The 72,089-nt window shown below is 38.5% G+C and overlaps 6 protein-coding genes across 6 annotated transcripts in view; all 6 read left to right on the top strand.

Annotated features, from left to right (window-relative positions):
- Positions 1-3,895: 3,895 nt before the first annotated feature.
- LOC138855049 (glycine-rich protein-like) lies at positions 3,896-4,409 on the top strand (the record flags this gene model as incomplete). Its single annotated transcript, XM_070101810.1, has 1 exon — positions 3,896-4,409. A coding segment is annotated over one exon (447 nt), but the record flags the coding sequence as incomplete, so codon positions are not given.
- Positions 4,410-17,513: 13,104 nt separating this feature from the next.
- Positions 17,514-18,604, top strand: LOC138855044 (glycine-rich protein-like). Its single transcript, XM_070101795.1, has 2 exons — positions 17,514-17,594; positions 18,159-18,604. Exons 1-2 carry the CDS (start codon positions 17,583-17,585, stop codon positions 18,516-18,518), a joined length of 372 nt encoding a protein of 123 aa, XP_069957896.1. The 5' UTR covers positions 17,514-17,582; the 3' UTR covers positions 18,519-18,604.
- Positions 18,605-30,944: 12,340 nt separating this feature from the next.
- Positions 30,945-32,017, top strand: LOC138855043 (glycine-rich protein-like). Its single transcript, XM_070101794.1, has 2 exons — positions 30,945-30,993; positions 31,583-32,017. The coding sequence occupies exons 1-2, from the start codon at positions 30,982-30,984 to the stop codon at positions 31,931-31,933; spliced, it is 363 nt and encodes a 120-aa protein (XP_069957895.1). The 5' UTR covers positions 30,945-30,981; the 3' UTR covers positions 31,934-32,017.
- Positions 32,018-35,008: 2,991 nt separating this feature from the next.
- On the top strand, positions 35,009-37,055 carry LOC138855042 (glycine-rich protein-like). The gene is made up of 2 exons (XM_070101793.1): positions 35,009-35,093; positions 36,595-37,055. Exons 1-2 carry the CDS (start codon positions 35,082-35,084, stop codon positions 36,970-36,972), a joined length of 390 nt encoding a protein of 129 aa, XP_069957894.1. The 5' UTR covers positions 35,009-35,081; the 3' UTR covers positions 36,973-37,055.
- Positions 37,056-54,201: 17,146 nt separating this feature from the next.
- LOC128702791 (neuropeptide-like protein 31) lies at positions 54,202-55,123 on the top strand. The gene is made up of 2 exons (XM_053797222.2): positions 54,202-54,237; positions 54,705-55,123. The coding sequence occupies exons 1-2, from the start codon at positions 54,226-54,228 to the stop codon at positions 55,044-55,046; spliced, it is 354 nt and encodes a 117-aa protein (XP_053653197.2). The 5' UTR covers positions 54,202-54,225; the 3' UTR covers positions 55,047-55,123.
- Positions 55,124-58,316: 3,193 nt separating this feature from the next.
- The window catches only part of LOC138855048 (elastin-like), a 19,207-nt gene continuing 5,434 nt past the window's right edge, over positions 58,317-72,089 (top strand). Inside the window, exons 1-4 of the mRNA XM_070101809.1 lie at positions 58,317-58,397; positions 58,748-59,069; positions 69,658-69,839; positions 70,980-71,301. Coding sequence (XP_069957910.1) covers positions 58,386-58,397; positions 58,748-59,069; positions 69,658-69,839; positions 70,980-71,301 — 838 coding nt within the window. The 5' untranslated portion in view covers positions 58,317-58,385. The remainder of the gene's footprint in view (positions 58,398-58,747; positions 59,070-69,657; positions 69,840-70,979; positions 71,302-72,089) is intronic.

Here is a 72,089-nt window from a genome sequence, read left to right as displayed (position 1 = left end):
ACCTGGGGAACTGGAGGTACCTGGGGAACTGGAGGTACCTGGGTAACTGGAGGTACCTGGGGAACAGGAGGTACCTGGGGAACTGGAGGTACCTGGGAACGGTAGGTACCAGGGGAACTGGAGGAACCTGGGAAACTGGAGGTACCTGGGAAACTGGAGGTACCTGGGAAACTGGAGGTACCTGGGGAACTGGAGGTACCTGGGGAACTGGAGGTTCCTGGGGAACTGGAGGTACCTGGAGAATTGGAGGTACCTGGGGAACTGGAGGTACCTGTGGAACTGGAGGTACCTGTGGAACTGGAGGTACCTGGGAAACTGGAGGTACCTGGGGAATGGTAGGTAACTGGGGAACTGGAGGCACCTAGGAACGGTAGGTACTTGGGGAACTAAAGGTACCTGGGGAACTGGAGGTACCTGGGGAACTGGAGGTACCTGGGGAACTGGAGGTACCTGGGAACTGGAGGAACCTGGGAAACTGGAGGTACCTGGGAAACTGGAGGTATCTGGGGAACTGGAGGTATCTGGGGAACTGGAGGTACCTTGGGAACTGGAGGTACCTGGAGAACTGGAGGTAGCTCGGGAACTGGAGGTACCTGGGGAACGGTAGGTACCTGGGGAACTGGAGGTATCTGGGAACTGGAGGTACCTGGGGAACTGGAGGTACCTGGGGAACTAGAGGTACCTGGGGAACTGGAGGTACTTGGGGAACTGAAGGTATCTGGGGAACTGAAGGTATCTGGGGAACTGAAGGTACCCGGGAACTGGAGGTACCTTGGGAACTGGAGGTAGCTGGGAACTGGAGGTATCTGGGAACTGGAGGTATCTGGGAACTGGAGGTTATTATCGCATTTAATCCTAGATAAAAGAGGGTACATTCACACGCATCAATCGCAACTGCTAGAAAAATGACAGGATGGATAATGAGAACCTTCAAAACTAGGGATGCCAAGGTTGCTTGTTCTATCTAGGCTGGAATATTGCTGCACACTAACAGCACCTTTCAAGGCAGGTGAAATTGCTGACCTAGAAAATGTACAGAGAACCTTCACGGCATGCATAACGGAGATAAAACACCTCAATTACTGGGAGCGCTTGAGGTTCCTGAACCTGTATTCCCTGGAACGCAGGCGGGAGAGATACATGATTATATACACCCGGAAAATCCTAGAGGGACTAGTACCAAACTTGCACACGAAAATCACTCCCTACGAAAGCAAAAGACTCAGCAGAGGATGCAGCATCCCCCAATGAAAAGCAGGGGTGTCACTAGCACGTTAAGAGACAATACAATAAGTATCATGGGCCCAACTGGCTCCCATCATACATAAGGGGGACTACCAATAGACCCCTGGCTGTCTTCAAGCAGGCACTGGACAAGCACCTAAAGTCGGTACCTGACCAGCCGGGCTGTAGTTCATAGGTTGGATTGCATGCAGCCAGCAGTAACAGCCTGGGTGATCAGGCTCTGATCCACAGTGAGGCCTGGTCACAGACCGGGCCGCGGGGGCGTTGACCCCCGGAACTCTCTCCAGGTAAACTCAAGGTATACATATGCATACTCATACACATTTATACAAATCCACACTGAAGCATAAACACATGCAGTGAATGGAGACGAATGGTATTTGGGACCTGACGATCTGTTGGAGTGTGAGCAGGGTAATATTTAGTGAAGGAATTCAGGGAAACCGGTTATTTTTATATAGCCGGACTTGAGTCCTGGAAATATGAAGTACAATGCCTGCACTTTAAAGGAGGGGTTCGGGATATTAGCAGTTTGGAGGGATATGTTGTGTATCTTTATACGTATATGCTTCTAAACTGTTGTGTTCTGAGCACCTCTGCAAAAACAGTGAATATGTGTGAGTGAGGTGAAAGTGTTGAATGATGATGAAAGCATTTTCTTTTTGGGGATTTTCTTTCTTTTTGGGTCACCCTGCCTCGGTGGGAGACGGCCGACTTGTTTAAAAAAAAAATTATATATGTATATATATATATAATGTACAAACTATCACAAGATTAGATCCTGCCTACTCTGTATGGAAAAAGTACTGTGTAATTCGATGCAGAGTGCGTAGGGAGTAGGTTCGAATATTGCTCTGAACTGAGAGATATTTATAAATAATTTTGCTCGTTTGCGAAGTATTAAGCATATACATATGTACATGCATACATATATACATAAGGAAACATATACATATCAACTTGCCTGCATCCACACGCAAACACGAACACACACACACACAGGTACACACATATATCCAAATGCTTACATAAATACATACACACAAGAACACATAGTATATATAGACGTATACATGCGCATATGCTCATGGGGTTATGCAATACTGGGATAGCTTTCATTTTTCGAGCAGCGACCAATATATATTTTAAGTTTATTTGTTAATTCCTGCGTGCAGCTCGTGATCACCACCTTGACTCCTCACTGCCACTACCTTAACCCAAACACATTATATATAATGTACACACACACACATTATATATATATATATATATATATATATATATATATATATATATATATATATATATATATATATATATATATATGTATGCGAACTCGTTTAAAATTAAATCCTTACAAAAAATTTTCTCTTATACGTTTAAAGATATATTTTTATCATTTATGTTTATGAAAAAATTAAAAATATTGTACCAGAAGAACCTTAAAAAAGTTACTTAACCTTATTATAACAAGCGCAATTTAATTTAGCCAAACCCAACTAAATATGTACTAGATAAGTTTACAATAATTTAATAATAAACAAACACAATGAAATATACAAATACACAAATTTGTATATACACAAAATTTTCAATTGTTTTATTAGGCAAAGAATAGCGTTGCTATTTAAGGCAAAATCACAAGTTTTACCTATTCGGCACGACATATATATACATATATATATATATATATATATATATATATATATATATATATATATATATATATGTATATATATATAATTATTGTAACCACGGACGAGTGGTATTGATCAACAACAACACTGAGATAGCCAAGGATTCGAACCCATGTTGTACTGGCCTGCCTCATGGTAAGCGAGAACCACATGACGCTTTATAGCACAGGACCACCCAACCCAACTAGGTATGGGTGGTCCTGTGGTTTAAAGCATGTTGTTGTGGTAGTTACTGGTTGTTAAAGGCACTTGTTGACAGTGTGTGTGTGTGTGTGTGTGTGTGTGTGTGTGTGTGTGTGTGTGTGTGTGTGTGTGTGTGCGTGTGTGTAACTCTTACAGTCGTGGGTAGAGTGTAATGTTGAAATTTTAAAACACATTTGTAATATTAATATTTTAAAAAGTATCGGCTTGTATCGGCTGTTTTTAAATTGATACCGAAAAATAGGGCCGATACCAGTAATACATTTCTTGCCACTAATTGAACGGACATTACAGTTACAATTATCCTTCGAAGCATCAAGATGTAATTAAAAACTACCTACTTGCACAAGACTAATTACAAAATTTACCAAGCATTACGATCACAAAATATAAATTATTGTCTGTCCTTCAAAATACGTGATCACTGAGTAGGTGTAGGGAGTATAAAAGTAGGAGCCACCTCAATGTGGCCAGTCGACGCTGAGAACCACTAGAACAATGCAGAATTTGGTGAGTTACCCCTTAAATTCTTAGTATCTTATCGCCATGTCTAAGACCTGGTAGAATCCTGTTGTCAAAAAGATCTATGTTTACCAACACCATGAAGAACTAGGTCGGTTATACCTTATCTCTTAGTTTCCTACATTTAACAGAATAATAAAAATCGAAGTGTTTTGAAACTCATTATCATTTTAGAGTAACATTTGTTAAAACAATAGTCACAAGAAATTAGGTTAACAATATATTAAATCCAACAGGTCATTGTTGCCGTCCTGGCAGCCTTCAGCTTGGCTGTCACCAGCGCTGCACCTTCCCCAGATGCCGAGCCTGGTTACCTGGGTTACGGTGGCTTTGGTGGCTACGGAGGCTATGGTGGTGGATATCTTCCCTATGGATTTTATCGTGGGAAAAGGAGCGCTGATGCTGACCCTAAGGCCTTAGCTATGCCTGAAGCTGATCCCGGCTATTTAGGTGGTGTTGGTTTCGGTGGCTTTGGTGGCTACGGAGGCTATGGGGTTGGATATTTACCCTATAGATTTTATCGGGGAAAAAGGAGCGCTGATGCCAACCCTGAAGCTGATCCCGGTTACTTAGGTGGTTTGAGCTACGGAGGTTTTGGTGGGTATGGAGGCTATGGTGGCTTTGGAGGTTTCGGAGGCTTCAGGGGAAGATATGGAGGCTACGGATACTACGACTAAACATCAGTAGTTGTCAACACTTTGAACTTACTCACTTTAAGAACCTGAAGTAAAGAAAGAGAGCAGACATCCAGGACATTAAACTGATTCTTTTCAAGTTTTACCATTAATAAAGTGCAGTGAAACTTCTTTTTTATTTTACAAAACAGTGATTCCACCACTTAAAACATTCAGCTAACATGGCAGCAGCCTCACTACTGATCCATTCATCTGAGAATCAATGGACACCAAAACCAGTTTTTTGAGGCTGTTATGGAATACTTTTATTTAGCTAGACCTGTATATGAAAGGTAATGATACTACTAAATTAATTCAGTGTTTTGTTGGGGAATACAATAAATTTTTTTTTTTCTGTCAGGCCAATTTTTTTTTTTTTAGTTTTGAGGTTACAGAACATTACGGCTGCTCCTATAGTGCTCGCCAAAGCATTATGCCGGGTGATCACCCCGGCATAATGCTGTGATGAAAATCAAAGGCCTACCATACAGGGGGTCTTTCTTCGTCAGTGCATTCTACTGGGTAGCAGCCGTTAGCATGATGTCACGGCCTGACGGCATACTTCACAATGACTTCTCATTGCTCACATGGCTGCCGTGGTGAGAGGAAGTATTGCACTTTTGTCTCTCATCCGCCCCATCTTTTGTCCAGAGTTCCTTTGGTTTTGGGGCTATACATCTTTGATTATGGGTAAAAGGAAGTCTTTAACACCTGAAACTATAGCTCTGATCATAGGGCTTCACAAAGTTGGGCACCAGACGAAAGAAATAGTGGAGATGTCATGTGGGTTTTTCGATACGTGGATAGGGTAAGAATACTCACGTAGGCTGGTAGTACGTATAATATATAACGGGAAGTATGGAAAGCGCCAACAGCCGACCGGATTTCAAACTCCCTCACCCGTAGGCACTCATGGGGCAGTCAGAGATAGAGAGCAGAGAGAGGCAGGTCGGCTGTTGGCGCTTTCCATACTTCCCGTTATATATTATACGTACTACCAGCCTACGTGAGTATTCTTACCCTATCCACGTATCGAAAAACCCACATGACAGAGAATGTTAGTGTGTGTGAGCGTTCAGTGAGGAACTGCGTACAGCATTTCAAGGCTGGTGGCCGTGCCGAGTTACCGTCTGCCAAACCTCGACCTGGCCCCTCGAAGAAGACATCTGTTCATACCCTGTGTTAAAGAAGCATAATGCCGTGACGAGCACTGTACAATATCTTAAATGTATTGATCTTATATGTAATGAAAATGTATATACTATTACGAACAGAGGTGCAGTCTTGTGGCCTGTACAACTGGTTGTAGCACGATTAACCAAGGAAGGACCGAGTAACTAGCAAAAGCCAGCAGTGAGTGTATGTACAATGTATATGCACTATATGCAAAGTAAATTTGTAAGCAAGAAACACAATAAGAACTGTGGGCGAAAAGACTTGAGGTTAGTCTGCCAATCTAGCCGCCTCCATTGCAGTTTCCACTGAACAGATTTCTAAAACCACCCGAACTTCTGGTCTAACTGACTCAAGATTATCAATTTGGATCAGTTACATTAGCCCATTGAAATCAGAGACACCAGTGGATTTGTACCACTTGGTGAAGATTTTAGACTGTGCACGAACAAAGTCCACATGGAACTGACCCTACTGACACTTTCTCAGTTTAAATTCTCTCCTGTATTTAGCGGGAATGCACTGATATGAACCTAGCAGCCGCTTTCAGAACGCCGTAATTAGCGAAATCTTCGTCACTCAAACCATCTGTAAATTCCTACGCTTTGCCATATAATGCTGTATGAAACAGTACTGCCCAGTGCTCAGGTAACCATCGCAATGCTCCAGCCTGATTTTTGAAAGACTCGAAAAATTGATCAGTCTCAGAATAAGAAAACCGAGGTACTAGCGAACAGATTTCTGAGCACTGAGACTGTCATTCATAGTACGCAGAAACTGTCTCGTGCTCTATATCAAATTCCTCCTTAGCAAAGGCACGTTGCTCCTTGGTGTGCTCAAGATTGAGTCAAGATTGTGTCCACAGGTGGGTAGTTGCCCTGTTGCTCCGGGGTTCGCCCTTCCCCATTATGACTAAACAATCAAAACGGGGAACGGCGCTTTTCCCACTCAACAGCTGGAATCTCAAGTTACACGAGTCAGACCTTAATTTGTTGCGTATACACAAACGAAGCTGTGCAGCAGTAAGAGTTCGTTGATTCTCTATACCATGAAAACAAGCAATTCGCCAGCAACGTTGCAGTGACAATATAGGCAAGTTTCGCAGTATATTCGGTCTCCAACCGCCTAACATGCGTAGGTTGCAAATCTCAACAGCATTATAACAAAACGCTAACCTTTGCAATACGCTCAGTGCAATACATAGCAGTAACATACAAAGACTTCGCAAGTTTGCAACGCAACACCATGGGTAGGTTCGTAGAGAGAACGCAGAGATAATGCAGGTGACAAAGGCTTCAGGACAGGCACCCCATATTACGAGCAGGTGTACAGGCCACAAGACTACACCAGTGTTCGTAATATATACCATCGCCCTTCTTTACAAACAGAATACCCTCCAAGATATTCATTATTTTTTATGGTAAATGTGACTAATATAGAAGACAGTACTAAGCACTGTGCATGTAAATAGCTCAAAGCTAGAAGGAGCGCCGATGAGTACATCAAAATGAAAAGATAAAGGAGAAGTGCAAGTGAAAACTCATTGATGCGCTGAAATAATATGATAAGCAGTAATATGACGCCGGAAATACATAAACACATTGAGAATATTAGTTATGTACATGCTTTCCCACGATAAAAAAATACACTGATTTAAAGTTGATTCCGTGGGTTTACCTTGAAAGGTCCTCGATGACTTTCCAATTCCTCTTTAATGTCTGCTTCCGTCTCATTGTTTTTCTGTTTGGTAGTGCACTGCAGAATGTAACTAGATATTGTCTACCAGACTGACCAATAATGCAACTCTTTCTTATTTTATGTTTTCCTATTACTTGATACCCTGATGGGAATATCTCATTTAGTATATCTACTATATTCGTATCTTGCACTTATATGTGTACTCAACTAGTTGTGCTTGCAGGAATTAAACAGAAACAGATTGGTTTTCTGATTCCTAACCCAGAGGAGAGACATATTTAAATCTATTCTCTCTTTCACATTTTCCTTTATTGCTTTTCAATTATTTACAACTCTGTGAGTGAGAAAGTATTTTCTAAGTCTTTGTGGATCATCTGCGTCTTTAGCTGGTCTCTACAGTCTTCTGCTCAAACATTAAGGAACTTTTCTCCACCCACTATCTCGTCTCCTGAGTATTTTGTATATCATAATCATACCCTTTATACTCATTCCTTCTTCTGTAATGTTAGTGTGAATTCAGAAATATCTTCTCATAGTCCCTCTTTATTTCGGTATTAGTCTCGACATAAACTTGTTAACATACGCCATATATGGTGCCACATATTCCCAAGCTGTCTTCTATTTTTTTGTTAATTCTTGAATATCTTTCATTTCATTTTATTATTCATCTTTAACCATTATTTTCCTTCTACAGCATATTTTTTAATTTCTTTTTTTTCCTGCCTTTTAGCTTTCAATCAATTGGCTTGTTTCCTAGCCTCTCAGGATCTATTATATATATATATATATATATATATATATATATATATATATATAATATATATATATATATATATATATATAATATGCAATAAGATCACAGTAAACAAGTGATTTCAGAATATGCAAAACAACCACTGTGAAAGAATAGAGAAATTCCAAACGCTTTCGTGACTACTCACATTATCAAGGAACTATGGTTCTATAGTTCCTTGATAATGTGAGTAGTCACGAAAGCGCTTGGAATTTCTCTATTCTTTCACAGTGGTTGTTTTGCATATATATATATATATATATATATATATATATATATATATATATATATATATATATATATATATATATATATATATATATATATATATATGATGTGCATGTGTGTGTTTTACCGAAGAGGTAAAACTATGTCAATTAGCAAGAACTCATTTAAAATTATGTCCTTTCTAAAATTCTCTCTTATGAAAGCAAGACTCGGCAGACGATGCAACATCCCCCAAATGAAAAGCAGGGACGCCACTAGCACGATAAGAGGCAACACAATAAGTGTCAGGGGCCCAAGACTGTTCAACTGCCTCCCAGTATAAATAAGGAGGATTACCAATAGACCCCTGGGCCACGGGGGCGTTGACCCCCGAAACCCTCTCCAGGTATATTCCAGGAATTCGTTTAAAGATATTTATGCTAATGTAAAAATTAATAATTTTGTACCAAATGAACCTTAGAAAACTTACCTAACCTTATTATAACAAGCGCAATTTAATTTAGCCTAATCCAGCTAAATATATTTTAGATATATTTAGTTGGATATAAATGGTGGAGGTAAATGGTTGCAGTTAGAATGATAACAAATTCTCACTACAGGCAGCACACTCCACCAATATTCAATACACTAAACCTACTCACCATACAAAACATCCATACTTATTACTGCACCTATTACATACATAGAACACTTAACTCTGATATTAACCCTCCCCTCAAACATCTCCTTGCCAACCTCAACAGAACACATGACCATAACACAAGGCACAGATCACTCTTTGATGTTCCTCGTGTCCATCTCACACTATGCAAAAACTCAATGCACATAAAAGGCCCTAAAATCTGGAATTCATTACCTGTAAATATAAAAGAAACACTACCTGTTTATAAATTCAAGTCTCTACTCAAAGATCACTTACTCACCCAAAACCAAATAAATACTGAATAACTGAACCTTATAAATTGTATATCTTAAATGTTTCTCACAATTATATCACATAAATGTTAAACCTAAAACCGAATCTAACTTTATTATTTTTTAAATACACTACCTAACAGAATACTTCATACGACTGAATGTACAGCAATGCAAGCAACCATATGACCTGTCTTTGTAATACTCACTTGTGCTTTATAGTTATCTGTTTACATTAATGTTTTATCACTGATTTCATCATTGCTTAGTTAATCTTAAGTTAATTTTAAGCCAGCCCGTAATGCTATGCATAGTATAAGTGGCTTTGGCATGCTGCTCTTACCTGTATTTTTTTGTACCTCTGTATGTGTGCTCAAATTGTTAATAAATAAAATAAATAAATAAAATACCGACACGAAAAAATAGACTCAAATGCAGTGTAATGCGATCGTTTATTGACTACGTTTGGGCGAAACGTAGTTAATAAAAGATCGTATTATACTGCATTTGTGTGTTCTTCCAAGCCGAACTTAACGGGTACTATCCTGGCCCTAAGATGCATCAGTAATTAAATGTTGAAGCCTTTCACAAGAAGTAAACTAAAAATATATTTAATGTGATTAAACGGTAATTACAATTTTACACTATTCTACACACAAAATCGCCAGACAGGAACCTACACACCTGCATTTCACTCGTCGTCGTCGTCGTCGAACTAGGAAGCGCCACTTGAACATTGGAAGCTACGCCGCTGAAGAGTTTTGGTAGTCACTTGAGAGATTCCAGGATGCTGGGAATGAGTTCAACAGCTTTGATTCTAGAACACTTGTACATGCCAGTTGTTCCTGGAATCTGACTTTAATTACCGTACACCAGAGTCGAAAATTTGTCGCTAGTCAGATGGGGGCGTTCTCGCATTATGAACGAATTGAAAACTAAAACCTGGAGGAAGTAATATAAAGAAAATGGGAAATGTGACTCGGACGGCCACTTGAATGTAACTAGTTGGGGATACTTAATAAAAGAAGGAAGTGTAGTAGAAATTCCTAGCTTCCTGTCGCTTGGCTCTACAACTGGTGTGAATACTTTGAACACTTTTCTGAAGCCTGGCTCTTCGGATGGTGTGAACAAATGAACTCAAGGCTTTGAACATTTTCTTGTAGCTTGGCTCTACAACTCGCGTGAACACGTGAAGCTTTGAACACTTGTGAACATGCAAAAGTAAAAAAAAAGAAATAATTATTTATCAGCAGAAAGATAAAACCTTCTGTGGCTGTTTAAGTTTTCTCCTTCCTCTCTGGCTCGTGTGATCGGCTTCAAATTTTCAACATTCTTGTATCTTAGAGATGGCTCGGTTGTTATGGGGGTTATTTAAGTGCCAATTTGTCACTTTTATTAAGTAAATGGTGGTGAAAACTTAGGAATCACTTTACTTATCCTCTACAAAGTTTCAACATTGATGTTTGCATGATCTTAGTGGGTTTAGAGCTTGTTTTCTGATTATAATAATCAACATTAATGTATCTTACTTAAAAGAAGGTTCGGATGTTATTAAGCTGTGTAGGTGTTAGTATGATAAATTAAACACATGTGCAACACTTGGGTATCTTTATTGAGGAAACGTTTAGCCACACAGTGGCTTCATCAGTCCATACAAAGGAGAATGGTGAAGAATAGGACGAGCTTGAGGGACTGATTACCTCAAACTCCTGTTCATCATTTTCCTTTGTATGGACTGATGAAGCCACTGTGTGGCTAAACGTTTCCTCAATAAAGATACCCAAGTGTTGCACATGTGTTTAATTTATCATACTAACACCTACACAGCTTAATAACATCCGAACCTTCTTTTAAGTAAGATACATTAATGTTGATTATTATAATCAAAAAAACAAGCTCTAAACCCACTAAAATCATGCAAACATCAATGTTGAAACTTTGTAGAGGATAAGTAAAGTGATACCTAAGTGTTGCACTTGTATTAAATTTATCAACTTATCGGTTTTCTGAACCATTTATCTGCATAGGTGTTAATATGTCAAAGTTATTTATAAAACATGTGGTTATCATTCTGGTTGAGTCTGAGGTAGAAGCCTCTGGCCGACGCCAGAGGCTTCTACCTTAGATTGAAGGGGGTCACGTGACTAAGTTTGGTCAGGAAGCCTGCCTATAAAACAGAACTATAATGATGTATACTACAGAAGTATTATACTGTTGACACAGGAGCTGTGATGAGGACTGAAGGATTGATTACCTCAAACAACTTCTCCAAGGTTGATGGACTGATTACATTACCTTTACCCCGTCACTTCTGGCTACAATCCATTTTCTTTATATGACTAATAGAGCCCACCGCGTAGGCGAAACATTTCAACAGTAAAGATGCGCAACTGTTGTGCATGTGTCTTACTCATCAGCTTACTCTGTAGTACTATGGCATTTTCAGTATCCTGCACTGACACTTCTTTCCATATCCATGAAGCAAGAACTCACGGGGGTCTGTGTTCTGAGACTTGTGTCTCAATGTGTGCACGATGAAGCAGGTTTAACGTAATCCCTTTTTAAACGATTAATGAGTTCTTGACTGGTGGTAAGCAAGTGACATATAGCCTTAATGATCCTCGCATTATCGACAGGCTTTCAACCCAGTTAATCAACCAACCGAAGCACGATCTCTGTTGTATATAATTGATATATACCGAGAAGTGTGTTAATTAGACATTGTGTGGTTGACGCCATTTTATTAAGGTGTTCCGTCCACCAGGAACTTCATTAATTCTCAGAACTGATAAAGTCCCTGGCGGGCGAAACGTCTTCACATTGTGTAATTAATCCACGGGAACTTCATTAAACTTTTAACATAAAATTAAGAAAGTTATTAATAACGTGATCTAAGGTGTTTTTTTTTTTTACTAGACTCACCCACTTGACGTAGACGTCAGGAGGATGAGGCTTATTAAAACAGAAACGGAGACGTCAGGAAGGATGAGGCTTGTTAGAACATAGACGTAGACATTAAGAAGGATGAGGCTTGTTAGAACAGACGTAGACATTAAGAAGGATGAGGCTTGTTAAAGCACAAATGGAGAGGTCAGGAAGGATGAGGCTTGTTAGAACATAGACGTAGACATTAGAAGGATGAGGCTTGTTAAGCACAAATGGAGACGTCAGGAAGGATGAGGCTTGTTAGAACATAGACGTAGACATTAAGAAGGATGAGGCTTGTTAAAACATACAGGTAGACATTAAGAAGGATGAGGCTTGTTAGAACATAGACGTAGACATTAAAATGGATGAGGCTTGTTAAGACACAAATCGAGACGTCAGGAAGGATGAGGCTTGTTAAATTTAATGGGGTCATTCAGGACAAGCAGACTGGGAGGTTATCAGGTTTGATCAGAGAAAAGGGAATAATAATAATAATAATAATAATAATAATAATAATAATAATAATAATAATAATAATAATTATACTACTACTATTCTTATTACTACTACAACTACTGAGGCTACTATTATTAGTCTTATTACAACTACTGATACTACTACAACTACTATTACTATTTTGTTTGAATCAGTGGTTTAAAAAAACAACGAAGTGATGAATAAAAGACGTGTACAACTCTTGCGAATCTTAATACTGGAAACGTGTCGCCATTCAGTGGATTCTTCAGTCCAATGTAGAGAAACAGAAGATAAGGAGGAGTTTGAGGTAATTAATCTCTCATCGACTCCAGGGTGAGGGACTGATTACCTCAAACTACTGCACTGGATTGAAGAAACCACTGGATGGTGAAACGATTCCAGTATAAAAATTTCCAAGTGGTGCACAAGTGTCATTCATATACCACTACTACTATTACTACTACTACTGATACTACTGCCACTGAAACTACTATTACTAGTACTACTACTGATACTACTACTACTACTATCATCACCACTACTACTACTACTACTATTACCACTACTACTACTACCACTACTACTTCGACTATCGCCACCATTACTACTACTACTACTACTAATAATAATAATTACAGAATATAACCAGTCGTGCAACAGGTGGTACGACAGTCGTGCAACAGGTGGTAAGACAGTTGTGCAACTGGTGGTACGACAGTCGTGCAACAGGTGGTACGACAATCGTGCAACAGACAGTGCGACATGAGAAGATATGGAAGGAAAATACGTTCAGTGTTCACTATAAGTGGTGGAAGGTACTATGTTCAATGTTCATTGTAAGTCCTGTAGGGTACTATGTTCAGTGTTCACGAGAAGTTCTGAAACTGAAATACGTTCAGTGTTCACTGTAAGTCCTGGAACGGACTACATTAAGTGTTCACGAGAAGTTCTTGCTTGGAAATACGTTCAGTGTTCACGAGAAGCTCTCACTTGGAAATACGTTCAGTGTTCACTATAAGCCCTGTAAGGGACTATGTTCAGTGTTCACTAGTGGTGTCGATAATACATATTGTCGTACACATTCTCTCTGCCATCTCTGTAACGAGACCACTCATTGCGGTTTTCCCCGCATATCTGAAAATATGTGAGCGTGACACGCGAGTCCAGAGGTCGATGGGTTAAGGCAACTGTGGCGGGGAGTCAAGGTAGCAATCGAGAATTACGATCATAAAAAATTAAAGTGAATAATTTTCTGTTCTGGGACTGGTGATTTTTTGAGGTTTTACTACACATGTCCACTTAAAGTGTACAACCGAGGTCGAGGATAATAAGAATTTCTCCTGTACTTCCTTGAGTCGGTGGTAGAATATACTGACAGTATATGTGACTAGTTAATGGAAAATTATAGACGCAAATGCAGTATAATACGGTTCTTTATTGCCTACTTTTCGCTGACACAGGGAGCTTTATCAAGTTACAGACTAGGGAATGGTCCAAGTCGGGCCCAAACTTCGTTACAGTCAAGGTATTGTGCCTTTATATTCTTTACTGACAGTATGGTAATGAAATACACAAAGAGGGTTGAGGAATATTATTGAGAAGATTTTTCGACCACCAGGAACGTTATTAAATAATGAAGTGAAATGATAAAGTCCCTGGTAGCGAGATATCTTAACATAACCCTCAGTATTTTTTCTTTCCACAAGGATGAGGTGGTTGATAAGCTCGGCAGAGTTAACTACCATAGTTACCCACACTGCTAATACTTGTAACGTGATGCTTGTAAGAGAGCTGCATAATGACAAATGACAAGTTTTACCTGCAGAGAAGGCTTCTTCAGTCGAATATAACACTAGAGACAGTAGACATGATTTTGAAGTGAACAGTCCCTCAGCCAGAGTTATATTCGTTAGTATCAGACCGAAAAAGCCTGCTGTGGGGAAGGGGAGAAAAGGATCGGTAATAAAAAAAGCAAGTGTTACTCATGTGCCTTATTCATCAACTTGTTAGTAGCGAATATTATCATTTATACAATACAAATATACAAGTTACAGATAAAGCTCTTGGTAAGTCATGACTTGATTGCAAAACGTCCCAGTTAAAGATTCTGCAACCTGGACTTTTTCTCCATTGGCAATAATCCATTTCAACTGGTATGGGACTCTTGCTCCAGGGAATTGCAGCTACCCTCCATTTCCTTATATAAATTCTGATTGCCACCCATTTCCTAGGTGCTGTATACCCTTACATGTTTAGTGATCCAGATATAATAATAACAATAATAATAATAATAATTATAATAATTATACTATCACTATTAGTATTGAAGGTCAGTAAAGCCAACGTTTATCTGACTTTATTGACCTGAGGAAGTAAGCAAAGCGTGGACTGACCTTGATATGCGAGGTAAAATAGTGACTAAAGTGGTCAGTGCTAAAACTTTTTTAAGGGCCGGCGGTGGACCAGTTTTTAATGAACATAAGAAACAAGAAACATATCAGTTGGCCGAATGGCCCATGCTAGGCAGATCCTTTGAGAGAAACGATTGAAACAGAGACACAAGTGCTTTGTTAACAACGTTTCTCCTGCACAATGGGTGAGGATTATTCTATGTACAGTGAGTATATTGATGTGAGGTTAGTTGTCAAATCTACTTCCTTGGGTAGCTTTCAAAATTAATGTTTTATAGCCTAAGCATGAGTAATAAAGTTAAGAGATTACTGGGATTAAAATCAAGCAGCATAATCAACAGGGGTACAGTGCTGTATTCATCATTAGTAAAACCACACTTGGATTATGTAGCTCAGAAGAATGACAAAATTAATCCAATGCATTATAAATCTTTTATGTGAAAATAACAGAGCTCTTAACCTACATTGTATTGTATAAATGGCTTTATAATAACGGAAAGTTGATAAATGAAACACTTGTGACACATCTGGATATCAATTTTTTGAAAACGTTTGTCCAGCAGGTGGTGAAGAACGGTGGAAGGTGAGGTTTTCGAGGTAATCAGTCCCTCAGCCTGGAGTTGAAATGTTCGGTCCATCAGTCTTGAAAATAGTACTGCGTATGTATGTACATCTGCATGTTCATGTAGGTTTGCTAGGAAGGGTCCTGACCCGAGTCTTTTCCATATGCGCGAAGCCGGGGGCTTATGTACTCAGAACAAGTGAGGTGAAGCAGTGGTACTCGGCGTCACTAGTGGAAGTAGGACATGCCTAAACGGTTATTTCTAAAAGGAGGATGTTGGTGAGGGGCTCTTGATTTAGGGAATTGGATCTGTGCTCCAGTTCCCCGAATTAAGCCTGAATGCCTTCCACATCCCCCCCCCCCAGGCGCTGTATAATCCTCCGGGTTTAGCGCTTCCTCCTTGATTATAATAATAATCTAAAAGGAGGAACTCGAAATAATGAATTTAAATTAGATAAGTTTAGGTTTAAAAAGGATATAGGATGTAGTTGATGAGCCACCTAGAGTAGCTTCATATATAGATTGGATAATTGCGTGAATGGAAGGGGTTAAATCTGAGCGGGACTCGCACAAGAGTTAACAAGGTTATCAAAGCTTATTCCTCTGGTTGCCTTGAGAATGGGCTTGAAAAATATTTTGTCAGAGGATTTGGACTTGAAATATTGGCCGGTAGGCCTGCTGCAGTGTTCCTCTATTCTCATGTTCTAATGTACTTAATAATCTGGCTAAGAGTTGTGCTGTAAGAGATCAGCAGCAGAATATATGGCGGCCCAAAGAAGAGGTAAACATTGTTTGGAAAGGAACTTAATGATGTAAATGATTTACAAAACCGACAAGTTAAAGAATTAGACAATGTTGCAAAAATGTCTAATTCTTGAAGGAACTTAATGCTATCAGGTAAAGAACTGAAGGTGACAGTGGATATGCAATAATTCCAAATACTTCATATTCTTCTAAAGTGCTCACCACCTGCTCCTAAATTGATGGACAAATTACCTCTGCAGATTAATTCTTCAGTCCTCAGATTATATCCATGTATTATACTGATAAAGTCACTGGAGGGCGAAACGTCTACAGAGATACTGAGATCTTGCACAAGTATCTAATTCATCATCTTCATCGTCAGTAATCTAAGAATTGAGTCTCTGGCAGAAAGATGTAAAATAAGGGATATAAAGAAGGAAGAGAGGCTTAATATGCTCAAACTGACTGCACTAGAAGAAAGAAGGAAGAGGGAAGATATGACTAAATTTGTAACATAAAAAGAGTACTCAGAAGAGTAAAAAAAAAAAAACACACTGGCATTCTGACATGCAAAAAGATGGAGCCAGTGGTAAGAGATCGCAGTAAAAAAAAAAAAAACGTATGTGAGGCACAGAAACAATAAGTGTTTTTTATTCAGTCTTAGTGTGTTGGGTGAGTGGAACGCTCTTTATCAAGACATGACAGCAAACGGTAACATAGATACAATCGGTCGTGTGGACCTGAAGTTCCAGCAAACACCCAGGTAGGTGATTACACTCAGGTGAGCACGTGAACAGAAGATATATATATATATATATATATATATATATATATATATATATATATATATATATATATATAATATATATGTATATATATATATATATATATATACATATATATATATATATATATATATATATATATATATATATATATATATATATATATATAAATATATATATATATATAGAGGGAGAGAGAGAGAGAGAGAGCGAGAGAGAGAGAGAGGAGAGAGAGAGAGAGAGAGAGAGAGAGAGAGAGAGAGAGAGAGAGAGAGAGAGAGAGAGAGAGAGAGAGAGAGAGAGAGAGAGAGAGAGAGAGAGAGAGAGAGAGAGAGAGAGAGAGAGAGAGAGAGAGAGAGAGAGAGAGAGAGATGATAGTGTTTACGCATGGAGATCATAAAAAAGTTGTCAATGTCCTTGAATGTAAACAGGAACAGTGGCAACATTTGGGCGGGTCTAGCTCGTGTGTGGTATAAAAGGACGCCGTACCTTCAGCTTCTCACAGTCGATACGCAGATCCGTCTGAGCCATGAACTCTCTGGTAAGTTACACTTTCTTACGCTCAAAGTGCTCCATGCTCACCGTTGTTAAATGCATTAAGTTATACTTCAGGAAAAACTGTCTAAATCTGTGTTAAATTTGAACTTAAGGCCAACACAGATGGAATCCTTTCTAATAAGCCCCTACAACTAAAGTCAGAGGCGTTTAAGTTTTCACTATCTCATATATATATATATATATATATATATATATATATATATATATATATATATATATATATATATATATATATATATAAAACATCTATGTATAGACCAGTCATTCCTCTAGTAAGATATTCTATTTGATTTTCATTGACCTTTTGATAAAATGTAATACTTAAAAGATATTAACCTAAGTGAGTGAGGTATATGTACCTATGTTGAAAAGCGGTAATAACTCTTTACCCAATAAGTAATCTACAAAACACTCCTCTGCTATTTGTACTATGAGTTGGTAAGTTGTCCTTACTAAGGACTAGTACATAATATATTACTACAATAATAAATTTCAAAATAAATATTTATTTCAACATTTAAAATAAATATTTATGTCAATCCAACAGGTCATTGTTGCCGTCTTGGCCACATTCTGCTTGGCTACCACAAGCGCTGCACCTTCCCCAGATGCCGAGCCTGGTTACCTAGGAGGTTTCGGAGGTTTTGGAGGCTTTGGAGGCCATAGAGGCTTCGGAGGCTTCGGAGGCTTTGGAGGCTTTAGGGGAGGATATGGAGGCTATGGATATCGTGGAAAGAGGAGCGCTGAGCCTGTTGCTGAGGCTGCTGCTGAGCCTGAAGCTGATCCTGGTTACTTGAGAGGCTATGGAGGCCTGGGCGGCTTTGGAGGTTTTGGAGGATTCGGCCGTGGCTTCGGAGGCTTCGGAGGCTTCGGACGAGGATATGGCAGCTATGGATACTATGGATAAACTATTTCTGTTATCAACTGTCCACTCTCAGTTCTCTTTACCATTTTTTTTAAAAAATACAAAAATAAACATTCAGAGCAAAAATATTTATTTTTATTGTTGTAACTCAGATCTTCCAAGTGTTGAAACATTCCAGATTGTATATATGATGACCAAAATAATGTAATGGCTCTCCATGATATATGGAAACTTCAAGAAAAAAAATTACAACAAGATACTTATAAACAACACGTTCCTTTCAGGCCTGTCTAGTAAAAACTCCTTCATTTTATAAAATCAGAAATTCTAGTATTGATTGTATCAAGATTTTATTGGAGCAATGTCTGATTTTTTACTCCAGGAATATATTTTCACATAAAATTCCTGACTGAAGTATTATTAATTCTCGACCTTAATTAACTTTACTGAAGAAATCGCTCCTTAAAAATCTCATTAGTTTCCATTTTTATCAAATTTCTTCCTGGGTTGAATAAACACTAATTTGCATTGCACTAATGTTCCACACAGCCAATGGAGAAACATGTCAGTTTTTTTTCTATGTAATATACCAATTTTTCTTTGATATCTGAAAAAGGAATGCAATGTGTAAATGGCAAACAGGAAGTTGTAAATAGCTGAATTTTTTACCGAATTTTGTATCTATGGGAAAGTTATTACAGGAAGAATTGTTAACGTTCATAACTAAAGAAAATAAGTGTTTTAAGTTGCAAGATTGTCATGAAAGAGAAAAACTAAATAAACTGGTTACTGTATTACTGCTAGTACTTAGCGATACTTTTCAATACTCTCAACTGCAGAAAAAAATATTAATTAAAATGGATTCATCATTGCATAAAACTTTTTTTTTTTTTACAATGGTGCTAATAAAGTGTAAATTAATGTCAATGACCAAGAACAATCAACTATCACTATATGTGAAAAATACAATCACAACAGAAAATAAGTAATAAGAGTCTTAGTTAAAATTATTATAATTAAAAAGATTGTAGTTAAAATTATTACAATTAAAATTATTGCAGTTAAAATTAAATGAAAATAGTTACACAGAGTAAGAGAATAAAGTTGGATTAAATAAAAACTCTACAAAACATACTACTTTTACTACTACTATACTACTACTACTACAACAACAACTACTACTACTACTACTACTACTACTACTACTTCTACTACTACTACTACTACTACTTCAACTACTACTACAAATAATAATAATAATGAAAACTATAATAAAATAATTACAAAAACAATAATAAGAATAACAATAATAATACTAACAGTAGTAATTATAATGATGCTAAAAACAATATAATGATTGAGTAAACTGGTGAGAATGACACAAGTAAGTCATGGAAGGGAGACGGTTGGGATAGAGGCGGTGGTAGACTCATCAACTGGTGTACTTCTGCTCCAATCATATTATTCATTTCTCTATCACTCAATTCTAACGATATTATGCTTGGAGCATTCATGACAATTGTTGCATAACAATAATATCCTGCAGACAGAAAAGTTGAAAGAGAGAGATAAAGGAATGAATGAATGAATGTTGGGTGCGGAATTTCTAAAAGAAATGCCCAGAAAGAAATCAAACTAGATGTATTTTTGTCGCTGCGCAATCCGATAAGTGAATCCACGACTGGTGTGGGTCGCATCCTGGGACAAAACTGACTTACTTTGCAGGAAATACTCTGCATAAAAAGCGGATTTCTATGTAGTAGTATGTCACTGATGTCAGCTAGGCATGATTAGAAATAAGTAAAAGTGTTAACTTCATTTAGTTATTATAATCTAAATAAACTTTATGTTCTTTAATAATAATAATAATAATAATAATAATAATAATAATAATAATAATAATAATAATAATAATAATAATAATAATAATAATAATGTCATTATTTCTACACGAACAACACTTAACTCTGCTGGGTGCGTGATCTTTGTAGGATCGATAGCTGAGTGGATAAAGTGACATGCACATTATGTTGTCTCCTGAGGAGGGACAATGTGTCGTGGGGGTCGAAACCTGGCCTGCCGCAGTTTGGTAAATGATTCAAAACGAGATGTTTCGTGTTTTCATTGCTGTATAGACTGCTTGTGGAGGCGGGTATTCAAACAGGAGGAGGCTGAAATTAATTCTTGAACATACTACTGCCTCGAGTGTCCTCAGATCACGAACAACACCTAGCTCTGGTGGTTGCGTGATCTTTGTAGGATAGATGGCTGAATGGATAAGGTGACATGTACATTATGCTGCTGCTTGAGGCGGGACAATGTGTCGTGGAGTCGAAACCTTGCCTGTCATAGTTTGGTAAATGAAACACGCACGAACAATTTGAGGTATATACAGAGAAATATAATGATCAGCAGGATTCGAACGTATCTTTGAAAGATAACATAGTTCAGTACATGATGCCTTAGATCACTCAGCCACAGATGCCTCATAACGCTAGGTAATCTGATAATAAGCAATGTTTCTTTCTATTGCAGGGGAGCACCACTGAGCCTTAGGAATGGTTTCCAGCTATATCATTGCACTCGTGTATGTGATGATCACAGGCGATACTATATCAATGCACCAGGCAGATACTTGTTGAGGTATATTAAGAGAAAGATCCCGGTCAGCAGGGTTCGAACCCAGGTTTGGAAAATAGAATATATATCTGTATATTAAGGGAGAGAGAGAGAGAGAGGGAGAGGAAGAGGGAGAGAGAGGGAGAGAGAGAGGGAGAGAGGGAGAGAGGGAGAGAGAGAGGGAAAGAGAGAGGGTGAAGACGTGTCACAGTGTGCTCCACAAACTTTCTTAATATTACTTAAATACGAGGGTTGGTGAGGATAAAAACTGTTCAGTGACGTAGAACTACTTACAACACATTAGTACAAGTAAGCCAACTCCTCCACTGAAGTGAATATAAGCAATATCAGTGATATTAAGTGTGGTATGGTGAATGAAGACATGGTGTGAGGGGACAGCGGCAGGCCTTAGGAGTGACTTCACTATTGCCTTCAGAGTGAGCGTCTAATATTATATGTGTTTTGTGCTATGTACTAGCATCTGGTGCTTTATAACAACGTGGCTGGTACAATGCAACACAGTGATTTGTGTAACATCTTCCTTTAGTGGAAAAGTGGATAGCATAAACAGTGTTTATTAAGTGATAGTCAGAAGGCAACACTTCCAGCTAGTGGCCCACTGCCGCCCGCCCTCACTACCCACCGGCTATAAACACCCCCACCCCCCCCCACACCACCCCACGACATCACCACCCACCCTCTCTCTCTCCTGTGAACTTCAAACCTACAAACCTCCTCTGGGATGACTTCACACCGCAAAATAGCAAGATTATCTACGCTATCTGGCTATTGTCCCAGTAGATACTGCAGTGTTTGTGGGTATACCACAAGGGACAAAGATCTTCTTGGATGTGAGCCTACTTGTTCCAACTACTGCCACACAGATTGCACTCCAGAAGGAGAATTTTGTTGCAGCCAGGTTGAAAATTTCAGAAAATTTAAGGATATCCATAATCCTGTGGTATATGTGGATACAAGCCTGGAGCTACAGGAGGAAGGTTCAGAAGTCCTACCTCAGGGACTCCTGTCCAAAGATCAAGACTGCCCTCTTGGGCTGTGTTGTAAAGTTGCAGCTAAGATAATCCATCACAGGGAAGCACTTCATGAGCTCCTCAAATCATTAGATAACCTACAAGCTATTGTAGAAGGTCAGTGCAAGCCTGCATCAAGTGACATAAGCTGCTCAGCTGATGGCGACACTATTGACAAAGACTGGAAGTCCCACACTGAGCTTAACTCAGGGGTAAACGACTGGTGGAATTCTGTCATCGCTAAGGTCCCACAGACTGGCAGAGTTCAAAACACTACCTTTGGGAATTCTAACACAATTCCTCTGACCACCACAGAGGGAACAAATCCTCTTCCCAGCAACGTGGGAAGCCTTGGATCTGTTAATTCTCCTACACCTGACATCTCTGCTTCAGCCACTGCCAGTCTACTTGACAGTGCACATACCATCTCTGATCCTACACCTGTCAGCACACCTGCCGATACTATTCTAGAATCTGGTAGTAGTGTTTCGACAGCAAGTTCTGAGCCAGGAGTTTCTCCACCAGAGAACGGTGCAGTTAGTGATCAGGGAACTATCACTGCACCTGATCACCTACTGCGCCGAAGTACGAACAGCAGGGACACATCTGTCAGAACTGGTAGAGGGCGGGGTAGAGGACGTGGAGGAGGACGTGGTGGAGGAAGACATCTACAGCCGTCTCACCCTCCACTAACACAGTTCCAGCGGCAGAATCTGAGGACAAATCTGCGAAACACAGGAGGTGCAACAAATCCTAGTCCACCCTCCCAGGCACCTAGGCTGTGCTCTCGCTGTCACCGGAAGGGGCACTCTGCCAACAACTGCCTGCGAGATACCAGGTGTAACTACTGCTACAAGAAAGGACATAAGGAGGACCAGTGTCGGAAGAAAAAGGAACTTGACAGACAGGGCCACCTGTTTAGAGACCTGTTCTCAGAACAAACCAGCAGGATCTCTGAATTGGTAAACACTCTCACACGTCACCCACTTAGCTACTCCTATCCCAGCCCAGCAGGTGGGATTGGGCCTTATACAAGACAACAGACCTACAACCCTGCAGCTGCCTCAGTACCCTACCTCTCTCAAGGGCAGGCACCTTACATTCCCTACACACCCACCACCTCAAGCTGACCACTTCATCATGAGGAGCCAGTCTATCAGCATCCTGTCGGCAAACATTAGAGGTTTCATTACTAATGTTGGAGAGCTCACACATAGCTTTGTGAACACTCGACGTCCAGACATGATAGCTGTTGTTGAAACATTTTTGGATGACAGGACTCCAGAAAATTTTGCAAGAATTGCTGGCTACACCTCATGGATGAGAAGAGACAGGCAAGGGCAAGGAGGTGGTGTTGCTGTGTGCTTCTCTAAAAGTGTTCATGCCCAGCACATAGATGTTGCCACCCCTACACATCTTGAAATGATGTTCTTCAAGCTCTGTATAAACACTAGTACCTCTGTACTAGCATGTGCAATGTACAGACCTCAGTGGCAACATGCAGACCCTATCAACTTCCTAATGGAAAATATTGACTCCCTTCTGCTACAACACAACTGTCAACATATTATAATTGTTGGTGACCTCAACCAGCACCTTATACAGAGGGACTTTGATGACCTTCTTGCAGTGTTTGACATGAGAAACTTTGTTGATTTCCCTACTCATATCTCTGGCTCCTCCCTTGACCCAGTAGTGAGTGATCTGGCAGAAGGCATAGTCACTTGTCAACCCCTCGGCTACGTTGGATCGTCTGACCACAAGGCTGTTTTTACCACACTTAAGATCCCAACAGAACGAGGTGAGGAGTCCACACGCACAACCTGGCTATGGGAAAGAGGTAATTGGCCAGCCCTTTGCTCTGAGCTCGCCACCACCGACTGGAATGCTCTTCTCCAGGGGGATGTTGACAACCAAGTGAAAGCCTTCACTGGACACATCCTTAATCTGCAACAAGAACACATTCCTCACCGGCAATATGTGACAAAGCCTACAGATCAGCCTTGGTTTGGCTTTCGTTGTAGAGAGGCTGCTACTGCTAAGTACAAAGCATGGCGAAGGTATAAGAGACATCCTACCACCTATAACAGGAACTTGCACATGCAAGCCTGTAGGCATATGGGTGATGTTCAAAAGTGGGCCATTGCTAAATGGGAGGTGGACACTAAAAGAAAGTTAGCATCAGGTAGGGTAGGCTCCAAAACCTGGTGGTCCCTGGTCAAGGACAGACAAGGTTATCTGCCTGATGAACTTATTCCACCTCTAAATCGACAGGATGGGACCACCTCTACTAGTAGTCAAGAGAAGGCGGACCTCTTTGCTGAACACTTTGCTACCAAAATGCAAGTTCCTGATCCAGCAAGGGACCCTCCTTGGCTAGCTGCAAGAACTGTGTCAAAACTGTCAGTGGTGACAATAAGGCAGGAGGAGGTGCATTTCCTTCTTAAATCACTTGACCAGGAAAAGGCTGTGGGCCCAGACAAGTTGAGCCCAAGATTGTTGAGAAGATGTGCAGACGAGCTAGCAGCACCTCTAACTCGCATCTTTCAGCACTGCCTAGTACAGTGCAAATGGCCCTCTCCATGGAAAGAGGCAAATGTAGTCCCTGTTCACAAAAAGAAGAGCAGAGCAGAAATCAGCAACTACAGACCAGTGTCACTCCTGTCAATCGCTGGTAAGATCCTTGAGACAATAATCTCAAGACAAATGACAGATTTTTTTGACTACCACTCACTACTTTGTGATCGTCAATATGGCTTCAGGAAAGGTTACTCTGCTGCTGATCTGTTGTTAAACCTCTCCACTAAGTGGCACCAGTCACTGGATGAATCCAAAGTCAGCTGTGTGGTAGCACTGGACATTGCTGGCGCTTTCGACCGGGTGTGGCACCAGGGCCTCTTAGCAAAACTTCAAGCACTGGGAATTGCAGGCTCTACGCTATGTCTCCTCAGTGATTACCTTCATGGTAGATCTCTAAGTGTAGTCCTCAATGGAACGGAATCAGCAAGGCATCCTATTGGGGCAAGCGTTCCACAAGGAAGTGTGCTGGGTCCACTGTTATGGAATGTCTACTTCAACGACCTTCTTCATCTCATCCCAGAATCACATGCATATGCAGACGACTGTACACTGACATTCACTTATCCAAGAGAAGAAATGCCAGCTGCGCTAAGCTACATCAATCACCAGCTGAGAGCTATATCAGCTTGGGGAAATAGATGGCAAGTAACATTTGCACCTGAGAAAACGCAAATGATGATCGTCTCTAGGCACCATGATGGTAATGCTGGTGCAGTAATAAGGATGAATGGGACGATGTTGGCACCTGGAGAAGAAGTTGATATCCTTGGGGTAAAATTTGACTCCAAACTAACCATGAAGAACCATGTTGTAAATCTTGCAAACAAGGCAGCCAGGAAGCTTACAGCACTTCGCCGTATCTCGCATCTGCTTGACAGTAGGGGTTGCAAGATCCTGTACGAGGCACAAGTACGCTCACACCTTGAGTATGCTCCACTTTCTTGGTTTGCCTGCCCCCCCTCTCATCTGCGACTGCTTGACAGAGTAGAGAACAGAGCAAGACGTCTCATCTCTCGCCTGGACCCATCCTGGATAGATCTGTCATTTCAGCAGAGCCTTCAACATAGGAGGGATGTGGGTGGCCTTACTGTTATGTACAAGGCCAATATTGTCAAAATACCACACTTGGATCCACTTCGAGGACAGCGTGAAACAAGCTTTTATGCCACAAGACGGGCAGAAAGCAGCAACTTCACTCTGGCTGTACCCTTCTCCAGAACATCACTCCATCTGAGATCATACATACCCAGGATGACTCGAGTATGGAACACATTCGTACAGCATAATGATGTCAACGAGATAACGTCAGTTGATCAAATGAAAATGCTGGCCCACAGATTGCTCCAACTTCATCCTGTTCCCTACTTGTATGTCTCATAACAATAAAAATGCTTTCAAATGAGCTGATGTAGGTAACAGCTCTTAGCTTGCCAATAAAGTTAGGAATCCTTAACCTGTAAATAGCTGTCAATAAAGCTAGGGATCCTTAACCTTGTCAAACCCTGTGAAAAAAAAAAAAAAAAAAAAAAAAAAAATATGAGAGAGATAGAGATTTAGAGAGAGAGAGAGAGAGAGAGAGAGAGAGAGAGAGAGAGAGAGAGAGAGAGAGAGAGAGAGAGAGAGAGAGAGAGAGAGAGAGACCCCAATGGAAATAAGTCACTCTGTCTGACTTTTTTGGGTTATCCTAGGTTCTCTACACATATGCTGCTATGTATGATAATTCTATGTAACTGTATTTGTGTATACCTGAATAAACTTACTTACTTAGAGAGAGAGAGAGAGAGAGAGAGAGAGAGAGAGAGAGAGAGAGAGAGAGAGAGAGAGAGAGAGAGAGAGAGAGAGAGAGAGAGAGAGAGAGAGAGAGAGGGATGGAGAGAGAGAGAGAGAGGAGGACCAGTGTCGGAAGAAAAAGGAAGTTGATAGACAGGACCACCTGTTTAGAGACCTGTTCTCAGAACAAACCAGCAAGATCTCTGAATTGGCGAATACACTCACACGACAACCACTCAACTACTCCTATCTCAGCCCAGCAGATGGTATTGTACCTTATACAAGACCACAGACTTACATCCCTGCAGCTGCCTCAGTGCCTTACTTCTCTCGAGGACAGGCACCTTACATGCCTTACACACCCACCACCTCAAGCTGACCACATCATGAGGAGCCAGTCTATCAGCATCCTGTAGGCCAACTGTGAAGGAAAAGTTCAACAGATAGAAGTAGCGAGCGAGTATATGGCAACGATAGTTTGATTGCCGGCTGCTTGTTAAGGTAGAGTCAGTCTAGCTCCCGCTATCCCCTCCCCCCATTTTTCCCCATCCTGAAAGGTGACGTGTGGGGCTCAGACCAAGCAGTAATCACTTGTAATAAAGTTGGTAGAATTACCGACAGTATGTAAAGTAAAAGGACACAAGTACAACTAATGTGACATTTTATTGTGGCAATGTTTCGCTCTCCAGGAGCTTTATCAAGCTTGATAAGGCTCCTGGAGATGAGCTGTTCTCCTAATAAACTGTCGTGTTGCACTTGTGTCCTTTTACTTTACAGTAATCACTTGACTCACAGCTCCCGGTACAACTGTAAGTAAAAGCCTCTGCTCCTATTCTAGTGAACATATTGGTTGAAAGCCTCACTTTTGACCAATAATAAACTTAGTCCTTTCAGCCTTTATCTCCATGTTAGATGTTTAGATAATCACCATTGCTTTTAAATACAGTATTTATCATGGAGAGTGATTTCTTAAGCAGTGGGTAATCTGTGTCTCTTTCCAGCTTGGAATGACAGCTCGGGTCATCTGCCAACTAACGAAGTGCTGAAGGAGACGGACTGAAAAGGTCATGAGACGTCACTTATTGATCTACCTACCTGATTACTTACAGTAAACCGCAGACGACTACCTTTTATCTTCGAAGTGGTAAAGAACCTGCGTTCCTGCCATCTGGACTGACTATTCAAGGCTATAGACTCTGTGAAGAACTAGTCGTTGGGCTGTCACCAACACCTGTGACTCTCCCACATCATCAGTAATGGCTACAATTTCTAGAAGACAGTGTCAACCTCCACCAGACACTCCAGTATAATTGTACATATTAGCGTTGAATTTAAATGTCATTTTTTAATTTCATTTTTCATTTTTCTTTCAAGTAGGATACACAGTCATCTTTCAATGTTTTATCTTTGCGTTACTAAATAATAAAGTGTTTATCTTTGTGAATTATTATTTCCTTTTCTATTCATTAATTTTCCTGAGGAGGAGCCAGCCTTGGTAATACTGTCTGAAGTTGTTACAGGGCTGAGTAAGCCTTCACACCAACATTACACATTTCATTATTAATGTTGGAGAGCTCACACACAGTTTTGTGAAAACTCGACGTCCCGACATGATAGCTGTTGTTGAAACATTTTTGGACGACAGGACTCCAGAAAATTTTGCAAGAATTGCTAGCTATACTTCATGGATGAGAAGGGACAGGCAAGGGCAAAGAGGAGGTGTTGCTGTGTACCTCTCTAAAAGTGTACATGCCCAGCACATTGATGTTGCCATCTCTACTCATCTTGAAATAATGTTCTTCAAGCTATGCATAAACACTAGTACCTCTGTACTATCATGTGCAATGAACAGACCTCAGTGGCAACATGCAGATCCCATCAACTTCCTAATGGAAAATGTGGACTCCCTTCTGCTACAATACAACTGTCAACATGTCTTAATTGTTGGTGACCTCAACCAACACCTTATAAAGAGGGACTTTGATGACCTTCTTGCAATATTTGACATGAGAAACTTTGTTGATTTCCCTACTCACATCTCTGGTTCCTCCTTTGACCCAGTAGTGAGCGATCTAGCTGAAGGTATAGTCACTTGTCAACCCCTCGGCTACATTGGATCAACTGACCACAAGGCTGTTTTTACGACACTTAAGATCCCAAAAGAACGAGGTGAGGAGTCCACACGCACAACCTGGTTATGAGAAAGAGGTAATTGTCTAGCCGTATACTCTGAGCTTGCCACCACAAATTGGAATGCTCTTCTCCATGGGGATATTGACAACCAAGTGAAAGCCTTCACTGGACACATCCTTAATCAACAAGAACACATACCTCACCGGCAATATGTAACGAAGCCTACAGATCAGCCTTGGTTTGGCTTTCGTTGTAGAGAGGCTGCTACTGCTAAGTACAAGGCATGGCGAAAGTATAAGAGACATCCTACCACCTATAACAGGAACTTGCACAGGCAAGCCTGTAGGCATATGGTGACCTTCAAAAGTGGGCCATCGCTAAATGGGAGATGGATAGAAAAAGAAAGCTAGTATCAGGTAGGGTATGCTCCATACCTGGTGGTCCCTTGTCAAGGACAGACAAGGTTATCTGCCTGATGAACTCATTCCACCTCTAAATCGACAGGATGAGACCACTTCTGCTAGTAGTCAAGAGAAAGCAGACCTCTTTGCCGAACACTTTGCTACCAAAATGCAAGTTCCTGATCCAGCGAGGGACCCTCCTTGGCTAGCTGCAAGAACTGTGTCAAAACTGGCAGCTGTAACAATAAGGTGCACTTCCTTCTTAAATCACTTGACCAAGAAAAGGCTGTGGGCCCAGACAAGTTGAGCCCAAGATTGCTGAGAAGATGTGCAGACCAGCTAGCAGCACTTCTAACCAGCATCTTTCAGCACTGTCTAGTACAGTGTACATGGCCTTCTCTGTGGAAAGAGGAAAATGTAGTCCCTGTTCACAAAAAGTAGAGCAGAGCAGAAATCAACAACTATAGACCAGTGTCACTCCTGTCAATCACTGGCAAGTTCCTGGAGACAATAATCTCAAGGCAACTAAGTGGCACCAGTCACTGGATGAATCCAAAGTCAGGTCTGTGGTAGCACTTGACATTGCTTGTGCTTTCGACCGGGTGTGGCACCAGGGCCTCTTCAATGACCTTCTTCATCTCATCCCAGAATCCCATGCATAAGCAGACGACTGTAAACTGACATTCATTTATCCAAGAGAAGAAATGCAGCTGCTCTAAGCTACATCAATCACCAGCTCAGAGTTATATCAGCTTGGGGAAATAGATGGCAAGTAACATTTGCACCTGAGAAAACACAAATGATAAGGATCTCTAGGCACCATGATGGTAATGCCAGTGCAGTAGTAAGGATGAATGGGAGAGAGAGTGTTGGCACCTGGGGAAAAAGTTGATATCCATGGGGTGAAATTTGACTCCAAACGGACCATGAAAAACCACGTTGCAAATCTTGCAAGCATGGCAGACAGGAAACTTACAGCACTTCGCCGTATCTCGCATCTGCTTGACAGCAGGGTTTGCAAGATCTTGTACGAGGCACAAGTACGCTCACGCCTTGAGTATGCTCCACTTTCTTGGTTCGCTTGCCCCCCTTCTCATCTGCGACTGCTTGACAGAGTAGAGAGCAGAGCAAGACGTCTCATCTCTCGCTTTGACCAATTCTGGATAGATCTGTCATTTCAGCAGAGCCTTCAATACAGGTGGGATGTGGGTGGCCTTACTCTTATGTACAAAGGCAATATTGTAAAAGTACCACACTTGGATCCATTTCGAGGAGAGCGTGAGGCAAGTTTCTATACTACAAGACGGGAAGAAAGCAGCAACTTAGTTCTGGCTCTACCCTTCTCCAGAACATCACTTCATCTAAGATCATTTATCCCCAGGATGACTCGAGTCAGGAACACATTCGTTCAGTATTATGATGTCAGCGAGAAAAAGTCAGTTGATCAGATGAAAATGCTGGCCCACAGATGGCTCCATCTTCATCCTGTTCCCTACTTGTATGTTTCATAACACTAAAAATGCTTTCGAATGAGCTTATGTAGGTAACAGCTCCTAGCTTGTCAATAAAGTTGGGAATCCTTAACTTGTAAATAGCTTGTCAATAAAGCTAGGGATCCTTAACCTAACCTTGTCAAAGCCTGTGTAAAAAAAGAGAGAGAGATAGACAGAGAGACAGAGATTGAGAGAGAGAGAGAGAGAGAGAGAGAGAGAGAGAGAGAGAGAGAGAGAGAGAGAGAGAGAGAGAGAGAGAGAGAGAGAGAGAGAGAGAGAGAGAGAGAGAGAGAGAGAGAGAGAGAGAGAGAGAGAGAGAGATGATAGTGTTTACGCATGGAGATCATAAAAAAGTTGTCAATGTCCTTTAATGTAAACAGGAACAGTGGCAACATTTGGGCGGGTCTAGCTCGTGTGTGGTATAAAAGGACGCCGTACCTTCAGCTTCTCACAGTCGATACGCAGATCCGTCTGAGCCATGAACTCTCTGGTAAGTTACACTTTCTTACGCTCAAAGTGCTCCATGCTCACCGTTGTTAAATGCATTAAGTTATACTTCAGGAAAAAATTGTCTAAATCTGTGTTAAATTTGAACTTAAGGCAAACACAGATGGAATCCTTAATAATAAGACCCTTCAACTAAAGTCAGAGGCATTTAAGTTTTCACTATCTATCTATCTATCTATCTATATATATATATATATATATATATATATATATATATATATATATATATATATATATATATATATATATATATATATATATATAATAACTTCTGTGTATAGACCAGTCATTCCTCTAGTAAGATATTCTATTTGATTTTCATTGACCTTTTGATAAAATGTAATACTTAAAAGATATTAACCTAAGTGAGTGAGGTATATGTACCTATGTTGAAAAGCGGTGATAACTCTTTACCCAATAAGTAATCTACAAAACACTCCTCTGCTTTTTGTACTATGAGTTGGTAAGTTGTCCTTACTAAGGACTAGTACTTAAAATATTACTACAATAATAAATTTTAAAATAAATATTTATTTCAATATTTAAAATAAATATTTATGTCAATCCAACAGGTCATTGTTGCCGTCTTGGCCACATTCTGCTTGGCTACCACAAGCGCTGCACCTTCCCCAGATGCCGAGCCTGGTTACCTAGGAGGTTTCGGAGGTTTTGGAGGCTTTGGAGGCCATAGAGGCTTCGGAGGCTTTGGAGGCTTTAGGGGAGGATATGGAGGGTATGGATATCGTGGAAAGAGGAGCGCTGAGCCTGTTGCTGAGGCTGCTGCTGAGCCTGAAGCTGATCCTGGTTACTTGAGAGGCTATGGAGGCCTGGGCGGCTTTGGAGGTTTTGGAGGATTCGGCCGCGGCTTCGGAGGCTTCGGAGGCTTCGGACGAGGATATGGCAGCTATGGATACTATGGATAAACTATTTCTGTTATCAACTGTCCACTCTCAGTTCTCTTTACCATTTTTTTTAAAAAATACAAAAATAAACATACAGAGCAAAAATATTTATTTTTATTGTTGTAACTCAGATCCTCCAAGTGTTGAAACATTCCAGATTGTATATATGATGACCAAAATAATGTAATGGCTCTCCATGATATATGGAAACTTCAAGAAAAAAAAAAAAAAATTTACAACACGATACTTATAAACAACACGTTCCTTTCAGGCCTGTCTAGTAAAAACTCCTTCATTTTATAAAATCAGAAATTCTAGTATTGATTGTATCAAGATTTTATTGGAGCAATGTCTGATTTTTAATCCAAGAATATATTTTCACATAAAATTCCTGACTGAAGTATTATTAATTCTCGACCTTAATTAACTTTACTGAAGAAATCGCTCCTTAAAAATCTCATTAGTTTCCATTTTTACCAAATTTCTTCCTGGGTTGAATAAACACTAATTTGCATTGCACTAATGTTCCACACAGCCAATGGAGAAACGATGTATTACATGTCCGTTTTTTTTCTATGTAATATACCTATTTTTCTTTGATATCTGAAAAAGGAATGCAATGTGTAAATGGCAAACAGAAAGTTGTAAATAGCTGAATTTTTTACCGAATTTTGTATCTATGGGAAAGTTATTACAGGAAGAATTGTTAACTTTCATAACTAAAGAAAATAAGTGTTTTAAGTTGCAAGATTGTCATGAAAGAGAAAAACTAAATAAACTGGTTACTGTATTACTGCTAGTACTTAGCGATACTTTTCAATACTCTCAACTGCAGAAAAAAATATTAATTAAAATGGATTCATCATTGCATAAAACTTTTTTTTTTTTTTTTTTTTTTTTTTTTTTTTTTTTTTTTTTTTTTTACAATGGTGCTAATAAAGTGTAAATTAATGTCAATGACCAAGAACAATCAACTATCACTGTATGTGAAAAATACAATCAGAACAGAAAATAAGTAATAAGAGTCTTAGTTAAAATTATTATAATTAAAAAGATTGTAGTTAAAATTATTACAATTAAAATTATTGCAGTTAAAATTAAATGAAAATAGTTACACAGAGTAAGAGAATAAAATTGGATTAAATAAAAACTCTAAAAACATACTACTTTTACTACTACTATACTACTACTAATACAACTACTACTACTACTACTACTACTACTACTACTACTACTACTACTACTAGTACTTCTACTACTACTACAAATAATAATAATAATGAAAACTATAATAAAATAATTACAAAAACAATAATAAGAATAACAATAATAATACTAACAGTAGTAATTATAATGATGCTAAAAACAATATAATGATTGAGTAAACTGGTGAGAATGACACAAGTAAGTCATGGAAGGGAGACGGTTGGGATAGAGGCGGTGGTAGACTCATCAACTGGTGTACTTCTGCTCCAATCACTCGTTCATTCTCTATCACTCAATTCTAACGATATTATGCTTGGAGCATTCATGACAATTGTTGCATAACAATAATATCCTGCAGACAGAAAAGTTGAAAGAGAGAGATAAAGGAATGAAGGCTAATTTGTTGGGTGCGGAATTTCTAAAAGAAATGCCCAGAAAGAAATCAAACTAGATGTATTTTTGTCGCTGCGCAATCCGATAAGTGAATCCACGACTGGTGTGGGTCGCATCATGGGACAAAACTGACTTACTTTGCAGGAAATGCTCTGCATAAAAAGCGGATTTCTATGTAGTAGTATGTCACTGATGTCAGCTAGGCATGATTAGAAATAAGTAAAAGTGTTAACTTCATTTAGTTATTATAATCTAAATAAACTTTATGTTCTTTAATAATAATAATAATAATAATCATAATAATAATAATAATAATAATAATAATAATAATAATAATAATAATAATAATAATAATAATAATGTCATTATTTCTACACGAACAACACTTAACTCTGCTGGGTGCGTGATCTTTGTAGGATCGATAGCTGAGTGGATAAAGTGACATGCACATTATGTTGTCTCTTGAGGAGGGACAATGTGTCGTGGGGGTCGAAACCTGGCCTGCCGCAGTTAGGTAAATGATTCAAAACGAGATGTTTCGTGTTTTCATTGCTGTATAGACTGCTTGTGGAGGCGGGTATTCAAACAGGAGGAGGCTGAAATTAATTCTTGAACATACTACTGCCTCGAGTGTCCTCAGATCACGAACAACACCTAGCTCTGGTGGTTGCGTGATCTTTGTAGGATAGATGGCTGAGTGGATAAGGTGACATGTACATTATGGTGCTGCTTGAGGAGGGACAATGTGTCGTGGAGTCGAAACCTTGCCTGTCACAGTTTGGTAAATGAAACATGCACGGACAATTTGAGGTATATACAGAGAAATATAATGATCAGCAGGATTCGAACGTATCTTTGAAAGATAACATAGTTCAGTACATGATGCCTTAGATCACTCAGCCACAGATACCACATAACGCTAGGTAATCTGATAATAAGCAATGTTTCTTTCTATTGCAGGGGAGCACCACTGAGCCTTAGGAATGGTTTCCAGCTACATCATTGCACTCGTGTATGTGATGATCACAGGCGATACTATATCAATGCACCAGGCAGATACATGTTGAGGTATATTAAGAGAAAGATCCCGGTCAGCAGGGTTCGAACCCAGGTTTGAAAAATAGAATATATATCTGTATATTAAGGGAGAGAGAGAGAGAGAAAGAGAGAGAGAGAGAGAGAGAGAGAGAGAGAGAGAGAGAGAGAGAGAGAGAGAGAGAGAGAGAGAGAGAGAGAGAGAGAGAGAGAGAGAGAGAGAGAGAGAGAGAGACAGAGAGAGAGAGAAAGAGAGAGAGAGAGAGAGAGAGAGAGAGAGAGAGAGAGAGAGAGAGAGAGAGAGAGAGAGAGAGAGAGAGAGAGAGAGAGAGAGAGAGAGAGAGAGAGAGAGAGAGAGAGAGAGAGAGAGAGAGAGAGAGGATAGCGTTAACGCATGGAGATCATAAAAAGTTGTCAATGTCCTTCAATATATAGAGGTACAGTGACAGCATGTGGGCGGGTCTAGCTCGTGTGTGGTATAAAAGGACGCCGTACCTTCAGCTTCTCACAGTCCATACGCAGATCCGTCTGAGCCATGAACTCCCTGGTAAGTTACATTTTCTTACACTCAAAGTGCTTGATGCTCACCATTGTTAAATGTATTAAGATTTATTTCAGGTAAAAATTGTCTAAATCTGCGTTAAGTTTGAACTTAAGGCCAACACACATTGAATCCTTTCTAAAAAGACCCTACAATTAAAGTCAGAGGCATTTAAGTATTCAAGATATATATATATATATATATATATATATATATATATATATATATATATATATATATATATATATATATATATATATATATATATATATATATATATATATATATATATATATATATATATATATATATATATATATATATATATATATATATATATATATATATGCAATAAGATCACAGTAAATAGTTGATTTTAAAATATGCAAAACAATTCCACTGTGAAAGAGTAGTGAAATTCAAGCGTTTGCGTTTATGACTCACATTGACAATGTGAGTAGTCACAGAATGCGCTTGGAATTTCACTACTCTTTCAGTGGTTGTTTTGCTATATATATATATATATATATATATATATATATATATATATATATATATATATATATATATATATATATATACATATATATATATATATATATATATATATATATATATATATATATATATATATATATATATATATATATATATATATATATATATTTATATATATACAAACACTGATCTCTGGCTGACTAGAGATTTGAACAATGCAAGGAATTCGCGAGAGCATGAGAAATATACACAGGCTGATGCATGCAGGGGATGAGATGAAAAGCTGTAAGCCTTCTCCCTGAAAGCTGGCTGCCTTGGATCAAACGTGTAGCTCATGCTACACGCCAAGGTATTGGTCCAGTGTGGGTAGATTGGTAAAGCACTGCGTACCTTGTCCTAAGGTTCGTAGGTCCGAGTCTCCTTCAACCAGAGATCAGTGTTTGTGTTATCAGCATACTCTGAATTCATGCTCTAACCTTGCATATATATATATATATATATATATATATATATATATATATATATATATATATATATATATATATATATATATATATATATATATATATATATATATATGTATGTATATATATATATATATATATATATATATATATATTATATATATATATATATATATATATATATATATATATATATATATATATATATATATATATATATATATATATATATATATATAAACATTTGTGTATAGACCAGTCATTCCCCTGGCTAGATATTCTATTTGATTTTCATTGAACTTTTGATAAAATATATTACTTTAAAAATATTGACCTGAAAGAGTGAGGTATATGTACCTATTATGAAAAGCCGTAGTAACTCTTTACCTAATAAGTAATCTACAAAACACTCCTCTGCTTTTTGTACTATGAGTTGGTAAGTTGTCCTTACTAAGGACTAGTAATTAAAACATTACTGCCATAATAAGTTTTAAAATAAATATTTATGTCAATATTTAAAATAAATATTAATGTCAATCCAACAGGTCATTGTAGCCGTCTTGGCCACATTCTGCTTGGCTACCACAAGCGCTGCACCTTCCCCAGATGCCGAGCCTGGTTACCTAGGAGGTTTCGGAGGTTTCGGAGGCTTTGGAGGCCATAGAGGCTTCGGAGGCTTTGGAGGCCATAGAGGCTTCGGAGGCTTTGGAGGCTTCAGGGGAGGATATGGAGGCTATGGATATCGTGGAAAGAGGAGCGCTGAGCCTGTCGCTGAGGCTGCTGCTGAGCCTGAAGCTGATCCTGGTTACTTGAGAGGCTATGGAGGCCTGGGTGGCTTTGGAGGTTTTGGAGGATTCGGCCGCGGCTTCGGAGGCTTCGGAGGCTTCGGACGAGGGTATGGCAGCTATGGATACTATGGATAAACTATTTCTGTTATCAACTGTCCACTCTCAGTTCTCTTTACCATTTTTTTAAAAAATACAAAAATAAACATACAGAGCAAAAATATTTATTTTTATTGTTGTAACTCAGATCCTCCAAGTGTTGAAACATTCCAGATTGTATATATGATGACCAAAATAATGTAATGGCTCTCCATGATATATGGAAACTTCAAGAAAAAAATTTACAACACGATACTTATAAACAACACGTTCCTTTCAGGCCTGTCTAGTAAAAACTCCTTCATTTTATAAAATCAGAAATTCTAGTATTGATTGTATCAAGATTTTATTGGAGCAATGTCTGATTTTTTACTCCAAGAATATATTTTCACATAAAATTCCTGACTGAAGTATTATTAATGCTCGACCTTAATTAACTTTACTGAAGAAATCGCTCCTTAAAAATCTCATTAGTTTCCATTTTTACCAAATTTCTTCCTGGGTTGAATAAACACTAATTTGCATTGCACTAATGTTCCACACAGCCAGTGGAGAAACGATGTATTACATGTCAGTTTTTTTTCTATGTAATATACCTATTTTTCTTTGATATCTGAAAAAGGAATGCAATGTGTAAATGGCAAACAGGAAGTTGTAAATAGCTGAATTTTTTACCGAATTTTGTATCTATGGGAAAGTTATTACAGGAAGAATTGTTAACGTTCATAACTAAAGAAAATAAGTGTTTTAAGTTGCAAGATTGTCATGAAAGAGAAAAACTAAATAAACTGGTTACTGTATTACTGCTAGTACTTAGCGATACTTTTTAATACTCTCAACTGCAGAAAAAAATATTAATTAAAATGGATTCATCATTGCACAAAACTTTTTTTTTTTTACAATGGTGCTAATAAAGTGTAAATTAATGTCAATGACCAAGAACAATCAACTATCACTGTATGTGAAAAATACAATCAGAACAGAAAATAAGTAATAAAATTCTTAGTTAAAATGATTATAATTAAAAAGATTGTAGTTAAAATTATTACAATTAAAATTATTGCAGTTAAAATTAAATGAAAATAGTTACACAGAGTAAGAGAATAAAGTTGGATTAAATAAAAACTCTACAAAACATACTACTTTTACTACTACTATACTACTACTACTACAACTACTACTACTACTACTACTACTACTACTACTACTACTACTACTACTACTACTACTACTACTACTTCTACTACTACTACAAATAATAATAATAATGAAAACTATCATAAAATAATTACAAAAACAATAATAAGAATAACAATAATAATACTAACAGTAGTAATTATAATGATGCTAAAAACAATATAATGATTGAGTAAACTGGTGAGAATGACACAAGTAAGCCATGGAAGGGAGACGGTTGGGATAGAGGTGGTGGTAGACTCATCAACTGGTGTACTTCTGCTCCAATCGCTCGTTCATTCTCTATCACTCAATTCTAACGATATTATGCTTGGAGCATTCATGACAATTGTTGCATAACAATAATATCCTGCAGACAGAAAAGTTGAAAGAGAGAGATAAAGGAATGAAGGCTAATTTGTTGGGTGCGGAATTTCTAAAAGAAATGCCCAGAAAGAAATCAAACTAGATGTATTTTTGTCGCTGCGCAATCCGATAAGTGAATCCACGACTGGTGTGGGTCGCATCATGGGACAAAACTGACTTACTTTGCTGGAAATGCTCTGCATAAAAAGTGGATTTCTATGTAGTAGTATGTCACTGATGTCAGCTAGGCATGATTAGAAATAAGTAAAAGTGTTAACTTCATTTAGTTATTATAATCTAAATAAACTTTATATTCTTTAATAATAATAATAATAATAATAATAATAATAATAATAATAATAATAATAATAATAATAATAATGTCATTATTTCTACACGAACAACACTTAACTCTGCTGGGTGCGTGATCTTTGTAGGATCGATAGCTGAGTGGATAAAGTGACATGCACTTTATTTTGTCTCTTGAGGAGGGACAATGTGTCGTTGGGGTCGAGACCTGGCCTGCCGCAGTTTGGTAAATGATTCAAAACGAGATGTTTCGTGTTTTCATTGCTGTATAGACTGCTTGTGGAGGCGGGTATTCAAACAGGAGGAGGCTGAAATTAATTCTTGAACATACTACTGCCTCGAGTGTCCTCAGATCACGAACAACACCTAGCTTTGGTGGTTGCGTGATCTTTGTAGGATAGATGGCTGAGTGGATAAGGTGACATGTACATTATGCTGCTGCTTGAGGCGGGACAATGTGTCGTGGAGTCGAAACCTTGCCTGTCATAGTTTGGTAAATGAAACACGCACGAACAATTTGAGGTATATACAGAGAAATATAATGATCAGCAGGATTCGAACGTATCTTTGAAAGATAACATAGTTCAGTACATGATGCCTTAGATCACTCAGCCACAGATGCCTCATAACGCTAGGTAATCTGATAATAAGCAATGTTTCTTTCTATTGCAGGGGAACACCACTGAGCCTTAGGAATGGTTTCCAGCTATATCATTGCACTCGTGTATGTGATGATCACAGGCGATACTATATCAATGCACCAGGCAGATACTTGTTGAGGTATATTAAGAGAAAGATCCCGGTCAGCAGGGTTCGAACCCAGGTTTGGAAAATAGAATATATATCTGTATATTAAGGGAGAGAGAGAGAGAGAAAGAGAGAGAGAGAGAGAGAGAGAGAGAGAGAGAGAGAGAGAGAGAGAGAGAGAGAGAGAGAGAGAGAGAGAGAGAGAGAGAGAGAGAGAGAGAGAGAGAGAGAGAGAGAGAGAGAGAGAGAGAGAGAGAGAGAGAGAGAGAGAGAGAGAGAGAGAGAGAGAGAGACACCAATGGAAATAAGTCACTCTGTCTGACTTTTTAGGGTTATCCTAGGTTCTCTACACATATGCTGCTATGTATGATAATTCTATGTAACTGTATTTGAGTATACCTGAATAAACTTACTTACTTACTTAGAGAGAGAGAGAAAGAGAGAGAGAGAGAGAGAGAGAGAGAGAGAGAGAGAGAGAGAGAGAGAGAGAGAGAGAGAGAGAGAGAGAGAGAGAGAGAGAGAGAGAGAGGGATGGAGAGAGAGAGAGAGAGAGAGAGGAGGACCAGTGTCGGAAGAAAAAGGAAGTTGATAGACAGGACCACCTGTTTAGAGACCTGTTCTCAGAACAAACCAGCAAGATCTCTGAATTGGCGAATACACTCACACGACAACCACTCAACTACTCCTATCTCAGCCCAGCAGATGGTATTGTACCTTATACAAGACCACAGACTTACATCTCTGCAGCTGCCTCAGTGCCTTACTTCTCTCGAGGACAGGCACCTTACATGCCTTACACACCCACCACCTCAAGCTGACCACATCATGAGGAGCCAGTCTATCAGCATCCTGTAGGCCAACTGTGAAGGAAAAGTTCAACAGATAGAAGTGGCGAGCAGTATATGGCAACGATAGTTTGATTGCCGGCTGCTTGTTAAGGTAGAGTCAGTCTAGCTCCCGCTATCCCCTCCCCCCATTTTTCCCCATCCTGAAAGGTGACGTGTGGGGCTCAGACCAAGCAGTAATCACTTGTAATAAAGTTGGTAGAATTACCGACAGTATGTAAAGTAAAAGGACACAAGTACAACTAATGTGACATTTTATTGTGGCAATGTTTCGCTCTCCAGGAGCTTTATCAAGCTTGATAAAGCTCTGGAGAAAGGCGAAGTTGCCTCAATAAATGTCACATTGTTGCACACTGTCCTTTACTTTACAGTAATCACTTGATTCACAGCTCCTGGCACAACTGTAAGTAAAAGCCTCTGCTCCTATTCTAGTGAACATATTGGTTGAAAGCCTCACTTTTGACCAATAATAAACTTAGTCCTTTCAGCCTTTATCTCCATGTTAGATGTTTAGATAATCACCATTGCTTTTAAATACAGTATTTATGATGGAGAGTGATTTCTTAAGCAGTGGGTAATCTGTGTCTATTTCCAGCTTGGAATGACAGCTTGGGTCATCTGCCAACTAACGAAGTGCTGAAGGAGACGGACTGAAAAGGTCATGAGACGTCACTTATTGATCTACCTACCTGATTACTTACAGTAAACCGCAGACGACTACCTTTTATCTTCGAAGTGGTAAAGAACCTGCGTTCCTGCCATCTGGACTGACTATTCAAGGCTATAGACTCTGTGAAGAACTAGTCGTTGGGCTGTCACCAACACCTGTGACTCTCCCACATCATCAGTAACGGCTACAATTTCTAGAAGACAGTGTCAACCTCCACCAGACACTCCAGTATAACTGTACATATTAGCGTTGAATTTAAATGTCATTTTTTAATTTAATTTTTCATTTTTCTTTCAAGTAGGATACACAGTCATCTTTCAATGTTTTATCTTTGCATTACTAAATAATAAAGTGTTTATCTTTGTGAATTATTATTTCCTTTTCTATTCATTAATTTTCCTGAGGAGGAGCCAGCCTTGGTAATACTGTCTGAAGTTGTTACAGGGCTGAGTAAGCCTTCACACCAACATTACACATTTCATTATTAATGTTGGAGAGCTCACACACAGTTTTGTGAAAACTCGACGTCCCGACATGATAGCTGTTGTTGAAACATTTTTGGACGACAGGACTCCAGAAAATTTTGCAAGAATTGCTAGCTATACTTCATGGATGAGAAGGGACAGGCAAGGGCAAAGAGGAGGTGTTGCTGTGTACCTCTCTAAAAGTGTACATGCCCAGCACATTGATGTTGCCATCTCTACTCATCTTGAAATAATGTTCTTCAAGCTATGCATAAGCACTAGTTACTGTACTATCATGTGCAATGAACAGACCTCAGTGGCAACATGCAGATCCCATCAACTTCCTAATGGAAAATGTGGACTCCCTTCTGCTACAATACAACTGTCAACATGTCTTAATTGTTGGTGACCTCAACCAACACCTTATAAAGAGGGACTTTGATGACCTTCTTGCAATATTTGACATGAGAAACTTTGTTGATTTCCCTACTCACATCTCTGGTTCCTCCTTTGACCCAGTAGTGAGCAATCAAACAGAATGTATAGTCACTTGTCAACCCCTCGGCTACGTTGGATCGTCTGACCACAAGGCTGTTTTTACGACACTTAAGATCCCAAAAGAACGAGGTGAGGAGTCCACACGCACAACCTGGTTATGAGAAAGAGGTAATTGTCTAGCCCTATACTCTGAGCTTGCCACCACAAATTGGAATGCTCTTCTCCATGGGGATATTGACAACCAAGTGAAAGCCTTCACTGGACACATCCTTAATCAACAAGAACACATTCCTCACCGGCAATATGAAACAGAAGCCACAGATCAGCCTTGGTTTGGCTTTCGTTGTAGAGAGGCTGCTACTGCTAGTACAAGGCATGGCGAAAGTATAAGAGACATCCTACCACCTATAACAGGAACTTGCACAGGCAAGCCTGTAGGCATATGGTGACCTTCGTGAATGGGCCATCGCTAAATGGGAGATGGATAGAAAAAGAAAGCTAGTATCAGGTAGGGTATGCTCCATACCTGGTGGTCCCTTGTCAAGGACAGACAAGGTTATCTGCCTGATGAACTCATTCCACCTCTAACTCGACAGGATGGGACCACTTCTGCTAGTAGTCAAGAGAAAGCAGACCTCTTTGCCGAACACTTTGCTACCAAAATGCAAGTTCCTGATCCAGCGAGGGACCCTCCTTGGCTAGCTGCAAGAACTGTGTCAAAACTGGCAGCTGTAACAATAAGGTGCACTTCCTTCTTAAATCACTTGACCAAGAAAAGGCTGTGGGCCCAGACAAGTTGAGCCCAAGATTGCTGAGAAGATGTGCAGACCAGCTAGCAGCACTTCTAACCAGCATCTTTCAGCACTGTCTAGTACAGTGTACATGGCCTTCTCTGTGGAAAGAGGAAAATGTAGTCCCTGTTCACAAAAAGTAGAGCAGAGCAGAAATCAACAACTATAGACCAGTGTCACTCCTGTCAATCACTGGCAAGTTCCTGGAGACAAAAATCTCAAGGCAACTAAGTGGCACCAGTCACTGGATGAATCCAAAGTCAGGTCTGTGGTAGCACTTGACATTGCTGGTGGTTTCGACCGGGTGTGGCACCAGGGCCTCTTCAATGACGTTCTTCATCTCATCCCAGAATCCCATGCATCAGCAGACGACTGTAAACTGACATTCATTTATCCAAGAGAAGAAATGCAGCTGCTCTAAGCTACATCAATCACCAGCTCAGAGTTATATCAACTTGGGGAAATAGATGGCAAGTAACATTTGCACCTGAGAAAACACAAATGATAAGGATCTCTAGGCACCATGATGGTAATGCCAGTGCAGTAGTAAGGATGAATGGGAGAGTGTTGGCACCTGGGGAAAAAGTTGATATCCATGGGGTGAAATTTGACTCCAAACGGACCATGAAAAACCACGTTGCAAATCTTGCAAGCATGGCAGACAGGAAACTTACAGCACTTCGCCGTATCTCGCATCTGCTTGACAGCAGGGTTTGCAAGATCTTGTATGAGGCACAAGTACGCTCACGCCTTGAGTATGCTCCACTTTCTTGGTTCGCTTGCCCCCCTTCTCATCTGCGACTGCTTGACAGAGTAGAGAGCAGAGCAAGACGTCTCATCTCTCGCTTTGACCAATTCTGGATAGATCTGTCATTTCAGCAGAGCCTTCAATACAGGTGGGATGTGGGTGGCCTTACTCTTATGTACAAGGGCAATATTGTAGTAGTTCCACACTTGGATCCATTTCGAGGAGAGCGTGAGGCAAGTTTCTATACTACAAGACGGGAAGAAAGCAGCAACTTAGTTCTGGCTCTACCCTTCTCCAGAACATCACTTCATCTAAGATCATTTATCCCCAGGATGACTCGAGTCTGGAACACATTCGTTCAGTATTATGATGTCAGCGAGATAAAGTCAGTTGATCAGAGGAAAATGCTGGCCCACAGATGGCTCCATCTTCATCCTGTTCCCTACTTGTATGTTTCATAACTCTAAAAATGCTTTCGAATGAGCTAATGTAGGTAACAGCTCCTAGCTTGTCAATAAAGTTGGGAATCCTTAACTTGTAAATAGCTTGTCAATAAAGCTAGGGATCCTTAACCTAACCTTGTCAAAGCCTATGTAAAAAAAAGAGAGAGAGATAGACAGAGAGACAGAGAGACAGAGATTGAGAGAGAGAGAGAGAGAGAGAGAGAGAGAGAGAGAGAGAGAGAGAGAGAGAGAGAGAGAGAAAGAGAAAGAGAGAGAAAGAGAAAGAGAGAGAAAGAGAAAGAGAGAGATAATGCAGCATAATGATGTCAACGAGATAACGTCAGTTGAACAAATGAAAATGCTGGCCCACAGATGGCTCCAACTTCATCCTGTTCCCTACTTGTATGTCTCATAACAATAAAAATGCTTTCAAATGAGCTGATGTAGGTAACAGCTCTTAGCTTGTCAATAAAGTTAGGAATCCTTAACCTGTAAATAGCTTGTCAATAAACCTAGGGATCCTTAACCTTGTCAAACCATGTAGTAAAAAAAAAAAAAAAAAAAAAAAAAAAAAAAAAAAAAAAAAAAGAGAGAGAGAGAGAGAGAGAGAGAGAGAGAGAGAGAGAGGATAGCGTTAACGCATGGAGATCATAAAAAGTTGTCAATGTCCTTCAATATATAGAGGTACAGTGACAGCATGTGGGCGGGTCTAGCTCGTGTGTGGTATAAAAGGACGCCGTACCTTCAGCTTCTCACAGTCGATACGCAGATCCGTCTGAGCCATGAACTCCCTGGTAAGTTACATTTTCTCACACTCAAAGTGCTTGATGCTCACCATTGTTAAATGTATTAAGATTTATTTCAGGTAAAAATTGTCTAAATCTGCGTTAAGTTTGAACTTAACCAACAACACACATTGAATCCTTTTCTAAAAAGACCCTACAATTAAAGTCAGAGGCATTTAAGTATTCAAGATATATATATATATATATATATATATATATATATATATATATATATATATATATATATATATATATATATATATATATATATATATATGCAATAAGATCACAGTAAACAGTTGATTTTAAAATATGCAAAAATAACACTGAAAGAGTAGTGAAATTTGAAGCGTTTCGTGACTACTCACATTGACAATGTAGTAGTCACGAAGGACTGGAATTTCATACTATGCATATATATATATATATATATATATATATATATATATATATATATATATATATATATATATATATATATATATATATATACATATATATATATGTATATATATATATATACATATATATATATATGTATATATATATATATATATATATATATATATATATATATATATATATATATATATATATATATATATATATATATATATATATATATATATATATATATATATATATATATATCAAACACTGATCTCTGGCTGACTAGAGATTTGAACAATGCAAAGGAATTCAGAGAGCATGAGAAATATACACAGGCTGATGCATGCAGGGGATGAGATGAAAAGCTGTAAGCCTTCTCCCTGAAAGCTGGCTGCCTTGGATCAAACGTGTAGCTCATGCTACACGCCAAGCATTGGTCCAGTGTGGGTAGATTGGTAAAGCACTGCGTACCTTGTCCTAAGGTTCGTAGGTCCGAGTCTCCTTCAACCAGAGATCAGTGTTTGTATATTTCGCATGCTCAGTGAATTCCTTGCATATATATATATATATATATATATATATATATATAGATATATATATATATATATATATATATATATATATATATATATATATATATATATATATACAATAAGATCACAGTAAACAGGTGATTTCAAAATATGCAAAACAACCACTCTGAAAGAATAGAAATTCCAAGCGCTTTCGTGACTACTCACATTATCAAGGAACTATGAAAGTGAAGCATCCAAGGAAGCTATATAAGGGGTCGGCCAGCACCTCACTATCAGATCCCACAACGGTTAAACACGTGACGCGTGGCGAGCCAACTTGGACAGGTCCTTTGCAAAACTCACCCCCAAGCTATTTATTTGTCCAGTGTATTATTAAATTCTACCCAAATTCTATTAATTATAAATGGATCTAATTTATATAAAACAAATGAAATATTCATATTATTGTCAAAACTGCTTTTTATGAAACAAGATTCAATTATATTCCTGTATATATATATATATATATATATATATATATATATATATATATATATATATATATATATATATATATATATATATATATATATATATATATATATGTATGTATATATATATATATATATATATATATATATATATATATATATATATATATATATATATATATATATATATATATATATATATATATATATATATATATATATATATATATAAATATATATATTTATATATATATATATATATATATATATATATATATATATATATATATATATATATATATATATATATATATATATATATATATATATATATTTATATATATATGTATAAACATTTGTGTATAGACCAGTCATTCCCCTGGCTAGATATTCTATTTGATTTTCATTGAACTTTTGATATAATATATTACTTTAAAAATATTGACCTGAAAGAGTGAGGTATATGTACCTATTTTGAAAAGCCGTAGTAACTCTTTACCTAATAAGTAATCTACAAAACACTCCTCTGCTTTTTGTACTATGAGTTGGTAAGTTGTCCTTACTAAGGACTAGTAATTAAAACATTACTGCCATAATAAGTTTTAAAATAAATATTTATGTCAATATTTAAAATAAATATTAATGTCAATCCAACAGGTCATTGTAGCCGTCTTGGCCACATTCTGTAGCTACCACAAGCGCTGCACCTTCCCCAGATGCCGAGCCTGGTTACCTAGGAGGTTTCGGAGGTTTCGGAGGCTTTGGAGGCCATAGAGGCTTCGGAGGCTTTGGAGGCCATAGAGGCTTCGGAGGCTTTGGAGGCTTCAGGGGAGGATATGGAGGCTATGGATATCGTGGAAAGAGGAGCGCTGAGCCTGTCGCTGAGGCTGCTGCTGAGCCTGAAGCTGATCCTGGTTACTTGAGAGGCTATGGAGGCCTGGGTGGCTTTGGAGGTTTTGGAGGATTCGGCCGCGGCTTCGGAGGCTTCGGAGGCTTCGGACGAGGGTATGGCAGCTATGGATACTATGGATAAACTATTTCTGTTATCAACTGTCCACTCTCAGTTCTCTTTACCATTTTTTTAAAAAAATACAAAAATAAACATACAGAGCAAAAATATTTATTTTTATTGTTGTAACTCAGATCCTCCAAGTGTTGAAACATTCCAGATTGTATATATGATGACCAAAATAATGTAATGGCTCTCCATGATATATGGAAACTTCAAGAAAAAAATTTACAACACGATACTTATAAACAACACGTTCCTTTCAGGCCTGTCTAGTAAAAACTCCTTCATTTTATAAAATCAGAAATTCTAGTATTGATTGTATCAAGATTTTATTGGAGCAATGTCTGATTTTTTACTGAATAATATTTTCACATAAAATTCCTGACTGAAGTATTAATAATGCTCGACCTTAATTAACTTTACTGAAGAAATCGCTCCTTAAAAATCTCATTAGTTTCCATTTTTACCAAATTTCTTCCTGGGTTGAATAAACACTAATTTGCATTGCACTAATGTTCCACACAGCCAATGGAGAAACGATGTATTACATGTCAGTTTTTTTTTCTATGTAATATACCTATTTTTCTTTGATATCTGAAAAAGGAATGCAATGTGTAAATGGCAAACAGGAAGTTGTAAATAGCTGAATTTTTTACCGAATTTTGTATCTATGGGAAAGTTATTACAGGAAGAATTGTTAACGTTCATAACTAAAGAAAATAAGTGTTTTAAGTTGCAAGATTGTCATGAAAGAGAAAAACTAAATAAACTGGTTACTGTATTACTGCTAGTACTTAGCGATACTTTTCAATACTCTCAACTGCAGAAAAATATATTAATTAAAATGGATTCATCATTGCATAAAACTTTTTTTTTTTTACAATGGTGCTAATAAAGTGTAAATTAATGTCAATGACCAAGAACAATCAACTATCACTATATGTGAAAAATACAATCACAACAGAAAATAAGTAATAAAAGTCTTAGTTAAAATGATTATAATTAAAAAGATTGTAGTTAAAATTATTACAATTAAAATTATTTCAGTTAAAATTAAATGAAAATAGTTACACAGAGTAAGAGAATAAAGTTGGATTAAATAAAAACTCTACAAAACATACTACTTTTACTACTACTATACTACTACTACTACAACTACTACTACTACTACTACTACTACTACTACTACTACTACTACTACTACTACTACTACTACTACTACTACTACTTCTACTACTACTACAAATAATAATAATAATGAAAACTATAATAAAATAATTACAAAAACAATAATAAGAATAACAATAATAATACTAACAGTAGTAATTATAATGATGCTAAAAACAATATAAGGATTGAGTAAACTGGTGAGAATGACACAAGTAAGTCATGGAAGGGAGACGGTTGGGATAGAGGTGGTGGTAGACTCATCAACTGGTGTACTTCTGCTCCAATCACTCGTTCATTCTCTATCACTCAATTCTAACGATATTATGCTTGGAACATTCATGACAATTGTTGCATAACAATAATATCCTGCAGACAGAAAAGTTGAAAGAGAGAGATAAAGGAATGAAGGCTAATTTGTTGGGTGCAGAATTTCTAAAAGAAATGCCGAGCAAGAAATCAAACTAGATGTATTTTTGTCGCTGCGCAATCCGATAAGTGAATCCACGACTGGTGTGGGTCGCATCATGGGACAAAACTGACTTACTTTGCAGGAAATGCTCTGCATAAAAAGCGGATTTCTATGTAGTAGTATGTCACTGATGTCAGCTAGGCATGACTAGAAATAAGTAAATGTGTTAACTTCATTTAGTTATTATAATCTAAATAAACTTTTTGTTCTTTAATAATAATAATAATAATAATAATAATAATAATAATAATAATAATAATAATAATAATAATAATAATAATAATAATAATAATAATAATAATGTCATTATTTCTACACGAACAACACTTAACTCTGCTGGGTGCATGATCTTTGTAGGATCGATAGCTGAGTGGATAAAGTGACATGCACATTATGTTGTCTCTTGAGGAGGGACAATGTGTCGTGGAGTCGAAACCTTGCCTGTCACAGTTTGGTAAATGAAACACGCACGAACAATTTGAGGTATATACAGAGAAATATAATGATCAGCAGGATTCGAACGTATCTTTGAAAGATAACATAGTTAAGTACATGATGCCTTAGATCACTCAGCCACAGATGCCTCATAACGCTAGGTAATCTGATAATAAGCAATGTTTCTTTCTATTGCAGGGAACACCACTGAGCCTTAGGAATGGTTTCCAGCTATATCATTGCACTTGTGTATGTGATGATCACAGGCGATACTATATCAATGCACCAGGCAGATACATGTTGAGGTATATTAAGAGAAAGATCCCGGTCAGCAGGGTTCGAACCCAGGTTTGGAAGAGAGAGAGAGAGAGAGAGAGAGAGAGAGAGAGAGAGAGAGAGAGAGAGAGAGAGAGAGACCGAGACCCCAATGGAAATAAGTCACTCTGTCTGACTTTTTTGGGTTATCCTAGGTTCTCTACACATATGCTGCTATGTATGATAATTCTATGTAACTGTATTTGTGTATACCTGAATAAACTTACTTACTTACTTAGAGAGAGAGAGAGAGAGAGAAAGAGAGAGAGAGAGAGAGAGAGAGAGAGAGAGAGAGAGAGAGAGAGAGAGGGATGGAGAGAGAGAGAGAGAGAGAGGAGGACCAGTGTCGGAAGAAAAAGGAAGTTGATAGACAGGACCACCTGTTTAGAGACCTGTTCTCAGAACAAACCAGCAAGATCTCTGAATTGGCGAATACACTCACACGACAACCACTCAACTACTCCTATCTCAGCCCAGCACATGGTATTGTACCTTATACAAGACCACAGACTTACATCCCTGCAGCTGCCTCAGTGCCTTACTTCTCTCGAGGACAGGCACCTTACATGCCTTACACACCCACCACCTCAAGCTGACCACATCATGAGGAGCCAGTCTATCAGCATCCTGTAGCCCAACTGTGAAGGAAAAGTTCAACAGATAGAAGTAGCGAGCGAGTATATGGCAACGATAGTTTGATTGCCGGCTGCTTGTTAAGGTAGAGTCAGTCTAGCTCCCGCTATCCCCTCCCCCATTTTTTCCCCATCCTGAAAGGTGACGTGTGGGGCTCAGACCAAACAGTAATCACTTGTAATAAAGTTGGTAGAATTACCGACAGTATGTAAAGTAAAAGGACACAAGTACAACTAATGTGACATTTTATTGTGGCAATGTTTCGCTCTCCAGGAGCTTTATCAAGCTTGATAAAGCTCCTGGAGAGCGAAACGTTGCCACAATAAAATGTCACATTAGTTGCACTTGTGTCCTTTTACTTTACAGTAATCACTTGACTCACAGCTCCCGGCACAACTGTAAGTAAAAGCTTCTGCTCCTATTCTAGTGAACATATTGGTTGAAAGCCTCACTTTTGACCAATAATAAACTTAGTCCTTTCAGCCTTTATCTCCATGTTAGATGTTTAGATAATCACCATTGCTTTTAAATACAGTATTTATCATGGAGAGTGATTTCTTAAGCAGTGGGTAATCTGTGTCTCTTTCCAGCTTGGAATGACAGCTCGGGTCATCTGCCAACTAACGAAGTGCTGAAGGAGACGGACTGAAAAGGTCATAAGACGTCACTTATTGATCTACCTACCTGATTACTTACAGTAAACCGCAGACTACTACCTTTTATCTTCGAAGTGGTAAAGAACCTGCGTTCCTGTCATCTGGACTGACTATTCAAGGCTATAGACTCTGTGAAGAACTAGTTGTTGGGCTGTCACCAACACCTGTGACTCTCCCACATCATCAGTAACGGCTACAATTTCTAGAAGACTGTGTCAACCTCCACCAGACACTCCAGTATAACTGTACATATTAGCGTTGAATTTAAATGTCATTTTTTAATTTCATTTTTCATTTTTCTTTCAAGTAGGATACACAGTCATCTTTCAATGTTTTATCTTTGCATTACTAAATAATAAAGTGTTTATCTTTGTGAATTATTATTTCCTTTTCTATTCATTAATTTTCCTGAGGAGGAGCCAGCCTTGGTAATACTGTCTGAAGTTGTTACAGGACTGAGTAAGCCTTCACACCAACATTACACATTTCATTATTAATGTTGGAGAGCTCACACACAGTTTTGTGAACTCTCGACGTCCCGACATGATAGCTGTTGTTGAAACATTTTTGGACGACAGGACTCCAGAAAATTTTGCAAGAATTGCTAGCTATACTTCATGGATGAGAAGGGACAGGCAAGGGCAAAGAGGAGGTGTTGCTGTGTGCCTCTCTAAAAGTGTACATGCCCAGCACATTGATGTTGCCATCTCTACTCATCTTGAAATAATGTTCTTCAAGCTATGCATAAACACTAGTACCTCTGTACTATCATGTGCAATGAACAGACCTCAGTGGCAACATGCAGATCCCATCAACTTCCTAATGGAAAATGTGGACTCCCTTCTGCTACAATACAACTGTCAACATGTCTTAATTGTTGGTGACCTCAACCAACACCTTATAAAGAGGGACTTTGATGACCTTCTTGCAATATTTGACATGAGAAACTTTGTTGATTTCCCTACTCACATCTCTGGTTCCTCCTTTGACCCAGTAGTGAGCGATCTAGCAGAAGGTATAGTCACTTGTCAACCCCTCGGCTACGTTGGATCGTCTGACCACAAGGCTGTTTTTACGACACTTAACATCCCAAAAGAACGAGGTGAGGAGTCCACACGCACAACCTGGTTATGAGAAAGAGGTAATTGTCTAGCCCTATACTCTGAGCTTGCCACAACCAATTGGAATGCTCTTCTCCATGGGGATATTGACAACCAAGTGAAAGCCTTCACTGGACACATCCTTAATCAACAAGAACACATTCCTCACCGGCAATATGTAACGAAGCCTACAGATCAGACTTGGTTTGGCTTTCGTTGTAGAGAGACTGCTACTGCTAAGTACAAGGCATGGCGAAAGTATAAGAGACATCCTACCACTTATAACAGGAACTTGCACAGGCAAGCCTGTAGGCATATGGTGACCTTCAAAAGTGGGCCATCGCTAAATGGGAGATGGATAGAAAAAGAAAGCTAGTATCAGGTAGGGTATGCTCCATACCTGGTGGTCCCTTGTCAAGGACAGACAAGGTTATCTGCCTGATGAACTCATTCCACCTCTAAATCGACAGGATGGGACCACTTCTGCTAGTAGTCAAGAGAAAGCAGACCTCTTTGCCGAACACTTTGCTACCAAAATGCAAGTTCCTGATCCAGCGAGGGACCCTCCCTGGCTAGCTGCAAGAACTGTGTCAAAACTGGCAGCTGTAACAATAAGGTGCACTTCCTTCTCAAATCACTTGACCAAGAAAAGGCTGTGGGCCCAGACAAGTTGAGCCCAAGATTGCTGAGAAGATGTGCAGACTAGCTAGCAGCACTTCTAACCAGCATCTTTCAGCACTGTCTAGTACAGTGTACATGGCCTTCTCTGTGGAAAGAGGAAAATGTAGTCCCTGTTCACAAAAAGTAGAGCAGAGCAGAAATCAACAACTATAGACCAGTGTCACTCCTGTCAATCACTGGCAAGTTCCTGGAGACAAAAATCTCAAGGCAACTAAGTGGCACCAGTCACTGGATGAATCCAAAGTCAGGTCTGTGGTAGCACTTGACATTGCTGGTGCTTTCGACCGGGTGTGGCACCAGGGCCTCTTCAATGACCTTCTTCATCTCATCCCAGAATCCCATGCATAAGCAGACGACTGTAAACTGACATTCATTTATCCAAGAGAAGAAATGCAGCTGCTTTAAGCTACATCAATCACCAGCTCAGAGTTATATCAGCTTGGGGAAATAGATGGCAAGTAACATTTGCACCTGAGAAAACACAAATGATAAGGATCTCTAGGCACCATGATGGTAATGCCAGTGCAGTAGTAAGGATGAATGGGAAAGTGTTGGCACCTGGGGAAAAAGTTGATATCCATGGGGTGAAATTTGACTCCAAACGGACCATGAAAAACCACGTTGCAAATCTTGCAAGCATGGCAGACAGGAAACTTACAGCACTTTGCCGTATCTCGCATCTGCTTGACAGCAGGGTTTGCAAGATCTTGTACGAGGCACAAGTACGCTCACGCCTTGAGTATGCTCCACTTTCTTGATTCGCCTGCCCTCCCCTCTCATCTGTGACTGCTTAACAGAGTGGAGAACAGAGCAAGGGGTCTTATCTCTTGCCTGGGCCCATCCTGGATAGATTTATCATTTCAGGAGAGCCTTCAACACAGGAGGGATATGGGTGGCCTTACTGTTATGTACAAGGCCAATATTGTCAAAGTACCACACTTGGATCCACTTTGAGGACAGCGTGAAACAAGCTTTTGTACCACAAGATGGGCAGAAAGCAGCAACTTCACTCTGGCTGTACCCTTCTCAAGAACATCACTCCATCTGAGATCATATATACCCAGGATGACTCGAGTATGGAACATATTCGTACAGCATAATGATGTCAACGAGATAACGTCAGTTGATCAGATGAAAATGCTGGCCCACAGATGGCTCCAACTTCATACTGTTCCCTACTTGTATGTCTCATAACAATAAAAATGCTTTCAAATGAGCTGACGTAGGTAATAGCTTCTAGCTTGTAAATAAAGTTAGGAATCCTTAACCTGTAAATAGCTTGTCAATGAAACTAGGGATCCTTAACCTTGTCAAACCCTGTGTAAAAAAATTAGAGAGAGAGAGAGAGAGAGAGAGAGAGAGAGAGAGAGAGAGAGAGAGAGAGAGAGAGAGAGAGAGAGAGAGAGAGAGAGAGAGAGACGAGAGAGAGAGAGAGAGAGAGAGAGAGAGAGAGAGAGAGAGAGAGCTGAAGTCATGTCCTTGAAAATGCAGGAACAGTGACAGTGTGGGCGGGTCTTATTCCAAAGTGATATAAAAGGAAGCCCTTTCTCCAGCTTCTCACATTCGTCACATACTCTTGAGCCATGAACTCCCTGGTAAGTTACAGCATCTAACTCAAGTAGTTCCCAGTAATAGATAAAAAAATTAATTTTTTTAAGTGGAAGTATACAGTAAGAACCATTTTTCTACATTTGTGTTAGGGATAGGCTTAACGCCAACTTAGAATATATTGTCATGAGCTATATCCATTAGTCAATATTGACAATGTTTTCAGCATAATTAATTTCTATGTATAAACCAGTCATTACTACAGTTGTGAATCATATTTGTTTTTCTCTGGCTTTTTAAGGAAGCGAAACTCTTTAAAAATATTAAAATAAATAAGTGAGGTGTATGTACCTATGTTGACAAGCAGAAGTAACTTTTGGCCAAGTAATTATATTTTCTATAAACACTCCTCTGCTTTTTTCACTGTGATTTGACAACTTATCGTCACGAAAGACTAGTACTTAAAAGATAATTAAAATAAGATATAAAGTAAATGTTCATGTCAATCCAACAGGTCACTGTTGCCGTCTTGGCCACATTCTGCTTGGCTGCCACAAACGCTGCACCTTCCCCAGATGCCGAGCCTGGTTACCGGGGAGGCTTCGGAGGTTTTGGTGGCTTAAGAGGCTTTGGAGGCTTTGGAGGTTTTGGAGGCTTGAGAGGAGGATATGGAGGCTATGGATATCGTGGAAAGAGGAGCGCTGAGCCTATTGCTGAGGCTGCTGCTGAGCCTGAAGCTGATCCTGGTTACTTGAGAGGCTATGGAGGCCTGGGCGGCTTTGGAGGGTTTGGAGGATTCGGCCGCGGATTCGGAGGCTTCGGACGAGGATATGGCAGCTATGGATACTATGGCTAAACTACTCCTCTTATCAATTGTCCACATTACCATTTTTTTAAAATACTAAAATAAATATACAGAGCAAAAGTATTAATTTTGAGTGATGTAAATCAGATCCTCGAATTGAGAAGATTTCTCGACAACCAGGAACGTTATCAAATAATGAAGTGAAATGATAAAGTCCCTGGTAGCGAAAAGAAAATCTTAACATAACCCTCAGTATTTTTACTTTCCACAAGGATGAGGTGGTTGATGAAGCTCGGCAGAATTAACTATAGTTACCACACTGCTAATACTTGTAACTTGATGCTTGTAAGAGAGCTGCATAATGACAAAGGACAAGTTTTGCCTGCAGAGAGCTTCTTCAGTCGAATATAACACTAGAGACAGTAGACATGATTTTTGGTGAACAGTCCCTCAGCCAGAGTTATATTCGTTAGTATCAGACCGAAAAAGCCTGCTGTGGGGAAGGGAGAAAAGGATCGGTAATAAAAAAACCCGAGTGTTACTCATGTGCCTTATTCATCAACTTGTTAGTATCGAATATTATCATTTATACAATACAAAGATACAAGTTACAGATAAAACTCTTGGTAAGTCATGACTTGATTACAAAGCGTCCCAGTTAGAGATTCTGCAACTTGGACTTTTTCTCCATTGGCAATAAACCATTTCAACTGGTATGGGACTCTAGCTCCAGGGAATTGCAGCTACCCTCCATTTCCTTATATAAATTCTGATTGCCATCCATTTCCTAGGTGCTGTATACCCTTACATGTTTAGTGATCCAGTTATAATAATAATAATAATAATAATAATAATAATAATAATAATAATAATAATAATAATAATAATTATACTATCTCTATTAGTAGTGAAGGTCAGTAAAGTCAACGTTTATCTGACTTCATTGACCTGAGGCATTTAAGTATTCAATATATATATATATATATATATATATATATATATATATATATATATATATATATATATATATATATATATATATATATATATATATATATATATATATATATAGATATATATATATATATATATGTAGATATAGATATATATATATATATATATATATAGATATATAGATATATATATATATATATATATATATATATATATATATATATATATATATATATATATATATACATTTATATGTATATATATATATATATATATATATATATATATATATATATATATATATATATATATATATAGATATATATATATATATATGTATATATATATATAAATATATATATATATATATATATATATATATATATATATACATATATACATATATATATATATACATATATATATATATATATATATATATATGTATATATATATACAGTACATATCAATCTAATCACGAAACAAGTGGTACTGAATTATTTAACAAAAATGCGGCAGGCCAGGGTTCGACTCCACGACACATTGTCCCGCCTCAAGAGAAAACACAACGCACGTAGCACGTGATCCACTCCGTAATCGATCCTACTAACAACATGAACCTAGCGAGCTATGCTTGTTTCATGCTGCGATGGCACTCGTGGCAGTGGATGCTCAAAAATTATTTTTCAGCCTAGTTCCCTAGGTTCATATTGTTTATAGTATGTTGGGTTGTCTCTTGAGGCAGGTCAGTCACTGGATGAATCCAAAGTCTGTAGTGTAGTAGCATTGGTTATTGCTGGTGTTTTCGACTGGGTGTGGCACCAGTGCCTTTTAGCAAAACTGCAAGCTATGGGAATTGCAAGCTCTGTGCTATGTCTCCTCAGTGATTACTTTCATGATAGATCTCTAAGGGTACTTCTCAATGGAACGGAATCAGCAAGGCGTCTTAGTGGGGCAAGTGTTCCACAAGGAAGAGTGCTTGGACCATTGTTATGTAAAGTCTTCTTCAATGACCTTCATCCCATCGCAGAATCACCTGCATCTGCAGACCACTGTACACTGACACTTATCCAAGAGAAGAAATGGAAGCTGCTCTAAGCTACATCAATCACCAGCTCAGAGCTCTATCAGCTTAGGGAAACAGATGGCAAGTAACATTTGCATCTGAGAAAACACAAATGATGATGGTGTCTAGGCACCATGTTGGTAATGCCGGTGAAGAAGTAAGTATGAATGGGATAGTGTTGGTATCTGGGGAAGAGGTTGATATCATTGGGGTGAAATTTGACTCCAAACTGACTATGAAGAACCATGTTGTAAATCTTGCAAACAAGGGAGCCAGGAAGCTTACAGCACTTCGCCGTATCTCGCTTTTACTTGACAGTAGGGGTTGGAAGATCCTGTATGAGACACAAGTACGCACACACCTTGAGTATGCTCCACTTACTTGGTTTGCCTGCCTTCTCTCTCATCTGCGACTGCTTGACAGAGTAGATTACAGAGCAAGATGTCTCATCTCTCGCCTGGACCCATCCTTGATAGATCTATCATTTCAGCAGAGCCTTACTGTTATGTACAAGGTCAATATTGTCAAAGTACCACACTTGGATCCACTTTGAGGATAACAAGAAACAAGCTTCGATATCACAAGACGGGCAAGAAGTAGCAACTTCACTCTGGCTGTACCCTTCTCCAGAACATCACTTCATCTGAGATCATTTATCCCCAGGATGATTCGAGCATGGAACACATTCGTACAGCAGTATGATGTCAGTGAGATAAAGTCAGTTGATCAAATGAAAATGCTGATCCACAGATGCCTCCAACTTCACCCTTTTCCCTACCTGTACGTTTCATAACAATCAAAATGCTTTTGATGAGCTGATGTATGTATCAGATTTTAGCATGTCAATGAAGTTACGAATGATTAACTTGTAAATAACTTGTTAATAGTCCTAGGGATCCTTATCATAACGTTGCAAAACATTGAGTAAAGACAGAGAGAGAGAGAGAGAGAGAGAGAGAGAGAGAGAGAGAGAGAGAGAGAGAGAGAGAGAGAGAGAGTGAGAGAGAGAAATAGGGAAAGATAGATATATATATATATATATACATTATATATATATATATATATATATATATATATATATATATATATATATATATATATATATATATACATATATATATATATATATATATATATATATATATATATATATATATATATATATATATATATATATATATATATATAAAGAGAGAGAGAGAGAGAGAGAGATGATAAGGTTTACACATGGAGATCATAAAATGTTGTCAATGTCCTTGAAAATGTGTGCAGGAACAGTGAGAGCTTATGGGCGGGTCTAGCTGGTGTGTGGCATAAAAGGATGCACTTCCTTCAGCTTCTCACAGTCGATACACAGATCCTTCTGAGCCATGAACTCCCTTGTAAGTTACACTTTCTTGCGCTCAGAGTGCTTCATTTAAGCTTTATTTAAGTTTTCACAATATATACGTAACATCGGTGTATGGATCAATTATTCTGCTAGTTGTTTATTCTATTTAATTTTCATTTGCCTTTTGATAAAACGTAATTCTCAAAAATATTAAACTAAATGCATGAGGTATATGTACCTACGTTGAAAAGCATTAGTAACTGTTTACCTATTAATTAATTTACAAAACACTCCTCTGTTTTTTTGCACCATGCGTTGGTAAATACTCCTCACGACGCACTAGCACTTAAAACTTTACTAATATAATAAGTTTTAAAATAAATATTAATGTGAATCCAACAGGTCATTTTTGCCGTCCTGGCCACATTGTGCTTGGCTGCCACAAGCGCCACACCTTCCCCAGATGCCGAGCCTGGTTACCGGAGAGGTTTCGGAGGCTTTGGTGGGTTTGGAGGCTTTGGAGGCTTCAGGGGAGGATATGGAGGCTATGGACACTATCGTGGAAAGAGGAGCGCCGAGCCTGTCGCTGAGGCTGCTGCTGAGCCCGAAGCTGATCCTGGTTACTTGAGAGGCTATGGAATCCTCAGAGGCTTTGGTGGTTTTGGAGGATTCGGCCGCGGCTTCGGAGGCTTTGGACGAGGATATGGCGGCTATGGATACAATGGCTGAACTACTAATGTTATCAACTGTCCAATCTCAGTTCTCTTTACTATTTCTTTAAAAATACAAAAATAAATATATAGAGCAAAAATATCTAATTTTAATGTAAATCAGATCCTCTAATTGTTGAAATATATGTATTAAATATGGAATGTATAATAAAATGACTTTCCATTATATGGAAATTTTCAGAAAATTACAAAACTATAATTTAAAATAACACATTCCTTTTAATTTTCTATAGTAAAAATTTCTTCATTCTATGAAATAGAAGCTCCAGTATTGCAAAATTACGTGGATTTGACAGCTTGTATAAAGATTTTATTAGAGTATTGCGGGACTTTTGACTCCATGAACATAATTTTGCATAAAAATTCTGTCTGAAGCATTATTTATGTTCAACCCTGAGTTTATTGGAGAACTCGCTCCTTAAAAATAACTGCTCAGTTTTCTTTTTTACCAGACTTTTCTCTTGGCATGAATTAACATTAATTTGTATTGTGTTAAATTTTCCATACAACCAGTCTAATAACAAATCATTGTAATGGAGTTATTTTATCTAGTGAATATCTTCTTTTGCATTTGTATTTGTCATCTGAAATGTGTATAGGGGAAAAAGAAAATTGTAAGCCGAATTTTGTAGCATAATGAATTATATCCATGGGCAAATTCATACCAGAAGAAATGTAACATTTATGAAAGAAAAAAAAGTATTCTATAATGCATGATCATCAAAGCAAAAAATCAAATAAATTTGGAACTATATTACCGCTGTCACTTACGGATGCTTTTCAGCAGTCACTTTCAATTACAGTAAAAATAATTAGCTAATTAAAAGGATTCGACACTACATAAAAAGATTTTTATTAAATGATGCTAATAAAGTGTAAATTAATCCTATTATTGAAGAACAGTCAATTATCACTATTTTTAAAAAATAAAAGCTCAGTAGAAAATAAATAATAAAAACAAAATGATTACAAATAAAAAGATTACTGGTAAAATTTGTGCAATTAAAATAATTGCAGTTGCAATTAAAATTATTAGTTACAATTAAACGAAAACAGATACACAGAGTAAAAGAATAAGTTTCGATTAAATCAAAATGTATTAAATATAAATATAAATAAAAAATAAAAATAACGATAATTATTATTATTATAATAATGGCGATAACAATGTGACTAATAATATACAATACTATTAAATAATTTGAAAAATTAGTAAATGAGTAAACGGGCGAGAAGGATACAAGACATGGAAGGTAGAAGTTTCAGGTAGAATTGGCTGTAGACTCATCAATTGGTGTACTTCTGCTCCAATCGATCATTTTCTACCACTTTGGGCTACTAATATTATGCGTCATGCATGCATGGCAATTGTGATACAACAATACTATCTAGCAGACAGAAGAGATGATACGGAGACATAGCATGAAGAAGGTTAGTTTGCTTGGTTTGGAAATTCTAAAAGAAATGAACAACCCGAAATCAAACTGGATGTATTTCTTTTGCAGCGCAGTCCGATAAGTGAATCCACGTATTCCATAATCCAAGTCTTTTCTGCCTGATGCGAGTGGAAATGTTCAGAGTGCACCAGAACTTTTGATGTGGTCATATACTAGTGACAAAGATTTGTTAGGGAATCAGAGGAATCTTTTAAAGTCATCAAAATAAAATTAATATGAAATTTTGGAAAAAAGGGTGAATAAGGACATACACAGAACAAATTCAAGTCAATCATATCAAAGAGACCATAAAGGCCAATGTCCTTAGTACATTAAGTAAGGAAATATGTTTATGTTAGCTAAGTTTACACAATATACAAATGTTTTGCAATAGTCTTGCCATCACACAGATGTTATAAGCAAATTAAAGAATAAAAAGTTGACTTAAGTTTTAAATGACGTTAGCACTATTATTTATTGATAAGCAGAAGACGCTTCACACATTCATTTGACAGAAACATATTTTATTAATTTAACTGACAAATGATAACTTAACGAAAAATCAATAGACTGTTTCCCTTGCAGAAAACTTAACAGCAATAAAAGTTAAAGCTGAAAAGAAAATGCATTCAGCACCTGTTGTGACTAATAAATAAATTTGGTCAATTAGAAAGAACTCTTGTAAAATTAAATCCTTTCTAAATTTTCTCATATACGTTCAAAGATATAGTTTTTTCATATATGTTAATGTAAAAAATTATAATTTTGAACCAAAAGAAATTTGGAAACAAATTTTTATTTTATTATCACACCGGCCGATTCCCACCAAGGCAGGGTGGCCCGAAAAAGAAAAACTTTCACCATCATTCACTCCATCACTGTCTTGCCAGAAGGGTGCTTTACACTACAGTTTTTAAACTGCAACATTAACACCCCTCCTTCAGAGTGCAGGCACTGTACTTCCCATCTCCAGGACTCAAGTCCGGCCTGCCGGTTTCCCTGAATCCCTTCATAAATGTTACTTTGCTCACACTCCAACAGCACGTCAAGTATTAAAAACCATTTGTCTCCATTCACTCCTATCAAACACGCTCACGCATGCCTGCTGGAAGTCCAAGCCCCTCGCACACAAAACCTCCTTTACCCCCTCCCTCCAACCCTTCCTAGGCCGACCCCTACCCCGCCTTCCTTCCACTACAGACTGATACACTCTTGAAGTCATTCTGTTTCGCTCCATTCTCTCTACATGTCCGAACCACCTCAACAACCCTTCCTCAGCCCTCTGGACAACAGTTTTGGTAATCCCACACCTCCTCCTAACTTCCAAACTACGAATTCTCTGCATTATATTCACACCACACATTGCCCTCAGACATGACATCTCCACTGCCTCCAGCCTTCTCCTCGCTGCAACATTCATCACCCACGCTTCACACCCATATAAGAGCGTTGGTAAAACTATACTCTCATACATTCCCCTCTTTGCCTCCAAGGACAAAGTTCTTTGTCTCCACAGACTCCTAAGTGCACCACTCACTCTTTTTCCCTCATCAATTCTATGATTCACCTCATCTTTCATAGACCCATCCGCTGACACGTCCACTCCCAAATATCTGAATACGTTCACCTCCTCCATACTCTCTCCCTCCAATCTGATATTCAATCTTTCATCACCTAATCTTTTTGTTATCCTCATAACCTTACTCTTTCCTGTATTCACCTTTAATTTTCTTCTTTTGCACACCCTACCAAATTCATCCACCAATCTCTGCAACTTCTCTTCAGAATCTCCCAAGAGCACAGTGTCATCAGCAAAGAGCAGCTGTGACAACTCCCACTTTGTGTGTGATTCTTTATCTTTTAACTCCACGCCTCTTGCCAAGACCCTCGCATTTACTTCTCTTACAACCCCATCTATAAATATATTAAACAACCACGGTGACATCACACATCCTTGTCTAAGGCCTACTTTTACTGGGAAAAAATTTCCCTCTTTCCTACATACTCTAACTTGAGCCTCACTATCCTCGTAAAAACTCTTCACTGCTTTCAGTAACCTACCTCCTACACCATACACTTGCAACATCTGCCACATTGCCCCCCTATCCACCCTGTCATACGCCTTTTCCAAATCCATAAATGCCACAAAGACCTCTTTAGCCTTATCTAAATACTGTTCACTTATATGTTTCACTGTAAACACCTGGTCCACACACCCCCTACCTTTCCTAAAGCCTCCTTGTTCATCTGCTATCCTATTCTCCGTCTTACTCTTAATTCTTTCAATTATAACTCTACCATACACTTTACCAGGTACACTCAACAGACTTATCCCCCTATAATTTTTGCACTCTCTTTTATCCCCTTTGCCTTTATACAAAGGAACTATGCATGCTCTCTGCCAATCCCTAGGTACCTTACCCTCTTCCATACATTTATTAAATAATTGCACCAACCACTCCAAAACTACATCCCCACCTGCTTTTAACATTTCTATCTTTATCCCATCAATCCCGGCTGCCTTACCCCCTTTCATTTTACCTACTGCCTCACGAACTTCCCCCACACTCACAACTGGCTCTTCCTCACTCCTACAAGATGTTATTCCTCCTTGCCCTATACACGAAATCACAGCTTCCCTATCTTCATCAACATTTAACAATTCCTCAAAATATTCCTTCCATCTTCCCAATACCTCTAACTCTCCATTTAATAACTCTCCTCTCCTATTTTTAACAGACAAATCCATTTGTTCTCTAGGCTTTCTTAACTTGTTAATCTCACTCCAAAACTTTTTCTTATTTTCAACAAAATTTGTTGATAACATCTCACCCACTCTCTCATTTGCTCTCTTTTTACATTGCTTCACCACTCTCTTAACTTCTCTCTTTTTCTCCATATACTCTTCCCTCCTTGCATCACTTCTACTTTGTAAAAATTTCTCATATGCTAACTTTTTCTCCCTTACTACTCTCTTTACATCATCATTCCACCAATCGCTCCTCTTCCCTCCTGCACCCACTTTCCTGTAACCACAAACTTCTGCTGAACACTCTAACACTACATTTTTAAACCTACCCCATACCTCTTCGACCCCATTGCCTATGCTCTCATTAGCCCATCTATCCTCCAATAGCTGTTTATATCTTACCCTAACTGCCTCCTCTTTTAGTTTATAAACCTTTACCTCTCTCTTCCCTGATGCTTCTATTCTCCTTGTATCCCATCTACCTTTTACTCTCAGTGTAGCTACAACTAGAAAGTGATCTGATATATCTGTGGCCCCTCTATAAACATGTACATCCTGAAGTCTACTCAACAGTCTTTTATCTACCAATACATAATCCAACAAACTACTGTCATTTCGCCCTACATCATATCGTGTATACTTATTTATCCTCTTTTTCTTAAAATATGTATTACCTATAACTAAACCCCTTTCTATACAAAGTTCAATCAAAGGGCTCCCATTATCATTTACACCTGGCACCCCAAACTTACCTACCACACCCTCTCTAAAAGTTTCTCCTACTTTAGCATTCAAGTCCCCTACCACAATTACTCTCTCACTTGGTTCAAAGGCTCCTATACATTCACTTAACATCTCCCAAAATCTCTCTCTCTCCTCTGCATTCCTCTCTTCTCCAGGTGCATACACGCTTATTATGACCCACTTCTCGCATCCAACCTTTACTTTAATCCACATAATTCTTGAATTTACACATTCATATTCTCTTTTCTCCTTCCATAACTGATCATTTAACATTACTGCTACCCCTTCCTTTGCTCTAACTCTCTCAGATACTCCAGATTTAATCCCATTTATTTCCCCCCACTGAAACTCTCCTACCCCCTTCAGCTTTGTTTCGCTTAGGGCCAGGACATCCAACTTCTTTTCATTCATAACATCAGCAATCATCTGTTTCTTGTCATCCGCACTACATCCACGCACATTTAAGCAACCCAGTTTTATAAAGTTTTTCTTCTTCTCTTTTTTAGTAATTGTATACAGGAGAAGGGGTTACTAGCCCATTGCTCCCGGCATTTTAGTCGCCTCATACGACACGCATGGCTTACGGAGGAAAGATTCTTTTCCACTTCCCCATGGACAATAGAAGAAATAAAAAAGAACAAGAGCTATTTAGAAAAAGGAGAAAAACCTAGATGTATGTATATATATATATGCATGTGCGTGTCTATGAAGTGTGACCAAAGTGTAAGTAGGAGTAGCAAGATATCCCTGTTATCTTAGCGTGTTTATGAGACAGAAAAAGAAACCAGCAATCCTACCATCATGCAAAACAGTTACAGGTTTTTGTTTCACAGTCATCTGGCAGGACGGTAGTACTTCCCTGGGTGGGTGCTGTCTACCAACCAACTACCTGTATATATATATATATATATATATATATATATATATATATATATATATATATATATATATATATATATATATATATATATATATATATATATATATATTTTTTTTATTATTATTTTTTTATTATCACACTGGCCGATTCCCACCAAGGCAGGGTGGCCCGAAAAAGAAAAACTTTCACCATCATTCACTCCATCACTGTCTTGCCAGAAGGGTGCTTTACACTACAGTTTTTAAACTGCAACATTAACACCCCTCCTTCAGAGTGCAGGCACTGTACTTCCCATCTCCAGGACTCAAGTCCGGCCTGCCGGTTTCCCTGAACCCCTTCATAAATGTTACTTTGCTCACACTCCAACAGCACGTCAAGTATTAAAAACCATTTGTCTCCATTCACTCCTATCAAACACGCTCATGCATACCTGCTGGAAGTCCAAGCCCCTCGCACACAAAACCTCCTTTACCCCCTCTCTCCAACCTTTCCTAGGCCGACCCCTACCCCGCCTTCCTTCCACTACAGACTGATACACTCTTGAAGTCATTCTGTTTCGCTCCATTCTCTCTACATGTCCGAACCACCTCAACAACCCTTCCTCAGCCCTCTGGACAACAGTTTTGGTAATCCCGCACCTCCTCCTAACTTCCAAACTACGAATTCTCTGCATTATATTCACACCACACATTGCCCTCAGACATGACATCTCCACTGCCTCCAGCCTTCTCCTCGCTGCAACATTCATCACCCATGCTTCACACCCATATAAGAGCGTTGGTAAAACTATACTCTCATACATTCCCCTCTTTGCCTCCAAGGACAAAGTTCTTTGTCTCCACAGACTCCTAAGTGCACCACTCACTCTTTTTCCCTCATCAATTCTATGATTCACCTCATCTTTCATAGACCCATCTGCTGACACGTCCACTCCCAAATATCTGAATACATTCACCTCCTCCATACTCTCTCCCTCCAATCTGATATTCAATCTTTCATCACCTAATCTTTTTGTTATCCTCATAACCTTACTCTTTCCTGTATTCACCTTTAATTTTCTTCTTTTGCACACCCTACCAAATTCATCCACCAATCTCTGCAACTTCTCTTCAGAATCTCCCAAGAGCACAGTGTCATCAGCAAAGAGCAGCTGTGACAACTCCCACTTTGTGTGTGATTCTTTATCTTTTAACTCCACGCCTCTTGTCAAGACCCTCGCATTTACTTCTCTTACAACCCCATCTATAAATATATTAAACAACCACGGTGACATCACACATCCTTGTCTAAGGCCTACTTTTACTGGGAAATAATTTCCCTCTTTCCTACATACTCTAACTTGAGCCTCACTATCCTCGTAAAAACTCTTCACTGCTTTCAGTAACCTACCTCCTACACCATACACTTGCAACATCTGCCACATTGCCCCCCTATCCACCCTGTCATACGCCTTTTCCAAATCCATAAATGCCACAAAGACCTCTTTAGCCTTATCTAAATACTGTTCACTTATATGTTTCACTGTAAACACCTGATCCACACACCCCCTACCTTTCCTAAAGCCTCCTTGTTCATCTGCTATCCTATTCTCCGTCTTACTCTTAATTCTTTCAATAATAACTCTACCATACACTTTACCAGGTATACTCAGCAGACTTATCCCCCTATAATTTTTGCACTCTCTTTTATCCCCTTTGCCTTTATACAAAGGAACTATGCATGCTCTCTGCCAATCCCTAGGTACCTTACCCTCTTCCATACATTTATTAAATAATTGCACCAACCACTCCAAAACTATATCCCCACCTGCTTTTAACATTTCTATCTTTATCCCATCAATCCCGGCTGCCTTACCCCCTTTCATTTTACCTACTGCCTCACGAACTTCCCCCACACTCACAACTGGCTCTTCCTCACTCCTACAAGATGTTATTCCTCCTTGCCCTATACACGAAATCACAGCTTCCCTATCTTCATCAACATTTAACAATTCCTCAAAATATTCCCTCCATCTTCCCAATACCTCTAACTCTCCATTTAATAACTCTCCTCTCCTATTTTTAACTGACAAATCCATTTGTTCTCTAGGCTTTCTTAACTTGTTAATCTCCCTCCAAAACTTTTTCTTATTTTCAACAAAATTTGTTGATAACATCTCACCCACTCTCTCATTTGCTCTCTTTTTACATTGCTTCACCACTCTCTTAACCTCTCTCTTTTTCTCCATATACTCTTCCCTCCTTGCATCACTTCTACTTTGTAAAAACTTCTCATATGCTAACTTTTTCTCCCTTACTACTCTCTTTACATCATCATTCCACCAATCGCTCCTCTTCCCTCCCGCACCCACTTTCCTGTAACCACAAACTTCTGCTGAACACTCTAACACTACATTTTTAAACCTACCCCATACCTCTTCGACCCCATTGCCTATGCTCTCATTAGCCCATCTATCCTCCAATAGCTGTTTATATCTTACCCTAACTGCCTCCTCTTTTAGTTTATAAACCTTCACCTCTCTCTTCCCTGATGCTTCTATTCTCCTTGTATCCCATCTACCTTTTACTCTCAGTGTAGCTACAACTAGAAAGTGATCTGATATATCTGTGGCCCCTCTATAAACATGTACATCCTGAAGTCTACTCAACAGTCTTTTATCTACCAATACATAATCCAACAAACTACTGTCATTTCGCCCTACATCATATCTTGTATACTTATTTATCCTCTTTTTCTTAAAATATGTATTACCTATAACTAAACCCCTTTCTATACAAAGTTCAATCAAAGGGCTCCCATTATCATTTACACCTGGCACCCCAAACTTACCTACCACACCCTGTCTAAAAGTTTCTCCTACTTTAGCATTCAGGTCCCCTACCACAATTACTCTCTCACTTGGTTCAAAGGCTCCTATACATTCACTTAACATCTCCCAAAATCTCTCTCTCTCCTCTGCATTCCTCTCTTCTCCAGGTGCATACACGCTTATTATGACCCACTTCTCGCATCCAACCTTTACTTTAATCCACATAATTCTTGAATTTACACATTCATATTCTCTTTTCTCCTTCCATAACTGATCATTTAACATTACTGCTACCCCTTCCTTTGCTCTAACTCTCTCAGATACTCCAGATTTAATCCCATTTATTTCCCCCCACTGAAACTCTCCTACCCCCTTCAGCTTTGTTTCGCTTAGGGCCAGGACATCCAACTTCTTTTCATTCATAACATCAGCAATCATCTGTTTCTTGTCATCCGCACTACATCCACGCACATTTAAGCATCCCAGTTTTATAAAGTTTTTCTTCTTCTCTTTTTTAGTAAGTGTCTACAGGAGAAGGGGTTACTAGCCCATTGCTCCCGGCATTTTAGTCGCCTCATACGACACGCATGGCTTACGGAGGAAAGATTCTTTTCCACTTCCCCATGGACAATAGAAGAAATAAAGAAGAACAAGAGCTATTTAGAAAAAGGAGAAAAACCTAGATGTATGTATATATATATGCATGTGCGTGTCTGTGAAGTGTGACCAAAGTGTAAGTAGGAGTAACAAGATATCCCTGTTATCTAGCGTGTTTATGAGACAGAAAAAGAAACCAGCAATCCTACCATCATGCAAAACAGTTACAGGTTTCTGTTTCACAGTCATCTGGCAGGACGGTAGTACTTCCCTGGGTGGTTGCTGTCTACCAACCTCCTACCTACATATTACCTATATATATATATATATATATATATATATATATATATATATATATATATATATATATATATATATATATATATATATATATATATATATAAACCTAGCGAGCTATGCTTGTTTCATGCTGCGATGGCACTCGTGGCAGTGGATGCTCAAAAATTATTTTTCAACCTAGTTCCCTAGGTTCATATTGTTTATAGTATGTTGGGTTGTCTCTTGAGGCAAGTCAGTCACTGGATGAATCAAAAGTCTGTAGTGTAGTAGCATTGGTCATTGCTGGTGTTCTCGACTGGGTGTGGCACCAGTGCCTTTTAGCAAAACTGCAAGCTCTGGAAATTGCAAGCTCTGTGCTATGTCTCCTCAGTGATTATTTTCATGATAGATCTCTAAGGGTACTTCTCAATGGAACGGAATCAGCAAGGCGTGTTAGTGGGGCAAGTGTTCCACAAGGAAGAGTGCTTGGACCATTGTTATGTAAAGTCTTCTTCAATGACCTTCATCCCATCGCAGAATCACCTGCATCTGCAGACCACTGTACACTGACACTTATCCAAGAGAAGAAATGGAAGCTGCTCTAAGCTACATCAATCACCAGCTCAGAGCTCTATCAGCGTAGGGAAACAGATGGCAAGTAACATTTGCATCTGAGAAAACACAAATGATGATGGTGTCTAGGCACCATGTTGGTAATGCCGGTGAAGTAGTAAGTATGAATGGGATGGTGTTGGTATCTGGGGAAAAGGTTGATATCCTTGGGGTGAAATTTGACTCCAAACTGACTATGAAGAACCATGTTGTAAATCTTGCAAACAAGGGAGCCAGGAAGCTTACAGCACTTCGCCGTATCTCGCTTTTGCTTGACAGTAGGGGTTGGAAGATCCTGTATGAGAGACAAGTACGCTCACACCTTGAGTATGCTCCACTTACTTGGTTTGACTGCCTTCTCTCTCATCTGCGACTGCTTGACAGAGTAGATTACAGAGCAAGTTGTCTCATCTCTCGCCTGGACCCATCCTTGATAGATCTATCATTTCAGCAGAGCGTTATTGTTATGTACAAGGTCAATATTGTCAAAGTACCACACTTGGATCCACTTTGAGGATAACAAGAAACAAGCTTCGATATCACAAGACGGGCAAGAAGTATCAACTTCACTCTGGCTGTACCCTTCTCCAGAACACCACTTCATCTGAGATCATTTATCCCCATGATGATTCGAGCATGGAACACATTCGTACAGCAGTATGATGTCAGCGAGATAAAGTCAGTTGATCAAATGAAAATGCTGATCCACAGATGCCTCCAACTTCACCCTTTTCCCTACCTGTACGTTTCATAACAATCAAAATGCTTTTGATGAGCTGATGTATGTATCAGATTTTAGCTTGTCAATGAAGTTACGAATGATTAACTTGTAAATAGCTTGTTAATAGTCCTAGGGATCCTTATCATAACGTTGCCAAACATTGAGTAAAGACAGAGAGAGAGAGAGAGAGAGAGAGAGAGAGAGAGAGAGAGAGAGAGAGAGAGAGAGAGAGAGAGAGAGAGAGAGAGAGAGAGAGAGAGAGAGAGAGTGAGAGAGAGAGAAATAGGGAAAGATATATATATATATATATATTATATATATATATATATATATATATATATATATTATATATATATATATATATATATATATATATATATATATATATGTATATATATAAAGAGAGAGAGAGAGAGAGAGAGAGAGAGAGAGAGAGAGAGAGAGAGAGAGAGAGAGAGAGAGAGAGAGAGAGAGAGAGAGAGAGAGAGAGAGAGAGAGAGAGAGAGAGAGAGAGAGAGAGAGAGAGAGAGAGAGAGAGAGAGAGAGAGAGAGAGAGAGATAAGGTTTACGCATGGAGATCATAAAATGTTGTCAATGTCCTTGAAAATGTGTGCAGGAACAGTGAGAGCTTATGGGCGGGTCTAGCTGGTGTGTGGTATAAAAGGATGCGCTTCCTTCAGCTTCTCACAGTCGATACACAGATCCTTCTGAGCCATGAACTCCCTTGTAAGTTACACTTTCTTGCGCTCAGAGTGCTTCATTTAAGCTTTATTTAAGTTTTCACAATATATACATAACATCGGTGTATGGATCAATTATTCTGCTAGTTGTTTATTCTATTTAATTTTCATTTGCCTTTTGATAAAACGTAATTCTCAAAAATATTAAACTAAATGCATGAGGAATATGTACCTACGTTGAAAAGCATTAGTAACTGTTTACCTATTAAGTAATTTACAAAACACTCCTCTGTTTTTTTGCACCATGCATTGGTAACTACTCCTCACGACGCACTAGCACTTAAAACTTTACTAAAATAATAAGTTTTAAAATAAATATTAATGTGAATCCAACAGGTCATTTTTGCCGTCCTGGCCACATTGTGCTTGGCTGCCACAAGCGCCACACCTTCCCCAGATGCCGAGCCTGGTTACCGGAGAGGTTTCGGAGGCTTTGGTGGGTTTGGAGGCTTTGGAGGCTTCAGGGGAGGATATGGAGGCTATGGACACTATCGTGGAAAGAGGAGCGCCGAGCCTGTCGCTGAGGCTGCTGCTGAGCCCGAAGCTGATCCTGGTTACTTGAGAGGCTATGGAGGCCTCAGAGGCTTTGGTGGTTTTGGAGGATTCGGCCGCGGCTTCGGAGGCTTTGGACGAGGATATGGCGGCTATGGATACAATGGCTGAACTACTAATGTTATCAACTGTCCAATCTCAGTTCTCTTTACTATTTCTTTAAAAATACAAAAATAAATATATAGAGCAAAAATATCTAATTTTAATGTAAATCAGATCCTTTAATTGTTGAAATATATGTATTAAATATGGAATGTATAATAAAATGACTTTCCATTATATGGAAACTTTCAGAAAATTACAAAACTATAATTTTAAATAACACATTCCTTTTAATTTTCTATAGTAAAAATTTCTTCATTGTATGAAATAGAAACTCCAGTATTGCAAAATTACGTGGATTTGACAGCTTGTATAAAGATTTTATTAGAGTATTGCGGGACTTTTGACTCCATGAACATAATTTTCCATAAAAATCCTGTCTGAAGCATTATTTATGTTCAACCCTGAGTTTATTGGAGAACTCGCTCCTTAAAAATAACTGCTCAGTTTTCTTTTTTACCAGACTTTTTTCTTGGCATGAATTAACATTAATTTGTATTGTGTTAAATTTTCCATACAACCAGTCTAATAACAAATCATTGTAATGGAGTTATTTTATCTAGTGAATATCTTCTTTTGCATTTGTATTTGTCATCTGAAATGTGTATAGGGGAAAAAGAAAATTGTTAGCCGAATTTTGTAGCATAATGAATTATATCCATGGGCAAATTCATACCAGAAGAAATGTAACATTTATGAAAGAAAAAAAAGTATTCTATAATGCATGATCATCAAAGCAAAAAAGCAAATAAATTTGGAACTATATTACCGCTGTCACTTACGGATGCTTTT

The sequence above is a fragment of the Cherax quadricarinatus genome, chromosome 79 (assembly GCF_038502225.1).
Source record: "Cherax quadricarinatus isolate ZL_2023a chromosome 79, ASM3850222v1, whole genome shotgun sequence".
NCBI lineage: Eukaryota > Metazoa > Arthropoda > Malacostraca > Decapoda > Parastacidae > Cherax > Cherax quadricarinatus.
Note: the sequence above shows the minus strand (reverse complement) of the source record. Positions and strands in the feature narration are given on the sequence as shown.